The sequence below is a fragment of the Nuphar pumila genome, chromosome 3 (assembly GCF_984573655.1).
Source record: "Nuphar pumila chromosome 3, dmNupPumi1.hap1.1, whole genome shotgun sequence".
In the NCBI taxonomy this organism is placed as follows: domain Eukaryota; kingdom Viridiplantae; phylum Streptophyta; class Magnoliopsida; order Nymphaeales; family Nymphaeaceae; genus Nuphar; species Nuphar pumila.
In genome coordinates this window covers 113,463,092-113,526,593 of record NC_143251.1, presented here as the reverse complement: position 1 = coordinate 113,526,593, position 63,502 = coordinate 113,463,092, and the positions used below count along the sequence as shown (strand labels likewise).

General features: G+C 38.9%; 1 protein-coding gene across 2 annotated transcripts; it reads left to right on the top strand.

The window, feature by feature from the left end:
* Positions 1-4,738: 4,738 nt before the first annotated feature.
* LOC149843347 (pumilio homolog 5-like) lies at positions 4,739-31,808 on the top strand. 2 transcript variants are annotated; one of them, XM_089999738.1, is made up of 13 exons: positions 4,743-4,856; positions 5,654-5,787; positions 5,963-6,003; positions 6,485-7,336; positions 7,481-7,563; positions 14,175-15,592; positions 15,682-15,823; positions 15,943-16,050; positions 16,392-16,604; positions 16,673-16,783; positions 27,154-27,348; positions 28,534-28,708; positions 31,404-31,808. In XM_089999738.1, the coding sequence occupies exons 4-13, from the start codon at positions 6,907-6,909 to the stop codon at positions 31,424-31,426; spliced, it is 2,898 nt and encodes a 965-aa protein (XP_089855864.1). In that variant the 5' UTR covers positions 4,743-4,856; positions 5,654-5,787; positions 5,963-6,003; positions 6,485-6,906; the 3' UTR covers positions 31,427-31,808. The 2 variants fall into 2 exon arrangements, with proteins under 2 accessions (XP_089855863.1, XP_089855864.1); XM_089999737.1 differs by having other exon boundaries at positions 4,739-4,856; positions 5,654-7,336.
* The last annotated feature ends 31,694 nt before the right edge of the window (positions 31,809-63,502 follow it).

Below are 63,502 nucleotides of genomic sequence, written 5' to 3'. Positions count from 1 at the left end.
ATATCTACAGCTGACCAAATTACTCTTCACCATCGTCCCCAAGTCAAAGAGATAACATCCAATTGAAAGAATGGCATCTTCAACTAAATGATAATTATTTGTTCATCGTTCTTTACTTACACCAGCAAGCCGGGACCATTTTTCTTTTCTTTTTTGATATTTAACAAGCAGAAACCGGGTTCAGGTGGTGGGGACTCAGAGAGATTGATGCACTACCATATTGCTCAACCCCAAACATGGATAATTACACTGGTCATATGAGGTTTGAGTTGGCTTCAGAAAAAAAGAAAAAAGAAAACAACCTAAAATAGTGCTTCACAACCACATCCTATGTAAAGTTGTCAACCCCTGTGCCACTACTGCTTAAACATTGGGCAACTTTAGATCAATGAGGAAGACATTGGTGCCTCTAGTATACTAACCTTCAAATGCCAATTTATCTGTGTCCTTATTCTCCTTATTCGATACTGTCTCCTCAATTTATCTATTACATATGGGCCCTTAATAGGAGAACATCATACTAAGATTGATTGGCAATTTATTGCTTAAAAAGGTCAATAACTATTAAACCAAGACAACAGGGATAAGAAAAAGAATGCATGATTTGTTACAAAAAGTTTATGTTCCTTTTCTATCTAAAGAAGACAATGCAAGAGCAATGGACTATAGCTTACTTTTAAACCAAGACAACAGGGACAAAAAAAAGAATGCATAATCTTTAACTTTACAAATTAATAACATTATGAAAATCGGTGCCACTAACAACAATTTCAAAAATCTCCTTTTCTTTGTTCTGCAGCCAAATCTTTCTAGGTCCAGTAATGCCAGCTCTACTTTATGAGTCTGGTCCAGTAATGCCAGCTCTACTTTATGAGTGGATGTCTAATCGATTCAGGGCAAATTTCATTGATGCGGATCGCAACAAAAGATCCAGAAGTATAGAAGAATATGCAATAAGAACCATATCATTCAACTTCAAGAGAAGTGCATGCTCATGATAGTCCATTCTTATTGAGGGGCTGCTGCTAGATACACAATCTCAAATTTTAGAAGCCTCATTCACTATACGATCATGCATGTAAGCTTTTATGCATAAGTATTTCTTGAATTCAAAATGCAATCCATAGCAGAACAAGAATAATTAACCAGAAAATTTATTTGCAGCACTCTAAGTTTCTTAAAAAAGGAAGAACCAAGGTTTTCCCGTTCAATTTAATTGAAATCAAAGATTCTACCCTGAAAATGTGAAAATGCTTTACACAACAAAAAATAATAGCTCATAATTTTACCTCTAAATAAGTTTAACAAAATTATAAACTTGTTCAGTTTCTCCTCAGTCCTAACAAACACTGAAAGGAGAGTGTTAGATAACTGGGTGTAGGCTGCAGTTGGCCTTGCAATTTCAAACTAAGACCTAAAATCCATGTCTACCATCAACCTTTTTAAAAAAACATTTGTATTAGATACAAGGCTATGCAGTGTTCTGATATAATTGTTGAAAATAGAGTGGACATCATTTTAAGGAAAACTCCCTAAAAATCAAGATTGCATAACTCATTTAAAATTCTTTAAATTTTTGACAAAATCAAGAAAAATGTCCTCTCTTTGAATAATCAAAATTCAAAATAATGATTAAAAAATAACTAAAAATTTGAAAGTTCTTGACAAGTCCCCACAACGGGTCATAAGAAAGCTTTGAAAAATCATCAAAACAACACGATCGACTAAAGGGCTTCATTTTTCATTTTTCCATCGAGTGGCAATCCTAGCATTGTATTTTTTCATTTAAATTATTTTACCATCATATCATGATAAATGGATACATAAGTAGATAAAAATAGAAAGAAGAAGAAGCAATGAGCACCTACACATGTTGAAAAGGGCAGATTCATGGTTCTTAGCACCGATGAGCAAAAAAATTCATCCATCGAAAATGAGAAAGTAAACACAATCGGGTAGTCATGCATTCACACAATAAATTGCAATAATAGGGATTAAAATAGAAAACCCCCTAAAATCTAATAATAGGGTTACCACGTCGTCGGTGGGCCGCTTGGCGAGGTGACCGATTGAATACAAAATCGTAACCTAAACCCCACAAACACAAAAAATAAAATAAAAAGCAAAGCCAACAGATTCAAACGTCAAAAAATAGAAAACCACAACAAAGAATAGAAGATGCCACTCACATTGCCAAAATGATGTCCTGCTACAATCACAAAAATCCCATGGTTCCCGGCTGCAATGAAGGCTGTGTCGAAGAGAAATAATTAATTTCCTCTATAAAGGAAAATATGTAACAGACAAAAACCATATATCAATTACAAGTAAATTAAAAAAAATACACAAAACTACATAATACTAAGTCTTCATTCCATTTTTCAAACAATGCAAAAAACTATAACTTTTTATCATAGATTAACATAATAGATTGCATTTTACAACTAGTCCAAATACGAACCTACTAAGAACCAAAACAAAAAGGAAATTTTAAAATACTTGAGAAAGGACATCATCAAAGCATTTTCAGATAGCAACCGTCTTGATGATATGAAGGATTCTCAGCCTACACTTGATACAAACATGGAATGAGTTTTCTCTCTTAGCCCCAAGTGATCTTGGCTCATATCATCTACTCTTATCTATCTTCAAATGGTTGGATAAATTTTATAACTAAAATCAGGAGGGTAAAATGCCTTCTAAGAAATATCATGGAAAAACTATGAAAAACTCTTACAGTTTTAAGTACCATAAAAGGCAAGAGAGAAGCAACCAGTTCAAACATTATTAATGAATCACGCACATGACTAAAGATAATTGAAGTATGCAGATGAATTCGCCAGACATATTATACTGTTAACGAAAATGTACAGAGATCGATATGAAAACTAGAAAAATAAAATAAAACCCACAAACTCATGTAGATCCAGAATGCTGATAATAAATCTAATAATTGGCAAACAAGCTTCAGAATAAGAAAACTGTTAATTCCATCAATTTTATATCATCATAGGACACAAATTTACCAGTGTCCCAAATTGTAAGCTTCAGTTTTTTTCCCCAACAGCAAGCTGTTTGATATTGAAGTCAACTCCTACAAGTCACATATAGCATCCAAAATTACTCTTTCGCAAGAAAGAACAATATCAATAAAAAATAGGAGGTAGGACAACATAATAAGTTATATCTTAAAAACAATCCCTCCTGAAAAAATAGAAAAATGCAAAAAAAATCAGTAAAAAAGTGCACATATATATCCTAAAAAATTTCCTTTTGTGAAATTAAATTTTCTTTCTTCAATATTCCTGAACATTAGTTTCTACAACCACAGAGAGATCTCATTTCCTGAACACCCAAAAGGAGAAAAACTCACACACCCAAACTCCATAAATCCTTTCCACCAGACAACCGAGAAAGCCAAAAGAGAGCAAAGGAAACAAAGGGGGATCGAATAGGATGCGATATCGGCGGTGGGGAAAGGGCACTCCACTCACCTTCTTTTCGCCGAGAAAGTTCCTGATCTCGATGGTCTTATTGGAGTTGAGGATGCTGTCGTTGATGGTGAGAGGCAGAGTGTCATTCGCAATAGTGGATCGCCCTTCATAGCTAGATGCAAATCTCCTGGAGCAGCGATGGTCTGATTTCAACACAAAGGCGAGAGAGATGAGAACGCAAGACGAGAACGAGAGTGGAGATGAGAGTGCCTTCCTTCGTTAATGGCGGGCGCGCGCGCGCGCGCGCGAGAGAGAGAGGCAGGCACCTTTTCGAGATTCGTACGTCCTATTTTTTAAGAGTTTTTATCATTCAAAACTTGACAGAAATGCAGCACTTAACGGGAAATTCCAATTCAGAGGAATAACATCGCTCTGATCCTGCTTATGTATCTTATTATTACTCTAATATCAATTTGAGCCCAAAGCTTAATCCACCTATCGTTTCGTTCCTTCAGAAACTCGGCGGTTGGCTTGTCTGTTCAGAGATGGTAAGAAATTTACTTCTTTTGATGACATCAGTAATGAATTATTTTTCTCTCGCTCATCCCTTTCTACTCACAAGGAGTGGAGGAAGGGCCACCCACTGGCAATCTTGTTAAACATGCTTATACTGATTCAGGAGAAAATAAGATTAAAAATCTGAAATTAATTTCGAACGTGCAGGTGTCAGTACAGGACCCTGCTTACTACATGAGATACATCTGCCTCATGTGTGGCAGAAGGATTCCATCCGGGGCATTCAGCTTGACACAGGACCCGCTTACCATATGAATTTTAGTCATACGGGGTTGTGGAGAGTTGATTTCTAAGCATGCCTTCAAAAATTAAAAGAGAATAATGTCATAGGAATCAGGTGCCACTAAGCTGCTGAAAGGTGATTGGGTGAGAGAAAGGGCCAAAGCAATAAGAGAACAATTAATGTCGGTTTAAGAGATTAAACCTTGCATTCTAGTTAATAAATCACAAGTTCGAAACCCACGAGAGCACACCTTGACTTGATCTCATGAAGAAACCACCCCAAAGATCAATGACTCTGCCTGCCGGACTTACCCTTAGAGAGTTGCCACGCTTAGCTCGAGTAAGGGACGAGGCGCATGAGATTTGAACGTAGACAGCACCCTAGTAGATCAAGGATAATTTGAAAAAAATAAATAAAAACCCTTTCGTAAATAGCGCAAAGGCAGTGAGGGCATTTTGGAGAATCAGGGGTGTCCGTTTTTTAGTCGTCGGATGGTGGAAGCGTCGGACGGTCGCGGAAGGAGACGGTCTCCGGTTGTTCGCAGGACGAGGAAGAGGAAGAGGAAGAGGGAGCCAAAAGTAAGAGAAACGAGAAGAATTAGGGTTTCGTCTTCGGCTTCAATGGTAAGGGGCCTTTTTTCTCTCTCTCTGTCTCTTGTTGTTGACTTCATTTTAGGTTCTTGGTTTTGGCAGTGACCAATCTTGTTGGTTAAAGTTTGTGTTTTTTTTTTCAGTGTCGTGACTTGTTCGTGTTTCAGCCATTCTCTTTTTTTCGTCTGTTATCAGATTTTAGGTTCTCAGATTTCATTTCAGTGTTGTGACTTGTTTTTGGTTTTGCGGTCTCTCGGTGTATGTTCTCCTTTAATGTGTGAATTTTGGGCTCGCATATTGCTGGTAGCTTCTATTGGTTCTGGTCTTATTCATTGTTAAGTGATTGCGTTAGGTCGTTTAGATGAAAATTCGATCCATAATCAACTGTTAGCGTCTTATAGGTTGGTAACAACAGCTATGGAGACCTGTCTGGTCAAGTGACTTAAGGATTAAGAAAGTGAATATTCCATTCTTCTTCTTCTTCTTCTTTCTCTCTTTCCCCCAAAATGGTGTTCTACTGATTTTCCTTCGTGACCAATTGTGGACGTTTTATGCTGAATTTGCTCAACTCTTGTTTTTTTGGTGCTTGTGATTTGCCCAAGGAGGGAATTTGAGTATAACTTTGTTTAGTTAGTGCAGTTTGTGATTGTCTATGATTTTTCTGGAGCATATAGTTTTTAAATGATGATTTTTAAAGGGGAAGGTGAAGGTGGTTCTGCTCCAACGGTGGTTTTTAGGATTCATATAGAGAAACGTTTTGTATGACTCAAATGGAGGGTCAAAGTCCTCATTTGACCATTTTTATTTTATTTTTTTTATTTTTTTTAAAGGAGCATAAAGGGGTTGAGGAGACGCCAGATAGTTAGGGCACGCCCCAATCCTCCTCCCTTCACCCCTTCACCCTGCCTCCGGTTGACCCACTTTCCGGCGAGCTACCTCCGGCGGCCAACCTTCCGGCGTCCAGGTATGTCCTTCGTTCTTGCTCTTCTTCTTTTTCTTCTTCTCTTCCATGTCTTCTTCTTCTCTTCCTCTTCCTCTTCCTCTTCTTTTTCTTTCTTCTTCTTCTTTTTCTTCCTCCACTGTGTGTGTTCTGAATTTCATATTGGTTAATTTACTTGTGAATGTTGTAACATTCTCAGATTGGAGCTTCTTCGACAAATACATTCTTTGGTTATTAATGGTAACATGCATTATTCGTTGATGTGCGATTGTTGTTAGTGATTTTGTTGCTTAGTTTTTGGTTGAATGCTCATAATTTAGTTACTGGATACTTAGATCAAGTTGTTGCATTAATGTTATTGTTACATATTGTTCTTGTACCTTTGGGTATTTATTTTAAATTTTCTATTTGTTATTAATTGTTGATTAATCAATAAAAAATTTCTTTTATTTATTTATGTTTTTTAACTATTCTTTATATATTTTTTTTGTGTGATGCCTTTGGAGGCTTACCCATCACTTCATATTTTGGTGGAGCACTTCCCTACGCCTCAATTCACAACATCGCACATGGTTGTTTTCTGATTGATACAATATGTCGTACATTTGCTGTTTGAGGGTTAACGATTGGACCATTTATGAAGAATATAAACATTTTCTTTTCCTTGGCTAAGATCAATTGATTAATCCTCTATTTTTTTTCGTTTGTCTTCCTTTTCCAGTGTTGGACCTTTAAAATCAGCAGCACTTGAAACTGTTCTCTGTTGAATGAAGGAAACAGGGTCATCTACATGTAGTAGCAGAATTTTGGTGTCACTGACTTCCGAGGCAATATGCTTGTTTAATCTTCCATTGCCATGGTTCTGGTATCAGGCTTCAATCACATTTAAAATGCTTGCTTGATTTCTACTTATAATACTTGCAGTATTTGGTGTGGAGGATGAAGAGCATTTGGCTGTCCATACTTGCTTCTTGGCAACAGTTGCCTCCATGTTATTTGCTTCTGTGATGAAAGAATTAAACACTTTTGGATCCATTGTTAGGAAAAAACATGTAAACTTTATCAATACTGCATGGACATTGTTTATCTCTTTGTCTATTTAGAGCACGTACACTTGTCTCCACTCACTTATATACGTTCAAGATGACAACTGAAAGCCCAGTGAGGTTGGAGGGCAATGGAGGAACTAGGAAATGGCCATCTTCCAAGGAAACGATGACCTGTACATCTCCCTCAAACAATGTGGCTGCTCAAGAATTGGGAATGCTTTTAAGAGGCCATAAAGTTCACGGAAATGAGCAAGATGGAGTGCCTAATCGAAGTGAAAGTGCTCCACCAAGCATAGAGGGTTCATTTGCTGCATTTGGGGATTTTCTTGGTCAGCAAAACCAAAATTCTAGTTCGGAAATGAGTTGGGAGAGTTTAAGCACTATGGGGATTTCCAATTCAGAGGAACATCACTCTGATCCTGCCTATGCATCTTATTATTACTCTAATATCAATTTGAACCCAAGGCTTGCTCCACCTATCGTTTCTTCAGAAACTCGGCGGTTCGCTGGTCGGTTCAGAGATGGTAAGAAATTTATGACTTCTTTTGATGGCATCAGTAGTGAATCATTAGTTTTCTCTCGCTCAGCCCTTTCTACTCACAAGGAGAAGCTTGAGGAGGAAGGGCCACCCATTGGCAATCTTGTTAAACATGCTTATACTGATTCAGGAGAAAGGACCAGGGATTTTTTATCGGGAAGATTCTCAGATGCATCAACTGGTCGCCATAAAAGTCTGGTGGACTTGATCCAGGTGAGAATTTGGAAATGGCATTTTGTTTGCATAACCTATTAATTGGAGTTTATTCGAGATCCAAATCAACAACATTGTGCTCTGCTCATGCTTATTCTGTTCCACATTTCCTCTTTTTTGCTTTCATTTTTCATTCCTCTTGATTTTCTTTCTTTGTCTGTGTAGCCTATTTGCTGGCCATGGAGTTTTGAGAACTTGTCCATAACATGCTGCCTTGCATATTATCTTCACATCATTGTATCTGGGTGACACTATGCAATCATTTTCAAAATTATCTTGGCACCTTCAAACAACAATTCCAGTTCTTGATTATGATATTCTTGTTTTTTCTTTAAATCAAGTCTGTTGCCTACCAAGCTCCCAGCTGGCATAAGAGGCATGCTGTTGCTTTAAGAGTGAAGAGAGAGAGAGAGAGAGAGAGAGAGAGAGAGAGAGAGAGAGAGAGAGAGAGAGAGAGAGAGAGAGAGCAAATTGAAACAAAAACCTACCAGGACGACAACATCCAAAAGTATCATGGTAAAGAAGGTTTTTGCATTTGTGTATGGTAAAGGAAGAGAATAAAGGGGGCTAGTGATAAAGATTCATAAACCTCCATCTAGATCATAGGGCAATTCACTTTGAAAATAACACTGCATGGCACATTAAATAAAACTTCCTGTCCCCTTATGCATGGTGCAAGTTGGTATCCTTCGTCTGGAATGGGGACCTAGAAGAACTGCATAAAAGGAGAATATGACCACTCATCTTTTTTGCATGACATGTGTCTCTTCACATAGAAGTTAGAAGTGTACTGATTTTCTATAAGGGGAACCTAAAGTAAATCTTTCATTCCTTTCGAGTCCCAAACAATAGGTGGTGGAACAGTTTTGGCCCAAATGAGCGGAGATTTCAGTGCTTCTTCCAAAACCAAATCACTTCTCTAGTTTTTGTTTAAGTTGATTTCTAACCAAGACTTTGTTTTAGTTCTTTAATTGTGTGGCTCGTATTCTGTAATTTCTATTATTGTGGTATTTGGTGTCATGTATTAGTCTCACATCTGATTGCCCTTCTCCAATTAGGCTTTGTATGGATATTTGTTTTTCTCAGTTTTACAAATCAATAAATTTGTATAATTTTTAATGATTCTAGGATTGTAGCATGATTTAGTTGCAAACTTACAATTCTTCTTCGTCCAATTTGTGACAAAGGCTTTGATTGGATCTTTTAAATAATTTTTATATTCCTTGGAGTAGTAACTTTTTATAAATGTTATAGTTTTGCCTGGATATGTCCTCTCATTTTTCTTGGGCACTTGTGTTGATACCATTCATTGTTTGGCTTTTGTTTGTTACTTTATTTATACTAGTAATGTGAATGTGCGTGTGCACAAGTGCACACAAAAAAAGTTTTAGAAATTATGAACTCTTTAAATTTGATGATCCTATGGCGATAAAGAATTTTTTTAGAAAATCTTAGCATTTTCAATTCAAGGATCCAGTAGAGCCAAGTGCTCAATTATCATTGAGTTTGACACGTTATACATATAGTAATGCGAATGTGTGTTGCATGAGTGTGCACAAGTGCATAAAAAAAGTTTTAGAAATTATTATCTCTTTAAATTCAAGGATCCAATAGAGCTGAATGCTCAATTATCAATGTTTTTTATATGTCGTAATATTATAAGTGTTTTTAAAATATTTAAAAACACTTAAAAAGTTGAAAAAGCATTGGTGTATTTGGATATCTTGCAAGGCATGTGCTTGGACCATACCCCATGCTCCTCTTTTTTTTTTTTTTGACAGCTCAAGAATGAACTCTTACTGCGGTTACCACTAACATGCTAATTGCAGCATTTAGTAAATCCAGATTTTCCTAAATACAATCAGTGCAGAGTATAGATGTATCCATACCATAGTTACCAGGAAACAAAATGCATATGAGAAGCGATGTGTGAAGTGGAAGTGGGGAAGCGAGTGTTAAAAAAGTAGTATGAAGCGGGAAGCGGGATACAGTTCTGAAACGATTATGGAAGCACATGAAAAATGAAAAGAAAACACATAGAAATCAATATGAAGCACAAGCGGAAGCAAATAAGAAATGACATTAACACAAGTATAAAACCATATAAAACCAACATGCAAGTTTGTTATAAAGAAAATTATTATTTTTTAATATGAAAAGCATAGAAAGTTAGGGGCTAAGTGAGTGGGAAGTGACAAGAAGTGAGAGGAGACATTTAGAAAGCGAAAGGGAGTCTATTATGGAAACGAGGAGGAAGTGGGCATCCCACTAATGGGAGTTGAGTTTCCCATATTTTGGAAGCAAGGTTCCCAAAGCTTTCCTTCCTTTCGAGGAAGCGATGAGTTTTCCACTTCCAAAGTGAGCTTATGGGGAAACAAGCTTCCCCATATAGCAAGAAACTTCCGGTAACTATGATCCATACCAACTAAAGCAGCATAAAATTTTCTCTTCAAAATACACTTCTCTTTTACTTATCTTCCAAAACCTGCATAGGCAAAACATACAAATGCTAAAAGTTCTATAAAAATTTTCTTATCCAAATAAGAGAGAGAGAGAGAGAGAGAGAGAGAGAGAGAGAGAGAGAGAGAGAGAGAGAGAGAGAGAGAGAGAGAGAGAGATTTGACTGTTATTCATGAGATTGGAGATTTCTATTGATAGGATTAACAACGAGACCTACAACTGCTTGTAGTTAAAATTTGGGGCTAATATACTTATCTTGGATTAAAAGTTCTTGTTTCGCTGCAAAACGCTGATGAAAAATAATTTTAACAATGATGTTGCCATGTCATTGGAGGCATGTAATGTGCATGTGAAAAGGGATTCAAAAACAGGTTTTTGTTCACTTTTTCAAACAAGACCGAGTTCAGGTCCATGTGTGAACAACATGCAAGAGCTTGGGTCATTTTAATTTCCAATTTTCAAATTGGGGTCAGATGTCTGACCCAAACACAAATGGGATTCAAAAGTAACACTCTTGTTTGACAGCAAAACATTCCTCCACTAAGAACACTGCTTCTTTGTTGTCGATTCTGGTAACAAGATAAACATGATAAAACCCAACATCAAGTATTCACCAGACCCAACTGATCTGATTCGCTGTTAGATAATACTTGGTATGGCATTTCTGAAATCTGTAGCTGGTTGAGTATGAGTCCTTTGATATGTGACCCAAACCCAAACCTAAATCTGCTTATATGTTATATGGTCAGATTTGGGAACTCTAAATGGGTTAGATACCTGACCGTTGGCAGCCCTAGTAAGGGGTCAGATATACCTATGAATGTGGATCACATAAATTCAAGTAAGTTTGCATCTAAACTTCAGTTAGAGAGAGAGAGAGAGAGAGAGAGAGAGAGAGAGAGAGAGAGAGAGAGAGTTTTCATTTTTTTTTCATACATATTTAGAAACCTACATTTGTAAACATTAAAAACAAATTGAACTTGTGATGGATATCTAAAATAGGCACAGTAGATTAACAATGGCTAATGGAAAATTGCAATAAATGTAATATACAACAATAAAGGAAAAATTAGGCCAATAAACTTATTTACCACATATTTATCCATATGAACTGGTTGCACAACGGTTTGCCAACCTTTGAATTGCAATGTTGTGCATATTGATTTTTTTACATAAAAAAAATCAGAGAGCCTTTTGATGGGGTTATTGAACAAAAGGAAAAATTACAGGAAGGAAAAAACATATTCCAACCTAATACCTTAGTCTGGTTTTTAGTACCACTGAAAGACTTTGAACATTGATATAAGATATAAATTCGTAAGGCATATTAGGCACATAATTGTGTGTGTGTGTGTGTGTGTGTGTGTGAGAGAGAGAGAGAGAGAGAGAGAGAGAGAGAGAGAGAGAGAGAGAGAGAGAGCAATGTACGTAATGGGTATATGTAGAAAAATTGGAATCTCAACAAAAATAGAAAAAAATTAGAAACAAAAAATGGTTTCTATTGGTTCCTTAAAAATAGCTTAGAATTTAGATTGGTTAACTCATCGCCCTTTTACATATAGTAGTTATATTTTCAGTAGTTGCTATCTCTAGCCTTTGCATTTGTCATCATGTGTTTGCCCTTTTCTCCTTTTTTGTTTTCCTGTTGATCTGAAAATTCTTTTCCTCCAGGGTTTCATTGTTGCTGTCAGATATTTTTGTTTCCTTCACTTTAAAATAAGCGAAGGAGTTCTTGTTTTACCTTAACCATGCTCGTTCATAATACTCTGTGTTTTAGGCCGGTTCATTTTTTCCCTCTCTTTTGCTGTGGTGGTTGTCCTTAAAACATGGTGTTAATTTGACTTGGAAACTTCCTCTGATGTATTTCTTTCTGCTTCTGTCCCATGCTTCATTGTTTGATCACTTTTTGTTTATTATTTTAGTGGTTGTCTGGCCATCCACTGTTTCCTTAAAGTATCAAATTTATGCTGTTCATGATTGTTTCTTTTGCTTTAATACAAGGTTACAGTGCATTTTCTTTTCGCATATGCTTGTGTTTACAACAATGTTTTGATTTTTCCGTGCTTCCTTGATCAATTTCTTAATCTTTCTGGTTACACTAAAAGAAAGGTGTCTCTCCTTGAAAAGTTAAAAAAAATCAAAGGACAAGCATTAAGCATAGTTTGCCACGGGGGCTATTTGCTTGTTCTATCAGGATGAAGAATCTGTACACATGCTCTTTAAAAAAGGAAGCAAGGAACCAGTCCATATAGGTTTCTACTGGGTACTGTCTTTAGCATGGTGATGATTATTTGTGCATTAGTTTGATCTCCCATGGGACATTGTTGGTGTGCAAACTTGTGAACTTATACACATTGCCTCCAGTTATGGTGACCATTATTCATACAATGACTTGATTCCACAATACTTTGTAACTACTCTTGTTAATAACAAGGTTGTAAGTATCGTATCGTAACCCATATCGGTCGGGCCCAAAATAAGATACGTATCATATCGTAAAAAAGCATAAATCGTAAAAAAAAAATTGAAAAATTATAAAAAAATGAGAAAAAAACAAAAAATAGCAAAAATTCTAAAAAATCATAACACACGAAATAATGATGAAATGCACAAAATGCAACCATAAAATCACATATGAAACATTTATTTCTCTATGAGTTATATAAGACATCATCAATCATCAACTATTTCACAAGAACAATGCAAAATATTAATATCTTGCATTGAATAACATGTCACAAAATTCATACTTTCGTATTACATAAACAAAAAACAAAATAACCAAGTTTATGAATACTTAACAGATACATAACCGAGTTTTCCAAAAGTATACCATCAATCATCATCATTATCTTCTTCTTCTTCTTCTCTTCTTTGACATTCAAATCATCTCCATTGTACGTGGGCTCTTCGTCATCTATGTCCTGAGTTCCTTCCACGTTTATCCACTGAATGTCTTCATTCAGAAGGTCTGTTTCTTCTTGAACCTATTGCCATAGTTGTACTCGATTTTTAATCGGTTTTTACTCATTACTCGAGTGCCCCATTGCCATGCGGAATCATTTGATGTCATTTTTCAAAAAAAAAAAAAAACTCAATAAGAAGCAAAGAATATTTTTTTTTACCTTAACCTACTTTCTTTGGGTGGAAAAATGGTGGAAATGCACTCTTGATGAAATCACAAAATCTCTCTCCTTTGCGCATGGATCGGCTCCCAAATCGCTCTCATGGCTCCTAGGGTGCGTGGATACCTCTTTAATGCCCTCTACACAAATGAGGGAGTCTGCCCTCACGAGTTGTTTAAAACCCAAAAACACAAAATTACTTTTTTGGCCCTTATTAAGGTGCACGAACACTATATCATACGATATGCCCTGTATCATATGATACAAGCCTGTATCGTACGATATGGATACAACACACACTCGTATCACGATACAAGTGTGTATCGTATCGTTTTTCTAAAAAGTAACGATTCGTATCGTACAATAAGCTACAAACAACACTGCTTAATACTTAATAGTGCTTGAGAAAATATCGGTCAATGTTATTTAGATGAGAAATTCTGTTTCTTTTCTATGCAAGCAAGTTGGCATATAATGATCTCCCTTTGCAAGGTGGCTTACTTGACATTAATGTCAGATTTCCTCCTTTGCAGCTAGTTAAAAAATTTCGCTGTGTCATCCATCTGCCATGGGTTGGTTATTTCTCAGGATTTAAATCCTTGCTAAAATAAGTACACTGTGACTGCATTGTTCTTCTAATGTTTATGTTATAATTAATCCACTGTGTGCTCATGCACATGTACATATGCACATTTGGGCGCATGCATCTTTTTACGTGTGTGTTACCATAAGAATTTCCTTTTTGGGGCTTAATTTTTCCATTTGCTTTTTTTCATATTTTCCACTGACATTTTAAGTTGTTTCTTTTTATATGTACTTGGAATTACTTCTTGTCCCTTTGGTGACAAGTTTTTTGGTTCAAATTTGCACTTCCCTTCTGTATATTATTCATGCTTTAAGTGGTTTCAATAGGATTGAAATTTTTTTATCAGTTGATATATCCATGCTTTTAGTGTTGTGCTCTTGAAAAAAAAGTACCTTTATATTTTCCAAATAACATGACGACTGCTGCCTTGAATCTTGCAGGCAGACTTTCCTCGCACTCCATCTCCTGTATACAATCAACCTTGTTCAACTAATGTAGCTTTTGAAGAACCACCTAATTCAGATTGCCATCTCAAATTGTTACATGATTCGTTATCTAAAACATCTATTCTGGGTGCAAATTTTGTGGAAACTATGTCAGATACAAATCCTTTGTCTTCAACTCCTGCTCCAACTTCATCATCGCAGGATGGGAGAATTCTGACTTCAGAATCTGGAGCAAATGTCGATATGAACTTTCCAAATTCCCACTTAGAAGATGCTTCTTTGCTCAATTACAGCACTGATCCAGACATTGCAGGCACTGAAACCACCTTAAAGGGTTTAAGTATTTCCAACCTGCCAAGTGCATGTGACCTCAAGAGACAGGAAGAACGGAGGAATTCTCAGGGTAATTCCTCACCACACTATTTGCAACGAGGTCCCATGTCTCATGGTCGATGTCAGTCGCAGTCACCTTCTCAAGGGAAAAACCTGGTCCATGTTGGGGTGGATCAGCCTTCACATGGAAATTCCAAGGTTTCTCCTGCTCTTGTTCAAGCCGTTGAAGTTCAGCAGGTTCTTCAGCCTGGTGGAATTACACCCCCATTGTATGCAGCAGCTGCAACGGCTTACATGGCTTCTGGAAGTCCCTTCTATCATAACTTGCAACCAGCAAATATATATGCTTCCCAGTACAATCTGGGTGGGTATGCTCTGAATGCTGCTATGTTACCCCCTCTGATGGCCGGATATGCTCCTCAGCATGTCATCCCTGTGACTTATGATAATTCTGCTAGTGCAAGCTTCCATGCTCGACCCTCTGGTGCACCTTCTGGGGCGAATATTGCTCCTGGAGTCACGCAGCTTGGGCTGTCACTGCAACCATCTTATGGTGATCCGCTCCTTTATTTGCCTCTTCCCATGGATGAAGCATACATTGCGGGACTTCAGTATGACCCTATGGCATATAGAGGAGGTCCTATGAGAAACCAGATTGAATCTTTTGATGCACAGAAAGGCCCTTCTCTGGCTGCATACAATGCAGATAAAAAGGCTCAATTTGTCAAGCCAGGAGCCATAACCATCCCAAACTCTAGAAAAGGGCCCTTTGTTTCTACAGGTTATTATGGGAGTCCTCCTGGTATGGGTCTAGTGATGCCATTTCCAACCTCTCCCCTTGGTAGTCCATCATTTGCAGGAACATCAGTGTCTGGAACAAATTTTGTAGGGAGACAAAATGAGAATATAAGATTTCCAGCAGGCTCTAGTAGAAGTTTAGGTGCATATTCTGGCTGGCAGGGTTCAAGAGGAAATGACAAAATTAATGATCCAAAACATTCCTTCCTTGAAGAGTTGAAGTCCAGTAAGGCTCGTAGGTTCGAGTTATCTGATATAGCTGGTCGTATTGTTGAATTCAGGCAGGCTCTAAGAACTAAGCTACCTATTTCTAGATAGATTTGAGATTTTCCTCTGAAAGACTGTAATGCTCATTCTTGTTTTGTATCAGTGCTGACCAACATGGTAGCCGGTTTATTCAGCAAAAGTTAGAAAACTGTAATGCTGAGGAGAAGGCATCGGTCTTTAAAGAAGTTCTCCCACATGCTTCTGCATTAATGACAGATGTCTTTGGAAATTATGTGATTCAGAAAGTATGGGAAATGATTTTATTTTATTTTAATTTCTATTAGAACTATTCCTTGTCTGGTTAATATGCATGCCTTTATGTATTGATTAACCTACATGGGAATAATTTTTGCACAATTTGCAGTTCTTTGAGCATGGGAGTGCTGAACAGAGGAAAGAACTTGCAAAGCAGCTCACTGGGCGTGTTTTACAATTGAGCTTTCAGATATATGGTTGTCGTGTAATCCAAAAGGTACAATATTCTTCAGGGATATTGAGGGGTGAGAAACATGTTGTCTGTATATATTTTTATTTTGCATTTTTTCATAATTCACATATTTGAAAGTTCATAGTGACAGTACGCACTGCTGTTTTGTTTATTATAAAATTTTATTGTCTTAAAACATGGTTGTGTGGCAAAAAAGCCCAAATTATTTATGAATCTAAAGGGATTACCACATTGTGTTCAAAATACTAATATCATTAAAAGTGACTAAGTGGTAAACACGATGAACAACTTCACTTTCATATTAAAGGTTAGTTTGTCTTTCTTTCTTTGTGAGTCTTAATCAGATCTATTGTAAGTTGGTGTAGGCACTTGAAGTTGTCGAGCTGGACCAGAAAACACAGCTTGTCATGGAACTTGACGGCAATGTCATGCAATGCGTCCGTGACCAAAATGGAAATCATGTAATTCAGAAATGCATCGAATGTGTACCTGCTGATAAGATTGAATTCATTATTTCTGCTTTCCGTGGCCAAGTTTTTGCTCTTTCCAAGCACCCTTATGGGTGCCGTGTAATCCAGGTAAAAGTCATAGTGTAATAGTGTTAGTCCTAAACTTCTCTCTCTCACGTGGCTTTGTGGATTAACAGAGGGTTCTAGAACATTGCACAGATGAGAGGCAAAGCCTGTGTATAATAGATGAGATTTTACAATCTGCTTGTGTGCTTGCTCAGGATCAGTATGGAAATTATGTAACACAGGTATCAATTTTCTTGGCATTTTGAATTTTGTTTCTGATAGTGCCTTCTTTAGCAAATTTGCTTGCAATCTATATGATTACTTTTGTTTGTTCTCCCTTGAAGTAAAACCCTGTAGGCCGTATGAGGTGACATCTGATGAGTATTGGTTCTTATCTAAGTGTTTATGTCATTTCAAATGATTTTTCACTTGTACTGCTGCACCAGTGGCAGAAGAGAAAGTTGTTTGCTACCAAGTTCATGTGTGCTTCTAATTTCTAAAACCTTACTATATGCATTTATAAATGAGTAGCTGGTGATTATGGAAATCCAAGAATTCATGGATGATGAATAGAAGCAAGAAGAGAGAGGAGAAAATTAGAGGCTTCATTAGTTATGAAATTGAGAAGTTGCAATATTAATATGGGTTGACCCTTTCTTTTTGCAGCCCTATGTAAAACTAGACAAGATTGATCCTACACCTGACTCTCTGAGTCTCATTATGTTTATGTGCAAGAATGCCCTCATAAATAAAACAATTGCATCAAAGGGTATTATCAAGGTTTTGATTTTCACATCGTAACCCGGATCGGTCGGGACCAAAGTAAGATATGCATCGTATCATAAAAAATCATAAATTTCACTAAAAAATTCTTTGAAAATTTAAAAAAATCTAAAAAAATGAAAAAATCATAGAATACAAGAACACAATTTATTTATGTAATAAGATTAACTAAACATAGATATGTTCTTAAACATTAAACAACCATACATTTGGTTGTTTAGCCACACATCTAATCACAACAAATACAATCAAGACAAAATAATGATATATTCAAAAGCCAAAAACTTTTTATAACTCATTACAAAAGTTAAAGTTACATTTTTTAATTACATAATGCCATGTTAAGGGGAAAGACATACAAACTGGAGTTCAGAAACATATAATAAAAGTCATCTTCAGTGTTAAACTTCAACTCAATGATTTCCATTATTTATTGCATCGTTCAGTGGCTTGAGATGATGGTCATCTTCATCTTCTGAATTAGGGACTACATCTAGTAATTTTTCTCCCGCAAATGTTGCACGAACTCGTGCCTTTCTTTTATCATCTTAAATTGCCCCTAGTGGGCATTACAATATATATATATATATATATATATATATATATATATATATATATATATATATTAACACCCTCCCTCAATTTGACGGTGAGATCACAGAGAGTTTGCTTAGGAGAAAATAGAAATGGAGTGATAGTAAGGCTTTAATAAAAAAATCTGAGCTGATACTCTGAAGTGACATATGGTAGTTAAATGTTGCCTCGTAAAAATTTATCTCAAACATAATGGCAGTCCATCTCGATGTGCTTCGTTCGTTCATGGAAGGTGTGATTGCTAGCAATGTAGATGACACTATTATTGTAGCAATACAACTTCGAAGGAATAAAGATAATGACTCCCATATCTTTGAGCAGACTTTTTAACCCAACAAGTTCTTTTTTAGTTGTAGTCGTTGCTCTATACTCAACTTTCATGGAAGATAAAAACACTTTTTGTTGTTTCTTACATCTCCAAAAGATTAATGATTCTTCAAGAAAAACGCAAGAACTTGTGGTAGAAATACGATCATTGGGGGTTACCACCCCAATCGGAGTCTGTATAAGCAATTAAATTAGGAGATGAAGAAGATGATAAAATAATCCTTTTATTATGGATTCTTTCAAATATCTAATAATTTAAATGACGACATTCATATAGATAGTAGTAGGAGCATTTTGGAATTGACTTGCGCTGTGAACGACATAAGCAATATCTGTCTTGGTAATAGACAAATATGTTAGTGATCCAATCAATTGACGATAAGGAGTGAGATCTTCTAAAGGAGTTTCATCATCGACTCTCGTCTTGACGTTGATTATTTCTACAGTCTTCACTTTTTTTTTGTCAGTTAAGCCAAACTTAGCAATAATATCTGATGCAAGCTTCATTTGAGACATAACATATCCTCGAGGAGAATATTCAACTTCAATGCCTAAAAAATACCTTAGAAATCGAAGGTCAGACATATCAAAAAAATTGCTTTTAAGAACATTTTTAATAAACTCGATGCCCTTTTTATCATTTCTAGTGATGATCATATCATCAACATATAACAATAAAATAGTTACGTGATCACTTGCATTCTTAACAAAAAGAACAATATCGGTATAACAAAAAGTCAAACTACTATCAAGAACAACTTTACTAAAGCGATTATACCAAGCTTTTGGAGTTTGTTTAAGACCATAAAAAACTTTATTAAGTTTAAGAAATTTTCTTTTCTTAATCTTAAGACCCGGTGGAGGATCCATGTAGACTTCTTTACAAAGGTTCTCATTAAAAAAAATATTTTTAACGTCTAATTGGTAGATAGGCCATTGTTTAATAGATGCTAAGACTATTAAAGTTCTTACTAGTCATCCTAGCAACCGGAGCAAAAGTTTTCATATAATCAATTCTATATTCTTGTGCATACTCTTTAGCAACTAACCTAGCTTTGTATCTTTCTAATGACCCATCACTCTTAGTTTTTACTTTATAAACCCATCTACATCTAATAGCCTTTTTTTCTAAAGGATAACCTACAATTGTCTAAGTGCTAGCTTTGTTGAGTGCTTCTAATTCAAGTCTCATAGCTTAATCCAACGTGGATGTTGCTTGACTTCTTTAAAGTTGGAAGGCTCATGATAGAAATTGATTATCATTAGACAAATTTTATAATTTGGGGAAAAGGAATCATATGACACAATTTTTTGTGGAGGTCTACTACTGCTAGAAGATCACCTAGGTAGGGATTCTTCTACTTGGTCTTCTAAGAAAATGTTTTGTGAATATATGTCAAAAGCGTTTTGATGTTCATTTTCCTTTCGTCAAGTATATACATGGATATCATTGGGATTCTCATTGTGAGAATCATCATTTTGATGAAGCAAATCATCGTTTTAATAAGAATTGCCATCACAAACATTATCACAAATAGTATCATTAAAATCTTGAGACTCATTTCTATGTAATAAGTCAAAGAGAAAAGAATAATCAACCTATTGGTTTTTTGAGATTTAAATCCATTTTGTTATTCAAGAAAAGTCATATTTCTTGAAATATGAAGTTTGTTATTTTTAATATCATAACGCCTATATCCCTTATGATTTTCACCATAACCAATAAAAGCACATTCAAGAGCTTTTAGTGAAAGTTTATATTGTCCTTGAAAAAGAACAAAGCATTTACAATAAAAAATTCTTAATCTTTTGAAATATGAAGATATTTCGAACAATTTTTTCAAATGGGGAAACATTTTTTAAAGATGAGGGTGACATCTTATTTATAAGATAAATTGCGAAAAGTGCAGCTTTGACCCAAAAGTTCGTTGGAACACTTTTAGAAATAAGAAGAGTTCTTGTTGTTTCAATAAGATGCCTATGTATTCTTTCGACAATGCCATTTTGTTAGAGAGTTTTAGGACAAAATCTTTGATGAATAATGTTGTTTTGTTTAAGGTAGTTTTGATTCATTTGACATGTATTCGCCTCTGAAATCAGATCTAAAAATGGTTATATTGTTTTGAAATTGATTTTGAATAAGGATATGAAATTCTTTAAAAATAAAAAAAACATTGGTTTGTTTTTAATAGAGTAAACCCATGTATATCTAGTGAAATCATACAACATAATATGAATATCCTCCTTTAGACATAACGGGTGCCGGTTCTCGTACATCGAAATGCACTAATTCAAATGGTTTATTAAAAATAAAGTTGCCATGTGAATAAGGGAGAGAATGCATTTTCTCAATAATACAATCATTGCATGTAAATTCTTTTTCATTACAAAATGTTTTCAAAAAAAAAGAAAAAAATACAACTTAGAGACATTAGAATGACCAAACCTTTTGTGCTAAGTGACAACATCTTTAGATTGAACATGATTACAAAATGATTTGGATGGCAAAGACAAAAAATCCATGTAATATAGGTCTCCTCTTCTATGGCCTTGCCCAATCCGCTTATCGGACCAGAGATCCTGTACAAAATTAATTGGTAGGCGAAAGAGAGACACTACATCCAAAATCAGTTATTTATGAAACGGAGAAAAGATTTAAGTTAAGTTTTGGAATGTGTCTAGAACTAAACCCTCAAATTTCAGGATTTATTGAGTTCCCAGCTTTGAGAACTCGATTTTACAATTCAGGTATGTCAGATCCAAACCCAGTCAATCCCTGCATAACCTTGAATCTCTCTGCAACTTCCAAAAATCATCTCCCTATTCCCGAGTCCTTTGACCCTCCAATTTGGTCATAACCTAGTTTAGGGTGTCTAGATTCATCCCTCAAAATTTGTGATTTTTTTGTTGCACCATTTGAAAGTTCTGTTTTTTCTTCCTGAACCTATTAAAACCCAATACCTTGTCCACCCGAGTTAGCTCATTTTGAATTTGACTTGACCAAACCGAGTCTGCCCTTTTCCCATTTCCGAACCCTAGACCCTAACCAAGTTCGTCGAGGAGACCAACACCAAACTCAGTGGTGTTGAAGCTCTCATGGCCGGTTTCAAAACCAGCCTTTAAAACATCACCAACTTGCTGCAATGACTCTAAATGAGAGTGCAAGCTGTCCAACAACATTTTCAATTCGCTAACGGAGGCAGATGCTCTCACGAGGAGCATGATGATCATGAGGAGGAGGACATTCATGAATCCATCCTTGGACAACACCTGGAGGATCGTGGAGTTGGCTTGAGGACACACCCATTTGGCATCTCCCTTTTGCACCCCGTTAAAATCCCTTTTCCCACCTTTGCAGGAAAGAACCCCCATGATTGGATGTACAAAATCAAATAGTACTTTGTAAGCCAAATGGGTTCCCCCGAAAAATAGATTAAAATGCACTGTGGCTCACCTCGAAGGTGAAGCCCTAAGGTGGTACTGGTGGCGTGAGCAACGCCACGAGACACCTACTTGGTATGAGTTCGAAGGGGAACTCTTAAAAAGGTTTGGACCTATGTCACATGGGTGCGGGTGCGGGTGCGGGTGCGGGTGCGGATGCGGGTGCGGGGATTCGGCACTTCCAAAAAACCCGGGTGCGGGGGTGCGGCAGGGGCAAAAATGTAATATATATATATATATATTTATATAAAAAAGGGGGTCAGTCTGTCAGCTGACAGCTGCTGTCAGCAGCTGACAGACAGCTGCTGCCAGCTGCTGCAGTTGACAGACAGCTGCTCTGTCAGCTGTCAGCATTACTTTTTTTTTAAAAATCTCACAGCCCATTTGGGCAATTTTAAAAAAAAAAAAAAAATCCAAAACAAGAATGGACTTAAATGATCCTGGGTGCGGTCAACGCACCCAGGATAGGGTTGACCGCACCCGGTGCCGCACCCGCACACGCACCCGCGTCGAGTCGCATCGACGCGGGTGCAGCACCCTGCTAGCCGAATCCCTGTGACTTAGGTTTGGACCCTAACCCTACGTTAACCATAACGTAAAGCTGAAAAATATCAAACAAAAGGGGTTCATCCAAAAATGTCAAGCAAACTTCGAGGATCTTAGTACCATGTGCGGTGATTGGTTTGAACCCGCTTTGATAGGCGCATTCATGGGAGGATTACAAGATGAGATTACGGTTGAGCTCTTGACTCACCCTTAGACCCTAGAAGATTGTTTTGTGAAGGCTGGGGTGGTGGAAGAGTGCATAAAAAAATCAATGTTTGTAAAAAGTCCGTCTACCCCGTTGATAGTCTGGGAACCTGCATCCCAAGGAGGAGGGAGCAAAAATGAAATTCGGTTCCAATGTCAAAATTGAATTCATTAGCTAGGCCCAAATAGAGGATAGGTGCAACAAGGGCCTTTGCTACAATTGTTATGAGAAACGGGCTCCCGAGCACAAATGAAAGGCCCTCAAATTGTTCACTGCATACAAAAGCAAGGATGAGAGCGAAGAAGAACAAACATGTATCATGGGTAAAACAGACAAGGAAGTAAAACAAGGAAGTGAAATCTCTTACTATGCCCTTGTTCCATGAGAGTGAAAGGGTGTCTGCACAAGCAACAAGTGAAAGTGCTCATCGAGCACTTTTTCAACCCACAACTTTGTACGGGAAGATATCGTGCAAGCCATTGGATGTCGTATTAAGCACAACCCTACTTTGACATGATGGTTAGGGATGATAGTCACCTCAAGTGTGCGAGTGTGTGCCCCCGATCTGGATTTGGATCTTCAAGGATCCAAATTCAAGGTGGATTTTTACGTGCTGCTCATGAAATGTGCCGATGTGGTGCTAGGGATGAGTTGCTTTCGGACAAATGGATTTTTTGTAAAATGGAGATGTTTTTTGAAAAAGACGGGAAAACAACATGCCTAAAAGCCCATAGGCTTGTGGGAGGTGATGTAGTAGGCCCGGATGAAGCTCTCCAAAATTATAGAGTTATTCAAGAGGTCGTCCCTTGCATGATCCATACGAACAGTCAAATAGGTGCCAACAAAGAAGTAAAGAAAGCAAAATTGAATGTCATCTCTGTGGTAACTTATGAGATATGGAGCAAAGCATGTAAAAAACAAAAAGAGAGTGAAAAACACGAAAGTTAAAGAGGACCGTCGAGGAGGATCCAAGTAGCCACCGCCACTACCAAGTGAAGGGTGAAGGAGTTTTCTACAAGGAAAGGTTCTTATTTCCCGAAGATGCCGAGATCATCCTCGATCTCTTCCACCATTACCACTCCTCTCCCTTGGGTGGTTATAAAGGGGTCTTTAAGGCTCAACAAAGGATCAAGGGCAAATTCTACTTGCCCAAAATGAAGGAGCATGTAATGAAGTTCGTCAAGGCGTGTCTTGCTTGCCAAGCCAACAAATACGAGTCCATCAAGCCCACCGACTACGTCCACCCCTTGCCCATCCCTTATTGAGCTTGGTCTGATATCTCCATGGACTTTATTCAAGTCCCACCTCCCTCTAACAAAAAATAAATCATTTATGTCGTAGTTGATAGGTTTACCAAGTTCTCCCATTTCATGGCCTTACCCCGGAAATACTCAACCATAGTGAAAGTCTTTCACCAGAACGTAGGTAAACTCTACAAAATGCTTAGAGCCATTGTGTGACCATGATTCTCTTTTTACTAGCCAATTTTCGAAAGAGTACTTCAACTTTTTTAGGAACTGAGATGAAGTATAACACTGCCTACCACCCCCAAACCGATGGCCCAACCAAAGTGGTCAACCGAACTGTAGAAACCTATCTTCATTGTTTCACCAATAAGAAACCTAAGTCTTGGACCGACTACCTGCCTTGGGTCGAATGGTCCTACAACACCTCTTTCTATTCCTCTACTCGAATGATCCCCTATAAAGCCCTTTATGACAAGTCCCCTCTCAAAACCTTGACCTATGAGGAGGGAAGTGCCAAGTCCGTAAAGTAGACTGACAACTAAGGAAAAGAACCTCAAGGATAAAATCGAATGCGAAAAATCCATGACAAGAACCAGAATGATAGGGAGTTTCAAGTTGGGGATTGGATATGGTTAAAAAAAAACTCGAAGGCAAGTACCCGAGCAAGAACGGATCGTTCACAAGCTCACTCCCTGATATTACTTTCCGTACCAAATTCTCGAACGGATTGGTCTAACTGCATACAAGCTCAAGTTACCCCCATCCATCCAAATCCATCCTCTGTTCCATGGATCGAGGCTCAAGGCACACCATGGGGACATTCTTGAAGGAGTGATGACTTCCCCAAACAAAATAGAACCCAAAAGGCCAATTCGGATTCTCAAAACCCGAAAATTGTACATCAGTGAGTGAAGGTCAAAAAACATCTCATAGAATGGGACAACGAGGAAGCACCGACTTGGGAGTTTGACTACAATCTTCAGAATCGTTATCCAAGATTCTTGCCTAGTAGACTACGCAAATCTCAAGGGGCAGGGGATGATGCAAACCCAAATATCCAATTGTTTGGGCTTGGTGAGACCCACTCAAGGGGCGTCTCCCCTATTTTTGGAGCTCAAGAAAGGTCATGCAAGCTGAGTTAAGGAGTTCCTAAGAATGAAAGATGGTAGACCAAGAAGCTGGTTTATTTATGGAGTGCAAGATTCTAGAAATAAACTAGTCAAAAGGGTTTAACTAGATTTAACCTATGCCCTTTGTGGTTTAACTAGAATTAGGATTTCATTTACAATATTTTTGTGAATTGTGTAAAGGCTTTATGAAGCCCCTCTTGGCCTATATATAGACCTTGTGTTTAGCTTTGAAGATCATGAAATGAAATCTGAAATTCCTATCTAAAGGGTGTGTCCTCTCTTCTTTTCTTTTCTATCTCACGTCTCTCTCTCAAGGGTTTGACCCTCTCACTCACTCTCTTTGGTGAACAAGACCTCTAAGTAGATCGAGTCCATTACTTGGAGCTTAGGCTGCTGCCCAAGGTCCATCTCAACCGGTGCGTGGCCAACCTGAGTCTTGGCAGTCCGCACCTTCTCGAACCAACCTCAACCCGCCTACCCAACCTCTGTAGAAGACCCCCTTTGAGTCACCCTGGCCCAAGTCAGCCAAGTCCGTTTCCTTATCCCAAACCTAAGTTAAACCTACCCGAACTCAATTCAGCCTACTTGATTTCTATCAAACCCAAAAACTTCATTCGACTTCTAAAATTTTCCTAGCCCAAATCATGAGGGATCTGATTCTGTTTTTTGGACTCAGTGTTCTTCAATGTGTCTAGAACTAAACCCCCAAATTTTAGGATTTATAGTTCACAGTTCTGAGAACTCGATTTTACAATTCGGGTCTGCTAGATCCAAACCCAGTCAATCCCTGCATAACCCTGAATTTTTCTGCAACTTTCAAAAATCATATCTCCGTGTTCTCGAGTCCTCTGACCTTAAAATTTGGTCAGAACCTAGTTTAGAGTGTCTAGAATCATCCCTCAAAATTTGGGATTTTTCTGCTGCACCGTTTGGGAGTTCTGATTTTTCTCCCCAAACCTGTCAGAACCGAATACCCTGTCCACCCGAGTACGCCCTTTGACTTTGACTTGACCAAACCTAGTCTACCCCTTTTCCATTTCCGAACCCTATGCCCAAGCAAGCATCAAAGGGTTCTTTCTTCATTAGAAAGGAAACTGAAAAAGAAGATACACTTTATGGGGGACTCCCTTGAGTTCACTAAAAGACAAATTTTGTTGACCCAATAACCACCTGAAAAATTACAACAGTACCACTGATAAATAATGTAATGTACACAAAATCATAAAAGGGGGTTAGCACAAGAGACTGGTATTACATATGATACACAAACATATTGCACTATTCACGGGAGAAGTTAACAGAGCATTTATGTTTTATCCTGCTTTCCAACCTCTTTTCCAGTTTGGATGGCACATATTAGTTTTTGTTTGATGGCTGACTCGTGCATAATGAGGTTGCTGTTGGGATCGGCATTTTCAAAAGAAAAAAAGGGGCTGGCGTTCTTTCAACCTGATGGTTCATGTGGTTAAGTGTGCAGCAAAAGAATCTTTGCTTGGGAGTACTCAAATACTGCTCACTTAGATTTTTTAATTCAGTTGGATATGCAGGCTTTTGCCATTAAAAAATGGAGAAATTGTGGCAATCATGGGTTGGTCATATGCAAGTTGGTATGGCTGGTCTGGACTGAACTGTAGGACGGTTTGCATTGTCAGTGACAACTTGTCACTGACATTATATCTCTATATTATCTGAATAAAACTTTAACTGAACCTAATTGAGCTTAATCAAGTTTTTTAAGCTGCTTGAGCTTGGCTTGATTAAGTCAAACAAGCTTGGACTCAGGCACAAACTCAGTTTGTTAATGTTTGAGGTGGAGATGAGCCTACACAAGGATAGGGTTATCGTGCAGCCATAAAGAAAATGCTGCTGTTTGGTAAGCCTATAATATCACGTGGTGGAATAGTAATTGTGTTTCTCTTTGTTAAGCCTGACCTTTTGGATACCCCCCCCCCCCCCTTATTGGGTCCCGAATAGGTGGAATAAATGTGTTAGTACTGCCATTGTTGAAGTGGAGAGAATGGTCAAATTTTTTGACGAATTCCAATTTTAGTCTCTGTGATGTCGATCTGGCTGGAGGGCACAAATTACTGATGCTGCTACGTTTTTCTACTATTGCAACTAATACCACCACTAATCAGACAGAGGATTCCTTCTGAACCAAGCTAAGCTTGTTCTATCTGTTGCTTTGTTACTTTTGCAAGTGGTAACTTCAGATTTTCATTTTTAGCTTTGGTTTTTGCTTATATTTGCTTGAATTACTCTTTTACAGATAATCCTATCAGATTATAGTAGCCAATGAAAAGCATGGTTGATTCTCTTTAAAATCTGATTGCTTGCAGCATGTGTTGGAGAAGGGAAAACCGCATGAAAGAAGTAAAATTATTAACAAATTGGCGGGTCAGATTGTACAACTGAGCCAACATAAATATGCATCAAATGTTATTGAGAAGTGTTTGGAGCATGGTGATCGTACTGAACGGGAATTTTTAATTGACGAGATTCTTGGTCAAACTGAAGGAAACAACAATTTACTGGTACACTTTTATATCTTAATATATATTATTTTTGTGATTACTCTTAAAAAAAAAACAGCTTTCTAATTACTTTATAGCTTATGGTAGATTTTGGATCTGTACTGTAGCTAATCTCTTCCTCCACCCTCCCCCAACCCATTTTGTTTCTCTCTTTGTCTATCCTGCTGCTCTCTTGCTCCTAAAGTTGATGCCTCTATGATGATATAACTCCTATTTTGAGAATGGGTGATTCTTATGTCTTCGGAACTTTGCTTCCCCGGATATGAAAAATGAACATTAAAAGTGGTTAGCTTCTAGTTTCTGAAACGGATTTGTAGGATATGGAGGAGCTCCTTGAAGCCTTCTTTTGCGTCTCCTGTTATGGTGATTTTGTGTTTTATTGGCCTTGTGTTTTCGATCATTCTTGTCATGTGGATTTGTTTAACAATAATTTCTCATCAAGGACTTGGGCAAATGTTTGTAACTAGAACTTTATAACTGTTTTTTTAGGTTAATAGTACCATTCTCGTCAGTCTTTTTTGTAAGACTTGGGTCAGTACGTTACATCTCTCATTATATTTGGAAGTTGGTTCTTTTTGAGTTATTTGTAACTTACAGACTATAGTTCTCTAAGTTATTCCTAAATTTCATAGGATGACTCAGCTTGAATGAATTTGAAAGATTGAAATTCTCACAATTTCTCCACTTGTCTGGTAGGAGCAGTTAGTGCACATCACCTTGTGTTGGGGCATTACAAGTTTGAATCCCAATGGTATGGTTGTATAACTGGTGGGGGTCTGCCTAACCTCAACTTGCCTATAAAAAAAAACATTAAACATACATGTTCAGAAAGCCCTTGCTGTGAATAGTTTGTATATGACAAAAATCTGTTTAAACAGAGTTTGGATGGAACAAGACAAGCTACTTCGAAGTAGTTCAAATCAGGTTGCTCGGTTGATTTAGATTGGCACCTATTGATTTTTTTTTTTGTGATCCACCAAACATATCTAGACTCTCATGCACATGCTTGTTCCTGCATTACTTGCTTTAGTTTCATACTTCCTGTGAAATTTGTTGTACTGATTTCATTAAACTTGTTTTTTGTTGTTTAAGATAGTAGAAAGAACAAAAGGGATGCACGTGGTGTAAGTTTGTGTTGTGGAAGTAGGTGGCTGGAATATTTATTTTGTATTGTTGTTTTTTCAGACTATGATGAAGGATCAATTTGCAAACTATGTGGTCCAGAAGATTCTTGAAACATGTAGTGATCAACAGAGGGAGCTACTGCTTGACCGTATAAAGGTGCATCTGCATGCCTTAAAGAGGTATACATATGGAAAACATATTGTTGCCAGAGTTGAGCAACTTCTGCCTGGTGGAGGTAAGTTCTGTTATCCTTATTAGTTTTCCAGTAAAACCATGAAATTTCCTAATGCAGATACTTTATATGGCAAGCTCACATCCAGAATGGCTTACTAAGATAGTCTCTTGGTTTCATTTATAAAATTGCCCCATTGGACTGTTTTATTTTTTTGGTTAACCTTATGTTTTTCAAATATACCATGTCCAAGCTTGTTAATGGGATTCTATGTTTAATTTCTATGTACATATCTAATTTTACCCGAGTTTTTCCTGAAGGGAGCCTCATTGTGGAGTTCTAGTGCAAATTGTTTACTCATATTGACTGTATGGACCAATTTCATTTCGGTGCCATCAACTAAAACATCAAACACTTTGGACTTACCACTGCTCGATAATGTACAAAAGTAAATTGTAACAAAAGCGAGTTGCTTATAGAAAGAAAGTCTATGGAGAATAAAGATTACCTAAACTTATAGGAAAGGTAGGGATGCCATGTATTATAAATTGTCAGAATTATTTTTCTATTCAGCTAAAGTATACATCATTTTGAGTCTGCAATAGCAACACATGCTTCTACTTGTACCATGAGTTTGAACCTATAAGTTCTTTTATTACCCCTGCTCTGTCCTTGGAAGAAGTTGAATAGCAAGGGCATCTAATATTGTGTTCTATGTCACCTGGGCACGGGTACAACACAACAATTTAAAAAAATGAGGGTATGGGGACATGGCTATATATATATATATATATATATATATATATATATATATATATATATATATATATATATATATATATATATAGAGAGAGAGAGAGAGAGAGAGAGAGAGAGAGAGAGAGAGAGAGAGAGAGAGAGAGATGGGTCTGTGCTAAATGGGTTTTTCTGCTCTTTCAATGTTTTTTTTTTGCAGTTCTGATCCCATAAATATGTTGGGCAAGGTCTATTTATGAGGAATCCACACCTGGATCATGTGTTTTCGATGAAAAAAAGGATATTTGGAGCCTCAAAAATTTATAAGTATTTTGGACCGTTGATTTTTCGAACGTTATAAAAACCCACCCATGTGTCAGAATCGAACACTTCAACCGCTGATCCCTATAAAATCAAGTACATAGATCACATCTGTAGGAATAGAATTTAAAAATAAAACTGTAAAAAACTGAAAAACTCATTTAACACGTTTCATTTAGCACGGACCCATTACTCTCTCTCTACCTATATATATATATATATATATAGAGAGAGAGAGAGAGAGAGAGTTTGGGTCTGGATCAGAACCAGGTTTGACAGTGACTTAACAAAAGGAGCAGCACAATCCCCACTCTCTCTCTCTATATATATATATGGTCTAATTTTTATGAAATAGATTTTAAATATATATTTTTGATAAAACGTTTTGTGAAAGCCAAACATCAAATAATAAAAACCAGCTCACACTAGAGTGAGATCCGGGTCAAACTCAGGGAGCAGAATGAAAAACTTTGTATTCCACAAAAATGCAGTCTTTATTGCCTTAAAATAAAAATAATTAACTAATTAAAATGAGTTACCCTCTGCAGAGGGCTCAAAAATAATAAACAGGCTTTATTACAATTTTTGCTTAAAATAAATGGCCCTAAAACTAAAAAACAAAAAATAATAAACAAAGAGTTTTCTTTTGCTTGTGTTCTAATCCCTTGCACTGCTATTGCTTCAAATGAATTGGCAGACTTATAAAAGCTACTAATATTTTATCTTGAACCTTCTGAGGAACCTTTAGGGGACCTTTGAGGGCTCTTTTGAAAGGCTGGAAAGGGCTCTTCTTCACCTGCAAACGCTTCCTTGCAAAACACAAAAAGACAAAATACAAAATGAGCAAAAACTATACCTAAAACTAATGTTAGTTTTGAGCAAAAACAAGAATCAAAACTTAAAACTAACAATTTAACAAACTTGTAGCAAACTAACTAACTACAATAAAGAAAAACATTGAATCAAAACTAACTAATTAACAAACTAACTAGTTCTAACTACTTGTAAACAAACTAAAACAAATTCTAAAGAAAATGTTAAGTAAATGAAATTATAAAACATGTAAATCTAATATAACCAATTAAAATTATAAAACATGTAAACCTGGATCATGATTCATTACTGTATCCTCCAGAGTTTTGCACGATCTATTTACAGCGAATCTAATATTTATGAACCTGCTATCAGTCATTTCATTCTGGAGAAATTATGAATTTAAAGAAGTATGTTTTTCTCTGAGGGCGTGTTTGATGGGTGCAATTAATTCTCCCCGACTGAAAAACTCAGTTTTTGGTGGGGCCCACAAGCACCCATCAAACACGCGATTATTACTTGTTTTCCGCAGTTTTGAGAGGTTTAAATTATCAAAAAGTGGGGGGAGAACTTTTCGCCCCAGATAAGTTTCTCTTCAGGGAGGAACATATCTGGTGTAGCAAACACCCCCTGAGAGTAGCCGTCTCCTAGTGTTTGACACAATCGAGAGCTTGTGATTAAGTTACTCTTTAGTAGTAAAAGGAAGAAGAATAATTCACTCTGCTCACCATGCGATGGAATGATAATATCTTCTACCATTAAGTTTAGGCTGTAACTTGAGTTCAGAAAACAAAGAACACACATTGTTTCTGTTTTTTTTGTTTGGTAAGTAATCTCTTCATTTTTGTTGTTAGGTTGTTCATCTTTCCTTTTGTTTGTTTCTGGACAGAAACATCTATTTCTAGTGGATGAGGACACATATCAAATGTTCTGGAGTTCATACAGGTGTTTTTATGTCTATAAAGTACTGCAGAGACATGAAAGTACGAAGCACTGGCTGCAGTCTAATAGGCACATGCCTTACCAGGTGACATTTGCTGAGGCTTTCAGCTACCTAACTGTACAGGTCAGGACTTCTATAAGTAGTTCACAACTGTAAAGTGTGTAATAGATATTCACGTAGTGTAATTGTGTAGTTAATGCTTATAAAAAAAAACTTGCTTGTCAACAAAAAAAATTTGTGATATAGTTAATGATCTGGTCATGTACAGAACTCTGTGTAAATCTCATATTGGACAAGGTGAATGTGTACGAATCAGCATTCCCATGAATTACCAAGATTGGATCACGTCTATCAAGTCGGATTGTTGCTTCTTGATGATGGGTTGATAAGCAATGTATTGCATTCCTCTAACACTTAATGGGTAGAATACATATATTTGGATTAAGTTCTGATTGCATCAAAAGCTCTACCAAATGGTCTTTTTTTATTTTGTGAAACCAGCGTGTCCCATGATCTTTATTTTTAGGCATATGTGCATAGACTAGTGACAACCTTTTTTGGGTAAATAGAGGCAGCCGAATTCTCTGGTTGTTGGTAAATAGTGACAAAACCTTTTTTCACGTTTTTTTGGCAAAGATGGAAAAAATAGAAGTCTAAAAATAACTTAAGAGCTAAGGAATTTAATTTCTGCCATTTTTATCCAGAAATATAGGCCAGCCAAATTCTAGAGTTTTTTCACTTTTTTTTTTTTGAAAAAATGCTGAAATTTGTTAGTGTCCACGTGACAGTAATAAACCTGTATCTTTGAAAATGAAGTTGGAAATTGATCGGTGTGCTTTCATGGTATCTTTTTCCATAAAAAATGGGGGCATGGTTTTTTACCCGTCCATAACTGGACCTGGAGTAGACATGCCTCAGCTAGATCCGTTAAGACCCTAACCTGGACCCAATGAAGCTGTTACGGAGTTGTATTTGGGTCCAGAACTGATCGAATCCAGCGAATGCCCTACTTGTTGCAATCCCTACAGCCAGAGACCCAGTTGAATCTTAACCCTATTTGATTGTGGAGAAGCTTAGTACAACCAAATGTTGGGCACTGCAACAAAGAATTATGAACCGGAATATAGGCATCTAAGAATGTAAATCTCACATCTTGAGTAACAAGCATTTTGAGAAGAAAACCTTTACAGTTACATCAAATCACAAGGATGTAGTTCACGACTCCATCCTCATCACCCATTTTCTTCCAAACAGAGATTAAGAGGACAGTTGTAAGTGTTGGAAGGCCTTGCACCAATCAGTAAAGGACCCAGATTTGGGTGTGAAATGATGACCAACTCCTCAATCTGGTTGAGAATGCATCACACACTGTAGGCTTTCCAACTATTAGAGTTGACAGAGCTAAATATCCTTAAGATATCACAACTTAATATACAGTCATTGCTGAGAGGTGTCATGCTCTTATCACCCACTTTCAGCTTTCTCAATCGGGAATCATCCAAATTAGACCAGACCCTACACTGGTTGGGGATGCACCCACCAGCCGCGTCAGATCCTATGCCATAAAGACACGAATATAGTTTGTGATGTTGGATTTTTTTTTTGCAAAATAGGACACGAGGAATTGAGGACAAAGTTCTTTAATTATTTCGTTTTTTCGAATTTAAACTTTTATGTTAAGAAAAAAATATCCATATGTTTGAGGGCATGACACGTGTTGTGTCATGTCCCCTGGACACGGAGCCAAAAAGGTATGTTCCTATGACATCGGTTGTATATAAGCTGCACAAACATTGTCAAACAGGTGGATTCTCCAGTGACTCGATCCCCAATCATGATCCAAAACCGACGTAGTTCCATAACAAACCAAGCTGGATTTGACCCAGATGAACCCAAGACCTGCTTGGCATGCAACTAGGGTTGGGAAATGAGACAAGTCACTCCTGGTTCAACTTGTGCTCGGCTCACAAAGAGATTGTTCGAAGTCACAAGATAAGTTCAGCAATCCTTACACAAACAGGTGTTTAGCTTGCAAACATTAATTTGAGAGTTCAGGTTCTATGGCTTCCAGCTCTGAAACAATGTTTTTTCTCTGCAAACAAGCCGTCCTGAGCTTAGCTCAACAGGTTTAGACTTTAGAGTTCAAATCCTATTACTTCCAGCTTTTAGACAACATACTTTTTATACAAAGCCAGATCGAACTCGCTTGTTTAGCTTTAGCTCGACTCTAAACACCTTATGTTTGGTTCCTTCCGCTGGTTTACCAGCTCTAAATGCAACTTATGGAAGGCGGGGTCTGGCAGCCCTGTTGTTTGCTATGACAGAAAGAACAGCATTTTGGGGGGAAATTGAAGCTGATTATGTTACTATTCCATTACTATCATCATCATCATCATCATGCCCGGTCCCAAGTACATGGGTTCGGCTCATCACTATTAACTACATAATAAAACACAAACCAGGACAAAAATATTTATGTTAAAAATCAATGTATTGCTCATGATGAATTAAGGAGGCTCCAGTAGTCTTTCACATATTGAACTGCATATCCGGCCCCTTCTCCCCAAAAGTTCAGAACTCCTCAGGCACAGGAATCTGAAGCTCAGAGCAAACTAGCTGAACTATCTTCCTGGTCACACCTCCAAATGACATCTTGTTTACCGTTATAGCCATTGCAAACCCGTTCTCTATATCACAAAACCCAGTTGATCCTCCAATTCCAGAATGCCCAAAGAAAGTCGGCCCCTCTGAAGAAGAAAACCTCCTGAAACCTAGCCCAAACTTCCCATTCTGCATAACCATATCTCCGTAGTGTTCACCTACCCCCAAGAATGCATCGTGAATCCTAGGGTTAGCAAACATCCTGCTACCTACTGTATTATCTATGTCCTCATCATCAATGCTGGTGATATGATTGTTATCATCATTGTCTATAGTCCTGTATCCCTTTTTATGACTGCTGGTGCCATTGCTGTATTCGGATTCTTTTGCGGTTGCTGCTGTTTTCTTTCTACCTTTTGCCTTCTTGGCATCTTCATGGGAAGGCAACTTTGGGATGTGGGGGTGGCTTCCCAGAGGCGGGTTACTTGTCATGTGCGGAGGGGGGTTGTTGCCTGCAGCAGCTAAAGTTGCATAGTATCGAGCCAATGCACGGGCAGAGCAGTGGACGTTGGCAGCTGGAATGACAGCACGCTTAACAGGCAGCATGTTGAAGGTGACAGGAATCTTGGACACAAGTGAGGAAATATCAGTTGCGGTCAAAGATGCTGGTGCTCCACGGATATTGGCATATTTGGTTATTCCTTCAAGGTCCTCCATATCGACAGTAAGAGTAACTAATCGTGATTCCACCCCTGAGAAGGGAAAAGTGCAAATCACATGACTATATCTCACAAAGTAATGAAAATAGTGAATCAACAAACTCATACTTCTAGAACAAGAAATAGCTGTGTCTACAGATGGGGGTGTGAGTGCATACACGCATAAGCACTTTTTATCATTGTAATGCTTTGGGATATAAGCATAGTTGCAATCTGGTTCACATGGAGTTCCCATGATCAAGATCATTTTCACATAACAAGAGATGAGCAAATACATAGCATGAAAGCCATGGCTAAACATCCTCGCTGCAACATATCAATTGAAGATAGTAGTTATTTGCAGTTTCTTCGTGTAGAGGTGTACCCTAGGTTGATAATAAGAGTGAATCTTGACTTCTGTTTTCTACACTAGTGCTAAAGGATAAACAAAAATGAACCCGAGTGATGACAGTGTGCTCTGAAAAAAATATGCGCCCCTGGCATTTAGTCGCTACTAAACAATCAAACCAGGAATTCTTAGACAATGTTTTACCATTTTTGCAAATAAAACAGCAAAGGTATCAACTAAATATTTCAAGACGAGATTTTTTTCCAAAGGGGCAAAAGCAGTTATTAGCTGTATATCCAACGAACAAAAATGAGCTTATGGAGATCTTGTTGATCTTCTTGTATCATGATTTTCATGTGCACGTTTGAAAAGATTTTAGCTGTATATCCAAAGAAAACAACCAAGTGAATGGACAAACCTTCATTAAAAAACGAACAATGAAAAAAAGGAAAGATCAGAGTTGGCAAAGACAGACACAAACACATGCACACACACACACACACACATGCATGTCACAACCAAAATGCATAGACATGCAGACAAGCACCAAACATCATTTATAAGCTGGGAGTACGATTTTCAGAAATTGAACAGAGAAATGTTCTAATACCTGGTGGAATGCCAATGTACCTTCAATGTTGAGAGGGTGCACAATTGCTTCCTCCAGAACCTCTTGAAAGCTCTTACCAGATGCGTGCTATTTTTGTCATTTGATTCAGGAGAACAACAATATAATCAGCATAAACACTATAAAGCCACATACACTAATTTAAAGAATAATGTGCCTCCTATTCTGACTAAGTATCTATATGCCTTATTCGCTTGGACGATTATGGTATCGACATCACAAAGTAAAAAGAAGCGTTGTCCGCACCTCTATAATTCCACTACAAATCCAACCAAAAGACAAGTGATATATTTGCTCGGAACCAGGTTCAGTCTCAGGTATGGCTGTGGCAATGCGCTTTAATGATTCAGTCCAATCACTCATGACTAAAAGGTTTTCCTTCAGAACATCCCCCATGGCATTGTGGAGTCCGGATGTAAGGTTAAGTACATGGAATACCTAATCATAAAATAAACAAATAAGGCAAGATACAGTGTCCAATGATACACATTCAGCATTCATAATTTGGCAAAACTCATAAATTAGTTTGAAAAGAACCTGTATCTGGTCTTTTCCATTGGAGCCGAAATATGGCCAAATGTTTCCCACGTTCTCTTCAAGCTTCAGTTTCCTATAATTAAAGAAATTCAAAAAGTTGTCTCAATCAAGGTACACAAAGAATGGATATGCCAACAACTCGAACCTGAGGTAAATAGTGCTGGGGTTCACATGAAAAATACAGATGGAGACAGAGAACTGTCATGCATCACAAACAGGAAAAAGCAATTTTCCTAATGAATCATGAAATACAAAAGAGAAGTGGCATGATGTAAAAATCAAGAGAATGGCCTTTTGCAAGCTACAGAAATACATCAATTCCATAGAACGATGATGTGAATTAAGACAATTTTACTCCATGTAGCGGAGCCAAGTAGTTCGTGCACTATTAATGGAAGCCTGCCTAAACCTGAATATGTATGTTAGGACATAAATCATGCTGCTAATGGTAAAGCAAATTGCCATGTCATATGGTAGCATGTATTTCCCACGTCAACATGACACCAGACACAACAGATCCTACCACCACACTTCATGAACACGGTCAAACCAGCATCAGACAGTCAACAGCGTGCCCTTCATCCATTTCTTTCCATAATGTTGGTCATTTATCTTATAATGGCAGTTTTTCCTTTTAAAATTTGTTACTGATTAAATTAAATTTAAACTTTCAATGTAACATTTACTATGTAAATGTTTATTCGTATAATGATTTAAAATCGCTGTTCAGTATTTGCACTTTAGATTCATTCCAAGCATGTCTCATGCCCATGTTTGTCTATTCGACAGGCAAATAAGTCGTAATACACAAAAATAAAAGGAAAACTCAGAAAAGGATGCGAGACTCATGAGTGAAATATTGATACAAGAGGTCATGGCGAAGCATAAGAGTAGAGAAAATTGATACAAATCTAAATGAAAAAAGAAATAAACCGGCTGTGTCAAAAGGATTGAATTGATCAAAGGAGAAATATATGATATGAAGAATGTTCTTCAATCCACAAGAAACAAAATGGAAACTAATCCCACAGTTCACTATGCATACAATCTTACAATGACTGAATAGTACTAATTAAAGGTGCTGATATTTGCCAAGTAAAAACTTCTTATGTGCAAACATAAGATGCATGTCTAATCCTAAACGTAGCAGAAAGGATTACATGGATAAAAAGCATCTTGACATTTTATAATATGGATACCCTAATTGTGTAAACACTAATCCCGCTAATGCACCACGCTCAATCCCTCTGGAAAGTTTAACTGAACAGTGGAAAAACTGAAATATCCAAATATGTAAACAGAGGTAAAGCACCAACTTCTGGGAAAAAATTGAGTGTTCCCAGGGTCTGACTCATGGGCAAAAACTATTAGGCAGCTACTAGGTCTTCTTTGTACTTCTGATTTCTGACCATCCAAAATACCTAAATACGTTATAAATTACTGTCTAGAAAACAATTCTTCAGTCCAAGGGAATTAGTTAATTAAGGTGTACCCTTTCCAGACATTTCTATAGGAGTAACACTGAGGGAAAGTGGGATTAATTTACATGACAAAAAACGAATGGTTAGAGAAGACAAATGAAAATCAATGCCTCGAAAGAATGAAAAGATTGACACTACATTTGAGGACACTTATTATGTGTTTCTTAGCAAGAGATAAGAGCTTATTTGTTTCTGGTCATGGACTATTTCAAAGTCGACACATTTTGTCCGGGCACTTTCAAAGAGAAAAGACAAAGGATTATCATGTTATAGATGCTAAATGAAGTAGTGATACGTGGATCTAGCATCCAGCTTAAACCTCAAGCCCCTATCATGTCATGCTGGCAGCAATCCAACATCAAGGGTAGTTTGGAACTACTAAAAAAGGAAGGAGATTAAAAAAGAAAAAGATTTACAGGTGGCACTAGATAGCTCTCATGGCTTTCTGGACTCGGTCGAGATACCATTTCCTCTAAGGGGGGCATTTGAATACCACAGAACTCTGGGGTGAAATATGTGGATACTTCCATTGAGGTCAGATCCAGTGTGGGGACCACACCAGATCCGACCGCCTCCCAAACATGGGATCTCAGGTCTGATGGTCCTCAGATTTCTGGTTGTGGGGATTGGACCAGAAATCTGAGGATTTGAGATCCTCGGTTCTGGGATTCGAGGCTCTCAAACGAACCCTAAATGAAACCATCATGTAATTCCTCAACTTTAAAAAACCATTATTAGCATATAAAAGATGAGCCATAAACATTGATTCTGATTCTTTTGAACAAGGAAAAGAAAATCATTTCATACCCATTATCCACCAACCAATGTACCATTCCTGCAGTAATACCCTTTGTAGTTTGTAGTTGAGAACAGTGGGGAAAGAGTATCAGGTTGAACAGGCCTTGGGTCATATCTTCCAAGTGTTCCAGCAGCTGTATCTATTATGACCCTTCCATCCTTATATACGCATACCTAAATGGAAAAGTGATATTAGTAAAATTACAAGTATTCATCCACAAGTTATTTCTGTCAGTGTCAAAATGAATACTTTAAGACGAGAGGGTTGTGTATGTTCGCCCCCGATGATTCACTGAATCCCACGTCCGTGTTCGGGGGATCGAATGAGCGCCACGTATTCATGCACATGGGGCTCGTATTCCCGTGTATGTTGACATAACTTTGCATCGGACTCTGGTGCTGTTGCAAAGACTTAATCACCCTTACTTGCTTTTCTTGCCCTGAAATGACGGTTCAAGGAAATGACAAAAATATCCTCCATTCAAAAGTTGTGAAACGACGGGTGGGGAAAAGGACAAAAAAGTCCTCCATCCAGAAAGTTTGATGTTAACCATTTAAAGTGGAGACGTTCGCCTGCGCCATCTGCTGTAACAGTTGCTCCCATTATCAACCCAAACTTTGCCTTCGTCTCCAGTCGAGCTTTCCGCCTTGTTTTTTATCCTGTTGTACAACACACTGTCGCCTTCTCGTGCCTGCCTTGTGTTACAAAACATTCCAGTGTCTTCTCTTCATTTCTGCTGTCGTTAGGCATCATGGAAGAAAGCAATGATTCACAAACATTCCAACCAGTGCCATTAAGGCACCGTGAGTAGCTTTTCATCTCATCATGCTATCGATGAAGAAGGCATGTCGTCTTGTGTGCCATTAAGGCATTGTTTGGTTATTGCAGGTAGATCTTGTTATTACGAAGGTTGGAAACTTATCGATATTTGTAAGACGCTGGGACCTGTTGACAAGAACGCTTGTTTGCAGATGCTAGGAAGGGCCTCTACCCCATCAGGTATCCTACAATCACTCATCATATGCATTGTATCTCAAACCGCTATATTAGTAACAGACTCTCGTTTTTGTGAGATACATTTTTGTTAGTTAATATCGATTTGTTTGCTATTATGTTCAAGTTCTTCCTTATCGATTTGTAATTTATTGTGCGATATATTTATCGACCTTTTAGATAATATGTTTTTGTATCGTCGAGTTGTAAGTTATAAATACTGAACTGCCGTATCGATTTTCAATATCTGACAAATCGCTATACATATCGTTTTGTAAGATATTATATGTTTTGTAATATGTATTTGTAAGATATTTGTACACAAACTTTGAAAACGTTTGGGTGCAGAAACACATCTTGACACGCATGGCGGGGCGATTTTCGCATGCATATCGTTGCGCTCTCAGCGACTTCTATTGAACTCGCTTTAGAGCCGCATGGATATTATGAGAGCGTTATCGTCAACACACATGTACGACATGTTTATTTTATTGGCATGGTAAGCGACACGTCGATGCCCAGCATAAGCAAACATCAAATCGCACTTGCTTTGATACTTTCATTCATTAAATCGTTGCTTTGACTTGCGTAACCCTAGTGGTATCCGTTCTTATATGCATCATGATTAAATCGTAGTAAACCTATGCCGCTTGCTAACGGAAATTGATATATTGCTTACAAAACATTCCACTGTCTTCTTTTATTTGTCGTTGTTGTTAGGCATTAAGGAAGAAAGCAATGATGCACAAACATTCCAACCAGTTCCATCAAGGCGGCGTGAGTAGCTTCCCAGCATCATGCTATCGATGAAGAAGGCATGTCGTCTTGCGTGTCATTAAGGCTTTGTTTGGTTATTGCAGGTAGATCTTGTTCTTACGAAGGTTGGAAACTTATCGATATTTGTAAGACGCTGGGACCTGTTGATAGGAATGCTTGTTTGCAGATGCTAGGAAGGGCCTCTACCCCATCAGGTATCCTACATTCACTCATCATATGCATTGTATCTCAAACCGTTGTATTAGTAACAGACTCTCGTTTTTATGAGATAATATCGACTTGTTTGCTATGTTGCTGCAAACACAAATTGATATATTGCTTAAAACATTATTGAGCTTATCATCAGGTTGTAATAAAGACGATGTAGCTCAATCAATAGAAAGATCTGAAGAATTGAATATCTATACTTATGACCCAACTGAAGAATTGAACATTTGCACTAACGATGCACATGAAAAGAAGGGTGCAGGCATTAGACCCACTATTGACTTGAATGTTCCAGTGGAAGAAATGCAATTCAATGATGAGGTAGACTACCATGACAGCGCACATAATAAAAGTGTATGCACCGGGAATGTACACGGAAGTACACTTGACTTCAATGTTCCAAGAGAAGAAATGCAATTCAATAATGATCCTGATTTTGATGTCAGTACACTTAATAAAACCGTAGGAACTGGGAATGTACATGGAATTGGACTTGAATATGTTCCTGTAGAAGGAATGCATTTTAATAACGAAGAAGATGCATATAAATTTTACAATGATTATGCCTTAAAAGTTGGCTTCAGTGTGAGAAGGTTTTCTTGGTCAAAAAATGCACAGGGTGTCTTGGTTAGAAAGACATATGTCTGTTCCAAGCAAGGTTGGAAGAAATCAATGGGAAATCCAACTAGGGGCACGCCAGAATCAAGATGTGGATGTCAGGCGAGATTGGTTTTAAGAAGACATCCGAATGAAAAATTTGTCGTGCGTACTTTAATCAGTGATCATAATCATGATTTATCTGCATCATTTATGACTCCTATGCTAAGGTCACATCGTAAAGTAACTGTAGCGCATGCTGCAATGGCTGAAATAGCCGATAGCGCCGGCATTGCACCAAGGAAGACATATAATTTGTTTACCCGCATAGATGGTGGTCGCGAAAATGTGCCATTCACACCTTTGGATCTTAGAAACCACTTGAGCAGGAAGAGGACAGATAACATGAAGAACGGAGAAATACGTTGTTTGGTTCGTTACTTACAGAATAAATCAAGCAATGAACATGGTTTCTTTAGTGCAATGCAAGTGGACGCAGATGGATATGCTGTGAATATGTTTTGGTCAGATTCAAGGTCTAGATTAGATTATGAATGCTTCAATGATGTGCTTGTGTTTGATACTACAGTAAAGATTAACACTGAACAGTGGCCATTTGCGCAGTTTGTGGGAGTGAACCATCACGCACAGAGTTGTATATTAGGCAGTGCTTTTGTGTATGACCAGACCAAGGAAACCTTTGAGTGGTTGTTCAGAGTATTTACACAGGCAATGAACGGGAAGCATCCTGAAACTGTACTTACAGATGGTGATCACGCAATTGCGGCTGCAGTGCTTCATGTGTGGCCAGATGCACATCATCGCCTGTGTTTGTGGCATATCTTTCAAAATGCAGCAAAGAACATAGGACACATATTTAATCAGAATACAGGGTTTGACAAACATTTTACAAGGTGTGTACTTCATAGCGTAGACGAGGTCACCTTTAAGTCAGATTGTGACAAAATGATTAAGACATACGACCTTACTGACTGTCTGTGGTTACAAAATTTATATGCAGAAAAAGAGAAGTGGGCATTGGCATATGGAAGACAATACTTTTGTGTAGGTATGATAAGCACACAAAGAGCCGAATCTATGCATGCCACGCTGAAGAAAACCCTGTATTCATGTTTAACAATATTTCGTTTCATGGAACAATATGAATTATTTGTAGACGGTCTAAGACAGAATGAGCTTGAACAAGACGTGAAATGCTTCAATACACGACCTCTAACTTTTGGCATGAAAATATTGATGCGACCTGCAGCTCTGTATACACTAACTGTATTTGAATGAATCAAGAAAGAGGTGTTGCATGTCATGAATTGCAAAATAGAAGAACTGGTGCAAACCGAGAATATGCACAAATACCATATTTTTTGTCAGGGCGAAAAGCATCAGGAAAGGCAAGAAGCACATGTCACGTACAATGTCGACAACGGAAGGGTAGAATGTTCGTGCAAAATGTATGAATTCAAAGGTATCCTATGCTGTCATGCATTAAAGGCACTCAATCAAGAGAAGATACAAGAAATACCTGAGTCTTATGTAATGCGAAGATGGACGAGACGCGCGAAGATTGAAATGCTTGTTATGGACAATGCGAGTAAATCTGGTGTTGACGAGAAGTGCCACATAGCCTCCTGTTACCAACAACTGTGTAGGTCATTCATGCATGTTGCTGATTTGGCATCGAGAAGCGAAGAAGGCTATGCATGTGTGAGAAAAGCTGCAACGGAGTTACTTGAAAACGTGGAGTTAATTCACATTAAGTCTGTTGCAGCGAATGAATACCAGCCGAAGATAATGGGATCGAACAACGTAGGTCAAAATCATGTCTCGCTTGACACTCCCGAGAAGTTGCGCCGAAGCGTAAACATTATCTTCAACAAGTCAGTAGTGAACGTTGTTGATTATGATGGACATATTCCTGAAGCGCAGGGTATCAAAAGAAAACCTGCCTCTGATCGCAGTCGTCGAAGGTCAAAGGGTGCACTAGAATTGGTTGGCAAGAAAAGGACTAAGAAACAACCAACCTGTAATAAAAAACAACAAAGCCCTTCGAATGAACAGGTATGTAAAACATTATATTGCTTTCCATTGCGTGAAGCTTGTCAAATAGCTAACTCGTGTAATGTCCATCATGCAGCAATACCCTGCAGAAGTACCAGCAAACGTTCAAACCTACATTCCTCCCGACCAGATTTTCGACAACGATCGCTACAGTTTTACAAGGCTTTGTGTATGTAATCGATGTTGCGAGCAGGTATGCATTTCTTGTGAAACTTAATTCAGTGTCTAATATTTTCTCTTTCATGACAGGCTATGATGCAGTTGATAGATAGGTTTGGGACACAGGAATCTCGTGTGGGCTATTAACTTAGTTGTCATGCCTCTTTGCATGACCCGATCTCCACAATGCCGGATTTTTTGAGAGTTTATAGTCGTTTGTCATTGACGACTTGCGGTTCGTGGTTGAATATGTTCAAATCGATAGATAGCGGGTTTTTGCTTCTGCAGGAAAGCGAATGATGACATCACTGTATGGCGATTTGTGGTTATCGTTGAATAGCGATATGTGGCATCGCAGCGTAGAACGTTGTTGATTATTGTTGGACTGTCAATCTTAGCATGATGCGAAGGATTGTTCAAGTGTGCTGCGATGTGTGGCATCGCAGCGTAGGACTGTCAATCACTGTGCTGCGATGCCACAGATCGCTATTCAACGATAACCACAAATCGCCATACACCTCCAGTCAACTTCTTCTCCAGCAAATCTTTCGCGTTCCCGACACCTCCACTTGCCTTTTGAAATCATTATTGTTATCTTGTGAAAAGTTGTATCCATATATTATAAATAAAAGGCTACTCAATGTGTATTTTTTAACGGATACCCATAAATGTTTGAGTTGTCGTACAATATTCATTGATCATGTTGGTTGAGCAGTACATCTTTTAGGTCATAAATAGTCGCACAAGCACTGAAAGGTGTGTTTGTCTTCTACTTCGTGAACCAGCAACAACCAAACCGACGGTTCCTTCATAAACCTGGAGATCCGCCCTCGAACATAGAAAATTGTAGTCGGTGAGGCAGACGAAGACAGCTACACGACCAACAATGGCGAATCATGGGTATATTGTCTACACATAGTCTACATGTTCAGCAAAATCCGTCTCTTTCATGCGCTTTTTGCGATTTGTTTTTGTGTACTATATAATGTAATTTAAATATCGGTCGTTGCAATGTCCACATTCATTTTAGTCGAACATCCACCGACGAAGTTGGGCGAAAACTTAGTCAATCACTCCTGGAGGACATCAACCGAATGCGCAGTGAATTCGCACAATGCAACATGATCAGTAATTTTGTTAGTATAAAACTAGTAGTAGTTGTCTATAAACGTAAGTCATGTGTACGTATGATCAATACAACACCATATTTGCTGCAAACAGACTATATCCGATTTTGTAAATTATATTAAAAGCAACGCACCAAGCCAGACTGTGAGTGTCGTAAGCCCATATTTCATGGTATATCAGTTGTATTTTATGTTGCTAACCGCCGCCAAATTAAATGCTTGCGTTCGAAGTATTCAAAAATACGTCTTTCCATGCCGCTCATTAAGTTTTAAATATTCAAAAATATGTTTTCCATGTGTGATTTGACATTCGAACAATACCCACAAATCACTATGCTGCGATGCTCTCCGACTCAAAGCACGAAGTATCCAGCGATGACAGCAAATCTTTTCCTTATCTATTGATTATTTAACACAAATACCTTTTCACGATTATCGTATATGGATACAAACCTTTGTGCCGTCAGAACTCGTTAAATTATTGTTCATGACTTAGATCGCCAATACTTTGTGCGGTATTCTTTCGAGGCGAAGACAAATACAGCGATTGCTAAACAGAAATGTTATATCTTAGCGATGCCAAAGAGGTTAGTCAATGCCACGATTTCTGAAGAAACATCTATTTTCGTTTAAAGTTTATTTATTACCGAGACCCAAAGTCGGAAAGATGTAATAATAAAGAATTAAACAGTAAAAGAATTTCACGTTACCGCAACTCATTATACAATTACAACAAATGTATAGCGTGATAAAAATGAAAATCTAGGATTTATTTCGAGTCACTAGACGAATCTGATGAAATTTCATAGACTTGTCTCTCACTTTTTATTGGTGGACTGTCTATCCTGGGTGGCCTCTTCATTGCGAAACCTTGCCTAAGAAGACTGGTCATCATGTCCACCACTGCATTCAATTGAATACCCATAGTGCTTACTTCTGTCCTTAATTTCTTATTCTCCCTCTCAATAAGTTTGAACCTTGCGGCAGAGACAGTCTTCTCTTTTGGAGCAAGTGTTCGGTCTTCCTCGTGATTTGTTACTGAGGGACTAGTCGTATTAACCAGAGCGAGACGACGTTTTGGTTGTAGAGGCTGGGCTACAACATGAGAAGGGACAGTTGGGAGGCATGGGTTGACAATTTTCTCAATCTTCCGATTTCGCCGCATTGGTTCCCAATAGCTTTCGAAATAGAAGGGATCAAATTGTCGTCCTTCATGATCATACGATACGGCAGGAAAACCACCTGAGTTCCAATTTAATAATTTGTCCCTGTAGCGATCGCTCCAATTCACGTGCCTGCCCCCACCAATATTCATCTTCCTTCTCACCTCCAAAGGCTTATTTGGGATAGACTGCTCCAAGCCAGATTGTAGGAGAACTCGACTACCTTGCTGCAACTCGGCTTCAAAATTGCAAAATAGCCACAAATCGCGGTCAGACAATCTGGCAGCCTCCGCAACAACGTCTTCATCATCGCCCCCATCTCCATAAGGTCTCCACAAAACCTGTACATTGGTAATTCTTTTTAATAACGAATGACAAATATATTAAAATTTATTTACGCATGATATGGCAACAACGATATGCACTACGGAAGACAATCCTGCAACGATGTATACTTAAGAATGTTGAACATTACAACGATTTATAATACTCAATGGTAAATGCTGACGCAATTGTAAACAATTTTAGAACGTTTACCTCGTTTAATTGCAGCCCATCTAAAATGGACTTAGCATTATAAACTGCGACGTTTATTCTGGCCCAGCGACCGATCTTTGGAAAACCACAAATCGGAGGGCCACACCGTGGACGCAATGGGATAATATGTTCCAACGCCCAGGCCTAACAAAAAAAAAAATATTAGCAACGCCACAGACTGCAATGAGATTTGTCTATAAATACTAAGTATGTAATCAACAAATACCTGAACAAATGGCCAAAATTCGTCAACTGTTTTCGTACCATTACTCGCACGGTGGAGTTGACTGTACAGGTGTGCGAGCATAGCGACACCCCAGGCATAGTTGTCGACTTCGTCTAAGTCTGCCAGGTACTGCAGCCACATGAAACTTATTCTCGAACCAGAACAATCGGAAAATAGTGTAAGAGCAAAAAAATATAGAAGGAAGCCGCGCAACTCTTGGTCAGCTGTTTCAGATGCACAAGTAGCGGAGTGGCCTTCCCATTTATTACAAAAAATTGAGACCTTCATTGATGTGGAATTGCTTCCACCAGAAATACATTGACTCCATTCGTCCATCGACATTCCTAGAAGGGCAGTGCAGTTTTCCCTTGCGTTATAGTTTGAATGCCGTAATAGGACAGCACTGCCATCGCACTTAAGGCCAGTGATCCTCGCCACATCCTCTAGAGTCATGGTGATCTCAAAAGAATCAAACTGGAATGTGTTAGTCTTATCATTCCACTTATTTACCAGGTGAGTCATGGTATTCCAGCAAGTTTCAAAATATTGCTGGTCCAAAAGGCCACCGAAGTGCATATTTCGTAGTCGGTTCTTCTGATATGCACTCAGTTGACCATACCAAGACAGAACTACAGGCCATTGACAGCAACCTCCGAGCTTTTCACCTGGTGCTCTACTTCTCTTGTGACCTCCCTGTAACACAAAATAACATATTATTCCTACAAATTATAAATTACTTCCATTTGTACTTATAAATACTATTCTACTAACCGCTATAAATAATATCGATTGCAGACATACTATCGCAGTAATCGCTATAAATATCAATACCTAACACAGTAATCGCTATACCAAAATCGCTAAACATATTATTAAATCTTCGCAGACAGGACAGATATATTTACCTTGGTCGCTATTTTCTGTTGTTCTCCCTCCAACCTGGGACTTTCTGGTGGGTCCACTGCCTCCAACTGCCTTTCAATCTCCATCTCTACCGGCTCCACCGTCGCATGTCTTTCTCTCGCCTTCCTTTCTCTCGCCTTCCTTTTCTCATCCTCCTTCTGCTTCCTTTCTCTGTCCCTATTCTCCTCCTCCTCCTTCTGCTTCCTTTCTCTCTCCTTTTCCGCCTGCTCCTTCTGATTCCTTTCTCTCTCGCGTTTCTCCTCCTCCTTCTCCTTCCTTTCTCTCTCCCTTTTCTCCTCCTCCTCCTTCTCCTTCATTTCTCTCTCCCTTTTCTCCTCCTCCTCCTTCTGCTTCCTTTCTCTCTACCTTTTCTCCTCCTCCTTCTCCTTCCTTTCTCTCTCCCTTTTCTCCTCCTGCATCCTTTCTCTCTCCTTTTTCGCATCCTCCTCATTCTCCTTCCTTTCTCTCTCCTTTATCTCCTCCTCCTGCTTCCTTTGTCTCTCCATTTTCGCCTCTTCCTCCTGCTTCTTCCTTTCCCTTTCCTTTTCTTCCTCCTCCTTCTCCTTCAGCCGCCTTTCTTTCTCTTCGATTTCTTGTTTCCTTCTTTGCCGCAGTTCTTCCACCTGCTTCTTCCTTTCCCTTTTCTTTTCTTCCTCCTTCTCCTTCCTTTCTCTCTCCCTTTTCTTCTCCTCCTCCTTCTCCTTCCTTTCTCTCTCCCTTTTCTCCTCCTCCTCCTTCTGCTTCCTTTCTCTCTGCCTTTTCTCCTCCTCCTTCTCCTTCCTTTCTCTCTCCCTTTTCTCCTTCTGCATCCTTTCTCTCTCCTTTTTCGCATCCTCCTCCTTCTCCTTCCTTTCTCTCCTCCTCCTTTTGCTTCCTTTGTCTCTCCCTTTTTGCCTCTTCCTCCTGCTTCTTCCTTTCCCATTCCTTTTCTTCCTCCTCCTTCTCCTTCAGCCACCTTTCTTTCTCTTTGATTTCTTGTTTCCTTCTTTGTCGCAGTTCTTCCACCTGCTTCTTCCTTTCCCTTTCCTTTTCTTCCTCCTTCTCCTTCCGCCGCCTTTCTTTCTCTTGCAGTTGTTGTTTCCTTCTTTCCTGCAATTCTTCCTCCTGCTTCTTCCTTTCTCTTTCCTTCTCTACCTCCTCCTCCTTCTCCTTCTGTTGCCTTTCCTTCTTTTCCCCATTCTCCTTCTGCTGCCTTTGCATTTCCTTAGCTTCCTCAAACTCCAACTCCCTCCTTTGCCTTTCTTTTTCTTCCTCAAACTGAGGAATATTCTGTTCCTTCTCTTCCTCCTCCTTATTCATTTGCCTTCGCCTCTCCTCCACCTCCTTCAGTAGCCTTGCCTTGTGTCACATTGCTCTACTCTCCAAGTTTCTCCTATGAGCCTCCGCCAGCATATTGCTAACATCCTTTTCCCACTCCTCCGCCTTCTTCTTCCTCTTTTCCATCTGCTGTGCGTTAATCCTCCGCCTTCTATTTATATTCTCATCAATATTTCTGGCCTTTGCCTTCTCTTCGTCATCCTTGTTCTGCATCTTTCGTTCTTCAGAGTTCTTCCTATGGTCTGCAGCCTCGATATCTGATGGATAATCCTCCGCATAATACGATTCCAAGGCTATTTCTCTGTCTTCATCGTTCTCAATCTTAAGTATATTTTTGGTATCTTTCAAAAACTTTAGATAGATGGGACTGGCGGATCACTTCTCTAATAGACAACCCATAGAACGACGGGGTATCTCTAATCTGATGAGGCGCAGACATTGCTAACCTGCACAACACAATACACGATCATCATCATTAGAAATCGTCGGAATATTTGGATTCATAATACAAATCCTTGTATAAGAAGCAATCTTCAGATTGAAGAAAGAAAACTTACACGAAACTCACCGAAATGATGGGAATTTGGATATTCCAACTGTAGAGTAAGCAATAGTAACAACTAATACGCAACAGAAGGTGGCAACGATGCTGCGATTGCGCGTAAGACGGAAACAGATGTTCTGGTAAGAGAGAAAGGATGCTCCGGCAACTCGAGATGAAAGCAAAGAATCTCCGGTAGAGTGCTTAGAGCGAGAAAGGATTTTTTTGAACTATTTATAGCATACAACATAACGCTTGCTACATACGCAAACTCTGCAGAACGTTTTCCCGCGATATCGATGGAGGGCAGTTTTGTCATTTTCACGAACCGACGATTCAGTTTTCTAGAAGGAGGGCATTTATGTCCGTCCGAGGAAGAGGAAGTGAATGGCGGTAAAGGTTACTTAAGTCTTTGCTGCGGCACCAAATTACGATGCAATATGATGGTGACCCACATGGAGATACATGCCGGTCTGCATCTTATACGTGGCGCGATTTGGAACCCCCGAACATGAGATCTCAGTACCGGCTCTGTAAATTCTTCCGCAAATCGCTATAGCGATTTGTAGTGTTATTCAGTAAGCAAATCGCTATAAATCGCTACCCGAATTAGGACCAACTTGTCAGGGCCATATCTCCCTAACCGGAGGTCATAATCCAAATCCGTAAAAAGTGGTGTATTCGTTATTGAGTCTAGTTTATTTCTGTAAATTTTCAGCGATTTCTATTGTCATTTCATTCCCCATTTTAATTTCAATGATACATTACAACCACAATCATCAAAAGAAAGATTGCCCAAGCTAAGAGTCTTGAGAGAGTAGAGAAGGGCATCACCACCCACCGAATAACAAAAAATATAACGACTCAACTTCAAGTGCAGTAAGGACCCAGAGTCGAATAAATTTAGAGGCAGCTCATCAGTAGGGACCCACAACAGCCAATGTGCAGGTCAGTCGGTGCTTGATGGAGCAATGTAGGATCTTCTGATGGATGTGCACAGAAGCAGAAATAGAAGGGAGAGAGAGCGAGAGAGGGTTGATGAGCCCCCGGACCCCCCTCCTGTAAGGGCAAAAGGCCATGAACACGCTGAGAGGAGCCCTCAGACCCCCCTTCTGTAAGGGTAAAAGCTCTGAATCAGACTCCATAACTCTTCAAGTTGAATGATGCTACCCACACTGGGAGGAGCTCTCAGACCCCCCTTTCTGTAAGGGTAAAAACTCTAAATCAGACTCCACAACTCTTAAAGTTGAATGATGCTACCCACGCTGAGAGGAGCCCCCAGACCCTCCTCCTGTAAGGGTAAAAACTCTGAATCAGGCTCCACAACAGTAAATGTGCAGGTCAGTCAGTGCTTGATGGAGCAATGTATGATCTTCTAATGGATGTGCACAGAAGCAGAAATAGAAGGGAGAGAGAGAGAGATAGAAGGGAGAGAGAGAGAGTGAGAGTTGAATGATGTTACCCACGCTGGGATGAGCCCCCAAACCCTCCTCCTGTAAGGGTAAAAACTTTGAATCAGGCTCCACAACAGTCAATGTGCAGGTCAGTCGGTGCTTGATGGAGCAATGTATGATCTTCTAATGGATGTGCACAGAAGCAGAAATAGAAGGGAGAGAGAGAGAGTAAGATGGTTGATGTTCATGGCCTCCTCTAGGGGAGATTTCTTTCTCGGATAATCCTGCAGTGCAGAGACTGGGTCTTAAATAATCATCTTCGGGGCACTTAAGTCTTTACAACCACTCCTTTTCAAGAACCGTCATTTTTTTTTGCACCAATGGAGGAGAGGGTACTTAAGTCTTTGCAATCGCATCAAACTCCAACGCTAATTAATGCTAACAAACATGGGGATACGAGACGCACATGCTTACATACGTGGTGCTCTTTGGGACCCCCGATCATGAGATGTAGCTAACTGCCCTGTTCGGGGGGGGGGGGAACATATAACCTGCTTCGCTTTAAGACCACTGTCTTGACTATCAAGACGAGTACTGGCAAACCATAAATTAGATTTTTATAGGCATCCAAAGAAAGACAAATTAGGCATAGTATTCAGGTTTTTAGACAATATCTTGAATTATCATTGCCTTTCATTTTCTGTCTACTCAAATAAAATTCTATTGGCAGTTAGAATTAAAAAGTAAAAGACAGGAACCTTCCAGAAATGTCAAATTTAATGACATAGTACCTTGACAGCATAAATTTTCCAAATTATCCAAGAAAACTATATCATTGCTAGGATATAGATATTAAGAGGACAAACAAACCTCTACGTTTCAATTACAATATCTGAGTATACCCTTTTGAGCAGGGTAAGTTGTTTGCAGCACTTGAGAGGGGTCAAGATAGCCTAGTGATGAGATGCATTTCCTAAACAGGTAACATTAGAAATCAAAATTCCAAACATAAGGTAGCAGTCTTAATAGTCAAAAGCACATCTAACAGAGTGCCTAGCAGCAGCACAGTGGGAGGCACCTAAAACTCTCTCACTCTCATCCAAGTTCGTTTCCTACCAAATTGACCGTGCCAAACACATTAACAGGGTCAGATTTGCAAAAAACAACTTAAAGACACTTGTTCGCTCGTGGTAGCTGCTAAAATGTATATACATAGAATATGTACTGTCACATAGGGGTGGGTGTGGCAATGCGGCACTTCCGAAAAACTTGGGTGCAGGAGTGCGGGGCAGCGGGAGGTTATATATGTATATAATCTTGGAGAGAACTGGGTATACCCAGACTGATTCAAACCTGGGTTTACTTTGACCCAGGTCTGCATCAGACTGGGTCAAAGCAAACCCAACAGACCCAGGTTCAATTCAGACTTAGGTCTGCTTTGATACAAGACTGAGTCTGACTTAGGTCAAAATATGTTCAGGTCTGATTCAGATCTGGGTTGCTTTGACCCAAGTCTGAATCAGACTTGAGTCTAAATAGATCTAGGTTAATCAGATCTGGATGAGACCCAGACTTGGATCAGACCTGAGTCTGACCCAGTTAACACCGGGCTGCTTGCTTGCACCATGTGTTGTAAAACTATAAAAACATAAAAAGGGGGAAAAGTGGAGAGAAGCAGGAAAAAGGAGAGAACTAGAGAGAGAGAGAGAGACTCAGCACGGATGACAGAGGAGAGGGCAGAAAAAGAGGAGAAGCAGAAGGGAGCAGGAGAGGAGGAAGAAAGATACTTAACGCCCCCGTAAAATTCTTGTATCCCTTTGAGCTACCCCACCATTCAGATACATACCTCCCTCCCTCTCTCTCTCTCTCTACCTCCTTCATTTCTTCCACCTCTCTTGCTCCATTCTCCTTCTCCTCTTTTCTGCTCCCTCCTCCACTTCCTCCTTTGTTGCATCCACATCAAGGCTCTCTCTATCTCATTCTCCCCTTTTTCCTTTTTTCTCTCTATTTTCCCCTTCTTTTTAATTTTTTATAGTTTTACCCTCCATTTTTTTTTATCTCTTCCTACCCAAGTAAAAATTGATCACAAAGAAAGTATAACCATCATGCCCATGAAACTCAACTATACGAATTATATTATGTGGTCTTTAATTATCAAGTATCACATTTGAGAAAAAGGATTGTGGGGATTAGTGGATGGTTCCAATCCGAAACCCAAACTAGTACTCACTAAAGTAGATAACAATAAAAAAGTCTCTCTTTTTTATGTAAAAAAAACCAAAGCTATAGATAATTATGAAAAAAAGTGAAATGAGTAGAGAGTAGGACATGTCAAGATTATGACTTGGCTCATCAACGGAATTGACATCAAAAAGTGCTCTAGGCTTTGCAAAATTCGAACATGCCAACAATGCTTAGAAATATCTCAAGAACATGTGCTCCCTTAAGGATATTTCGCATGTGTGCAATTTACAAGATAAAGTTCGTATTATAACTCAAGGCAACAAAAGTATTAGAGAATACTATAATGAGTTATCCTAAATATGGAAAGAATGTAAGGATTAATGTAATCCTTTTAGTATATATATGCATATTGATAGTTATACGCATACATATTTACGTATATAATATAGTATATATATATATATATATGTTTACATATATACATATATGTCTTTATATACATATTATATATATATCATAGTCACTTGTATCGTTAAAGGTAATTTCTCGATGAGGGTATTTATCAAAGAGATTTTCAAAAGTTGATAAATCTCAGGAGTTTAAAAAATTGAAAAAATATAAATAACAATAAAAAACTATGAAAATAATAAGTTTTATATTACTTTTCTTTCAAAATATAAAGAAAAATGTTTTGAAGTTTTTAAAATATAAAAGAAATAAAAAAATAGGAAATGCAAACTTAAAATTTTAAAAAAAACTCAAAAATATGGTGATATTTTTTATTTGCCAATATTTTGAAAATATTGCAATATATTCTCAATATTATCGATAACCTTGAAATTGCCGATAATATCATGATATTTTCAAAATATCGGCAATATCAGTGACAGTGGTATATATATATATATATATATATATATATATATATATATATATATATATATATATATATATATATATATATATATCAAACTTGTTTCACTTACTCCCAATGGCTAGAATTCTAGCCGTTGGGAGGTATCTCCCTTGGTTCTTGAGAGAACTTTCTCTATTTTTCCTCTCTTTCTTCTGTATAAATAGGGGTGGGTGTGTGCCTTGTAAAGTGAGAGTGTGATGGGTAGTTTTAGAATTTTGTGTGATTTAAGTGTATTATAGTGAGGATTAAATATAATTTTCTTTATTAATGAAGATATTCATTCACATTCTATGTGTTTCATTTTAGTTCTCATATTTTTTTTCAAATGTATTATGTTCTTCGAGTTCATTATGGAGTGCAATGGGATCCGTGTCATTTATGACATTGTATCAGAGCAAGACATCGTGGTCTTAAAAAAAATCGTATTTATGAATGATGTGGACTCAAGGATTTCACATTCTGGTATATATCTTTGTTTTTCTATCTTTATATGTATGATAGGTGGTTTTTTAAAAGGGTTATATTAAAATTAAATGTTTTTTTTAATTAGAATATGTAGAGATTATTGTCTTTTGATATATGAAATATATGTTTTGAATTATGAATATGTAGTGAAAAATTATATTTTTCAAAGATGTGTGGTTTCTTAAAATCATATATGTATTCATATTTTGCAAAATATTAAATTTCAAGTTTGAATGCCCCTTAACTTATGTGTATACATGGATTATCTTTGGGATTGTTAATATATTGTGATGTCTCTTTAGGTACTTTTTTAATTATGTGACCAAACATGAATTTTTAATGATATATTGTGTGAACTATTTTAACATAGATGTTTTTTTTTATATTCTCATAGAAGTCTTTCTATCATCATATGAATGTATTATTCCATGTATGGTTGAGTGATATTGCTCTATTATTATATAACTTATTAAGTAAGATTATTTTCAAATTAATAACTTGTGTTGGATTAAAAAATTCTTAGTAAATGCCTAAAGTAGTCTTTATGATTGAATGGCATAAACATCACTTGTTATCATGTACTCGAATGCATATTTTAATAATATTAAATGTGTTTCTCTATTATGTATTGTAAAGACCCACGTAAAAAAACAAAAAAAAAGGTGTTGGACCCAGGTCAGATTCAGATCCGACCCGGATCCAAAACCCATTAGGGTTTTGGGGTCCCCACCCCCATGCCTTTATAAGACAACGCAGGGGGAGGGGCGAGGGTCTCATTCGAAACCATCCCTTGCACCACAGCCCTCTCCCTCCCATCGCTCGTTGCTCCCCTCTCCAACAGCCTCACCGGTGACCCTGACTGGCACCCCCTCCCCGTCTAGCCCTCTTTCTCCCTTGTTCGCCCTCCTTGCCTCACTCTTCGACATCCCGCAGCTCGGCAACCCTTCTCCCCCTCGAACCCCTTCGTCGGAGCCGCTTCCGATGACCCCACCGTTCATCCCCTTCTCTCTGTTACCCTCTCCTCTAACCCACTTTGGCAACCTCATCGATGGTCGTTCTTTCTTTCTGGCAACCCTGCCTTCTCGTTGCTCATCGCGATCGCCCCCGTCGTCGGTGATCCTCAAGTAACCCCCCCTCTCTCTGTGTTGACTTCTTCTTCTTCTTCTTCTTTGCCGTCTTTTTCTTTTTCAGGCAGGCCAGTAGGGGCGATGCCCCTGTCGCCTGTGTCTTTTCAGTAGGTGGGGGCTTGGGCCCTGCCTTTGGGTTTTTTGGTAGGCAGGGGCGAAACCCCTGCCTCTTATTTCTCTAGTAGGCAGGGGCAAAGCCCCTGCCTCCGCCCTTCTTTCGGGTGGAAAAGCCCTTCACCCCTGCCCTTTTTTATCTCCGTTTGTCAGGAAATCGGGGGGGGGGGGGGGGTTGAGTCCCCCCCCCCCCCCCCCCCCCCACCTTGGAGGGCCATGGTGGGGCTCGGCCTGACAGACCGAGCCCACCCCTTGGCCTCGAGTTCGGTCTGACAGACCGAGCCCACGTCTTGGGCCCTCCTTGCGAGCCAGGGGCTAGTCTCGGCCTGACAGACCAAGCCCACCCCTTTGGCCCTCCTATGCGAGCTAGGGGTTGAGCTCGGTCTGACAAACCGAGACCACCCCTGGGATTTGTTGGTGTGAGTCTGGGTCAGGCTCGGTCTGACAGATCGAGCCTACCCTTGTCCTTTTTTTTCCCTGTCAGGTGGGGCCAGAGCTCCTGCCTCCCGCTTACCTCTTTGTCGGGTGCTGCCTCACCCTTCTCGCCCTCAGTCCGGCCAGCAATCTGTGGGGAGGAGCAGAGCCCTTGCCTCTGCCTCTGTTTCTACAACAGTCTTGCAAGGGCGTGTCCTCTGCCCCTGCTTCTTTTTGTCAAGACATGAATGGGTAGGGACGCAACCCCTGCCCCCTTCCCTTTCTTTTTGAATCAGCAGGCGGGGGGGGACTCAACCCGAGTCTGTTCTCACTTACGCTCGCAAGCGTACGCAGAACTGCAACCCCCTAAGGTAGGGGCAAGTTGCCCCAAAGGACTATGAATGAACAAATGCTAAAAAAAATGAAAGATAATTAAAAATAAAAAAATGAAGGACAAATATTTATGTATACGTATAAGTATATATGTATGTTTTTACCTCAAGGATGTGGTTTTGTGATCTTTATCCTATTTATTTTTCTGCATTTACTTTTCTGTTGTCATTGCGCTTTATGTGCCCAGGCTTACTTATTGTAATTATTTTTCTGCATTTACTTTTATGTTGTCACCACGCTTTATATGCTCAGACTTACTTTCTGTATTTATTTTTCTGCATTTACTTTTCTGTTGTTGTTGCGCTTTATGTGCCCAGACTTACTTTCTGTATTTACTTTTTCTGCACTTACCTTCCATCCTTACACTTCTGCTTTTACTTTTTGTCACTGTCGCACTTGATGTGCACCAACTTATTTTCTGTATTTACTTTTGTCTTTACTTTTCTGCATTTACTTTTCTGTTGTCATCGTGCTTTATGTGCCCAGGCTTTGCTATCACATTTTTTTTTGTTCCTTGCTTTTGTTCTGAGCTGCCGTACATGGTGTGAGGTCTTTTTTCGTGTGTTTGTCCAATGCAAGTCTCGCAGGGCGCGTACCAATTTCCACTCTTTTTGAAAAGATATAAAATTGCGTACCAGTGCTTCAAGCTCAAGAAGCGGGTGTCCCTGTGTGAATTATAGACTTCTCGAGTGTGCAGCCATGCATAACAAAGCTAGTATTTTCCTCTACGTTGCTAGATGCAGCTAGCTTCGACCTTAGCTTTACTTAGGAGGCATGTTTGGATCTGCAACGATCCTAAGCCTTGCATGATACTTCTATAGTAAAAACTAAGCATGAACTTACATTATGCAAACTCTATGTGGGGTTATCTTTTGAGAAACCCATGCCTATCATCGTAACCGTGCCTTTAGACAGGGACGGTATGTTGTACTATGATGAGTAGCATGAAAGGTCAAGGAAACCTTGAAGTGTGCAATGATCATATTTGTTGAAACACACCAAATGGTAATGATGTGCCTTCACAGGCAAGAGGCTCGAATGGGTCTACAGGATCAGATCATGTAGAATGGGGTGATAGTTAAATAACCTCTGTCGCGCCTATTCGCCTCCTACGGTTCATCGAGAGAGAGGATGAATGGTACAAAAACTTCGATAGACAAGTTGTTAACAACCACCCCACGAGCAAATAACTCGGCTTCCCCAGTCATCAGAGTTAGGGGAAAGGGGCTACCAAAAATTATCCTAGGTGGTAACTCCTATTGCAAAAACTCAGGATTTAAAAAAAAATGCTTTTGGGTCGGACCCGGGTCGGGTCTGAACCGACCGTCTATCCGGTCCACCCCCCATGCTTTTATAAAGAAACAAAGGGGGGTTAGGGATTTCTCATTCAAGAAAACCCTCACCACCTCCGCCGCCTGCCCCCTCTCCTCCCCCGTTCGAGCTTCGGCAACCCACATGTGGGCCTACCCTTCCCGCTGACCCGATTTGCCCGACCCTCGCCCTGCGTCTGGCCACCTACTGCCGGCAGCCCAGCTGTCGTCCCGCTTTCTGGAGCACCCCCATCGCTGCACTCCTCCTCCCCACTTCCACTCGCCTACTTCCCTCATCCTCTTTTGTTCATCAGAGGCCTCCCACATCGGCACCCTCACTAGACGTCGGTGGCCTCTCCCAATACCATGCCTCCTTCCTCTTGGTTAGGCAGGGGCTTCGCCCCTGCCGCCTTGTTTTTCGGCCGGCAGAGGCGAAGCCCCTTAACTCCTTCCTCTTTGCCAGGTAGGGGCTTCTTCCCTGCCCCTTGTTTTTCGGCAGGCAGGGGCTCGCCCCCTACCTCTGCCACCCTCTCTTTTATCAGACAGGGGCCTTGCCTCTGCCTCTGTTGTTCTCTGGTAGGCCCCTACCTCCCTCCTCGCTCCCTTGTCAGGCCGGGGTCAGGCTCGGCATAACTGCAAGCCCACCCTTCGACCTTGGCAGCTCGAGCTAAGGTCAGGCTTGGCCTGTCTGTCGAACCTCACCCTTGCCCCGTCCTCTGTTTTTGTCTTTTCGAAGCTTTTACATGTGTACTCATGATTCTCCTTTTGCAGCTCACACAACAGATTTCGCTCGCACCATGCGCCCCGAGCCATTCGTGAAGGCAAGCACAACATCAAAACTCCCCAAGTTAGGGAAAAGTTGCGCAAAGGACAATGAACGAACTCAAATTAAGCAATAAAAACTTAAAATGAGAAAAAGAAGGACTAAGGACAATATATATACGTATATCTATATATGTACGCATTTAACTCAAGGATGCGGTTTCGAGATCTTTGTCCTTTTATTTTCCTATCTTTATTGCTTTCTATTGCCGCCACATTTTATGTGCCCAGGCTTTTATTTTTGCATTTACTTTCTGTTTTTACTTTCTTGTTGTTATCTTGCCGCCTCACTTTATGTGCCCAGGCTTTTACTTTCGCTTTTATTTTTTGTCTTTACTTTGTCGCTGCGCTTAATGTGCCTAGGCTTTTTTTTTCTGTCTTTTCTTATTTTTACTTTGCCGACACTCTTCAGTGCACTGCCTTATGCATTTACTTGCTTGCATATTTGTTTAGGCGAGGTGTTGTTTTGTACCTTGTGCATTGCCTTATGCATTTACTTGCTTGCATGTTTGTTTAGTCGAGGTGCAGTTTCGTACCTCATACACTGCCTTGCGTATTCACTTGCTTGTAAGTTTGTTTAGCCGCGGTACTGTTTCATACCTTGTGCACTACTTACAAGGTTTTATACTTGACACACAGTTTTGCACTTTGGGGATCGATTGCATCTTACCATTGCACTGTATTATACGCGAGCTTGCTTTTTGCTGACTTGCACTTAAGTGCAGCTTTGAATGTATTCTACTTCATTCACTTGTTTTAAAAGACACGACTTACACTTATGCACTTCGGTTCTAAAAAAAAACCTCTCATCACCTACCGCACATTAGCAGAACTCTGATTGGTGAACCCCTTGAGGTCCCTCAGTCCGACACTTATCGTAGTGTACATCCAGTTTCGACGATGGGTCAAGGGTCATCTCCCATGGGTTTCTAACCATGGTCATCGTATGTTAGGTGACAAACCAACGTCAAATTCGGTAGTTGGTTCAAGCAAAAAGATGGAGATGACTGGCAGTGGACCGAGGGAAAATGGGGCCCCGCCCTGCCTCACCCCGTTTGGACTAAGGATGGAGGACATGAAATGGGGTTGGAGGCGGGGATGAGGTTAAAATCAAAACCCATGTGGGGATGGAGGCATGAATGGACTTACGCTTTCCCCTTCCCCGCCCCATCCTCGTACCAATCTCTGCCTTGCCCTGTCCTCAATCCTTTTGTTGAGATGGCAATGGATCGAGGGAAAATGGGACTCTGCCCTGCCTCACCCCATTTGGACTGGGGATGGAGGACATGAAACAAGGATGGAGGTGGGGACTAAGGTTAAAATCAAAACCCGTGTGGGGATTGAGGGCAGGATTTTAAAACACTGGGGGTGTGAAGTCCTTTTACCCCTCCCCCACCCTGGTCCAATGCCATCCCTACTAGGGATGGCAATGGACCGGGGCGGGGGCGGGGGATAGGGTCTCCACCCCCGCCCCATCTCAAGATTAGAACCTCCATCCCCGCCTCCATCCCTGCACGGGGATGGATTTTAACCTCCATCCCCGGTTCAAACGGGTTTGAGGCGGGGCGGGGCCCGTTTCCCCGTAGTCTATTGCCATCCTTTAGAAGGACTGGGGATGGGGCTAGGTGGGGCGGAGAAAAGTGTAAGTTCATCCCCGCCTCCATCTCCGAACGGGGATGGATTTTAACATTCGTCCATGCCTCCATCCCCGTTTCATACCCTTCATCCCCCGTCCAAACGGTGCGAGGTGGGGTGGGGCCCCACTTCCACTGCCATCCCTAATCCCTACTCAGAGTCATGTTGGGAAGAAGTTGTGGTTGTTAGCAGTGACGTCAGCCAATCCTCACAATATCTATAAAAGATGGTTAGGCAGCCGTATTGTATGAGCCCACCACACATCCCTTGTGATGAAAAATAGCACAGTTGAGTGTTGACCATGTAGCCTTCCAAATCAACAATCAACCTCACGTCTCAAACGTGTATTATCAGGTTAAAAAAAAATCTGACGAAATAATCGGGCCCTTTCTGATAAAACTCCGAGTTGAGGACAAGACCACTCAGCCTTACGTGCTTCAACCGTGATAAAGCAATGAACCAACGGGATTCGATCCTGAGCCTTCAACTTGACACAAGACCACCGACCACATGGGGTAACCACCTCCATGGTGTATTAATTAACATGTAATTACTTGAGAACAGATTTTGCTTCCAAACGGATTGGGCTTACTAAAATGCCCTTTCTTTTTTTGAAAGGCGTAAAAGACCCTTTCTTATTGAAACTAAAATTGCTATCTGTTCAGTGTGGTAATTATCAAGAGGGGTTTGATATAGGAATTAATCATGATTTGGTTGTTCATGTCCAAGTAGATTGTGCGGGTCCAAATAGGGCTGATAAACGAGCAGAACTAAGTGTTCGGGCTCGACTCATTTGCCAGTAGGCCCACCTTGGGCTCATGCTCTGACTCGTGTCTTGGCAGGGCGATCTCGAGCTCGAGCTGATCCCAAGTCAGGCCAGCCCAGTCGGAGCTGACTTGTATATTAAAAAAGTTACATACAAACCCCAGCACCTGACTAACCACCCTGAACCACCTTTTATGATGTAAAGTATATATATATATATAATGTATAAAATCTTTTTACGAGATGAACACCCTTTGTTCATGCTCAACTTGTACATGCTAAACGAGCAACTCGTGGCTCGGCTCCCATCTAAACGAAATGATCATGAATGAGTTCTGGACGAGCCAAACCAAGAGCTGCTCGAATCGCTTCCCAGCCCTATGTGACTGCAAGTGGGCGCCTAGGGCTAGCATCCAGCACGGGTATTATTATTACCATCCAATCTGCTATGAATTTTGAGAGACACTGCAGGCGGTTTCAGATCTCATTCACCTGTCTGGACAAGTTTTTTTTTTTTTTTTGCTTCGGTGGAAGAAGCCCCCCTATCTTTTGCGCTAAAAATGGAGAAGAGGAGGAACAAACATAACAAAATCAAGACAAAACTGGAAGCAGTAATCAGGACTCAGGAGCGGTCCCTTCCTACCATCCAAAATCCCTTGGTATTCCATACCATCATATTTAGCCACAGAACCTCTCTCTTGGCATATTTGGTTGGATCATTCAGATAGGCTAGGTTTCAAATTTCTTGCTGATCACATAACCTCTCTCTCTCTCTCTCTCTCTCTCTCTCTCTCTCTCTCTCTATATATATATATATATATATATATATATATATATATATATAGAGAGAGAGAGAGAGAGAGAGAGAGAGAGAGAGAGAGAACGGTGGCTCGTTGCCATGACATGGTGGCGCACATTGTTTGCGGAAAATGACATGTTTTCCAAAAAAAACTTACAATTTGCCAAAATTTGTTGGAGTCCAAAATCGCAAATAGCAAACTTCGTTAGGACCTTTTTATCCTTTGTATTTGTGAAACTCATGCAGTTCGCATGAGATATCACTCTACTCCTTGGGTATCACAAACTCCTACATAAAAGGAGGTTTACACCTCTCTTTTTTGCAGACATCACAAAGTTCACATAATTATAATTGCAAAAATCCTGTTAAACCTCAAAACTTTGCAAATATTATGTTATTTTCACATGTATAGTTTGAAGTTTCATGCATCGGTTATCTAAAACACACACTTAAAAACAGGTCTGCACATTTTTTTATGCACATCATGAAATTCACATATTCATATTTGCGAACATCATGTTAAACTTAAAACCTCAAAATTCACAAATATTTAACTAAGTTCGCATATAATACAAACTTCGCATAAAAAAACATGCAAAGATCCTATTAAACTGAACCTTGTAACTTTGCAAATATCCTATTTAAATTGCATATACCTCACAAAGTTTGGATAATCATATTTGCAATCAACATGTTAAATTCAAACCTCGAAACCTCATAAATACCTGACTAAGTTTGCATATATAATACGAAATTCACATAAAAATGTGCGAACTTCCTGATAAATTGAGTCTCATAACCTCACAAATATCATACTTAATCTGCATATACCTCACAGAGTTCGCATAAAAATATATTTGAAGTTAAACTGTAAAAAATATATGTACTTCCAGAGAACCATAGAAACTTTACAAATGTTACACTAAATTCACATATATATAGTTCAAATTCTACGTAACAATATCTACGATTTCCTTTGTAGTCTAAACTTCGCATATATAATATGAAATTCGCACAACTAAATCTGCGAACTTCTTGAAACTTGCATACATATATTTATTTTATTCATTTAAAAATGAATTTGCTCATACATATATATTTATTCGTCATTCGAAAATGAACTTGCTTATACATATATTCATTCAATTCATTTAAAAAATGAACATGGCTCAACATTAGAGGGTTTGATCTTTGTCTTCTTATTATCAATCATGTTATTGTTTTTCTCTGCAGACATTCTCTTCTCTCGAGCAAATGATTGAAGTGAAATTGTCTCTTTTGCAATCCGACTCTTGAGCCTACAAACCCTGCAATTTGACCCTGGAGCATGCACTTGTTCTTTCAATGATTAATTTTCAATCAAACATAGTTTCACATCGCATGTTAAGTTTGATTTTTGGCTTTTTAATGTCAGTCGAATTATTGTTTTTGTCTGCAAACCCTCTCTTTTCTCAAGCAAATGATTGAGGCAAAATCACTTTCTTTGTGCACCCTCTACAACCGAAACCTTCTTCTTTTGTTGAAGACGGTCAACAACATTCACCACCCCAGTATCTTCACCTCTTATCTTCTCTAAAATCTTCTTCACCTCAACCATCATATCTTCCCTTTGTTATTCCAAAATCTTTTCTATTATTGCTTTCTAAAGAAAAAAAACAAACTCTAAAATGTAAACAATAATTTTCTTTACTATTGAATCATCATTTTAAATATCGAAGCATCACAATTAATACTAGTAGAGACATTTGCGTGCCAAAAATTTGTGTAGATCACTATGTATTTGCAAATCTTCTAGGAAAAAATTCACATATTTGGGATGAACTTTGCATATTTATGAGAAAATTCACATATTTGAGAGGAACTTTGTATATTTAGAAGGAACTTTGCATATTTAGGAGGATATATATATATATATATATATATATATATATATATATATATATATATATATATATATAGTCAGGTATTTATGAAGTTTTGAGGTTTTGGTT

Bases quoted from the DNA above. Each gene is read 5' to 3' on its own strand.
- LOC149843347 (XM_089999737.1), top strand. From the start codon at position 6,907: ATGACAACTGAAAGCCCAGTGAGGTTGGAGGGCAATGGAGGAACTAGG. The intron at 7,337-7,480 runs GTAAGAAATTTA...ATACTGATTCAG, and splicing joins CGCTGGTCGGTTCAGAGATG to GAGAAAGGACCAGGGATTTT. The intron at 15,593-15,681 runs GCAGGCTCTAAG...GTTTTGTATCAG, and splicing joins GGTCGTATTGTTGAATTCAG to TGCTGACCAACATGGTAGCC.